Raw genomic sequence first — 64297 nt, forward strand, 5'->3', positions numbered from 1 at the left:
AAGAAAGTACCAGGAGACCAAGATCTTTTATGTGAAAAGGGACCTTGAGATGCTGTTGTAATTGCTTAATTAACTCAGTATTAGAGTCAGTAATTACAATGTCATCAACATATACCAGAAGAAAAACAATTCCTCTAGTAGTTTTGCAAAGGAAAAAAAAGGAATCAAACTAACTCTAAGTAAAATGAAAAGCAAGCAGGGTAAAGCGAACTTTATCAAAGCATGCACGCGGAGCCTGTTTTAGTCTATACAAGGATCGGCGTAGCTGACAAACCTCTGAGGAAGGTGTAGCAAACATGTTGAGAGGTGGAGACACAGATTTCTTCCTTAAAATCCCCATGTAGAAAAGCATTCTTCACATGCATCTGCTAGAGATACCACCCCTGCGATGCAGCAAGTGCCAAGATAATCCGCATAGTAGTCATTTTGGCAACAAGTGCAAAGGTCTCTTCATAATCAATACCATACTCCTACCAGTTCCCAAGAGCCATGAGACAGGCCTTATATCTATCTAGTGACCCGTCAGATCAAAACTCTACTGAGTACACCCATTTACAACCAATAGGTTTGACACCAAAGGGACAAGTCACAATATCCCAAGTGTGATTATCTTGGAAAGCTTGGATTTTTTCTTGCATGGTCTGCTGCCAATGTGCTTGCATGGCTGCCTGGGTATATGAGTGAGGAACAAATATAGTGTCGAGAGTGGCAGTAAACGAGGTATGAGGAAAACGATATCTATCCAGTGGATGTTTAACCCGAGTGGAGTACTGAGGAACCACTGTAACGCCTCGACCCCCTATATGGGCTCGGAGTGCTACTAATCCATTCATTTACCTGATAATCCACATTCTAATATCATTTGTGCAGCGAAAAACGTGACTATAATCTTCCAACAAATATAATACCAGAGTTTTCTAAATCTATCTACACACCATAACAAACCATGCTTCCACCTGTATTCACATATATACATATCTCCAAAACATAACCTACAGTTCCAATAATCACAAACACCAGTATGTTTCACAACCATCCATTTCTCAAAAGACTTAAAACATAAAACATAAAACGTAAAATATTTACACCCCAAAATATATCAAAATTATACTCTTTTCCTCAAAAGTGCTATAACAACTCCAGCTCTCTAAGCTCGATCTCATGGAGGTCCTCAAAAAGATTAGTTCATATTCAGGTGAGACACGTCTCAGTAAGGGAAGAAACAATATATTAAAATAGTGTGTAGCCCACATGAGATTTGTATATAACATATTATTCATCATTTGCAAATCATTAACATAATTTTTGAATTCATTTTATGATCCTATTCAAACACATGTAGAATATTTTACCCACTAGATTACCTAAGAATAGGGATGATTAACCGTCCATTCAAGTAACACCCCTCTGCTCTGATATATTAAGCAACCCAAAGATCACAACTAAAGCATACCAGGGCACTCACCTTACTCAGTAAGCCCATAAGTGATAAATTAATCTCGTACTCACATAGTTCATACCAAAATTTTAACGGCAAAAGCTTCCAAGAATAGGGAAATCTACCCGCTCATACAAGTAGTTTCCGTTTGCCCTAGCACGTTATACAGCCTACTGCTACACCTGATACAACCAGGGCACTCGCCTTTCTCAGCAAGCCCTCTGGCGAAGAGTTTGCCTCCCCCAAACGTAACATGTTCTACTAGCATAAATACTGCTAATACAATAATACATTATTTTGTTTGCCATTACTCTGCATATCTCAAATGTTCATGTTTTCATCTTTTACTTTTCATTTTGTTTCACTTTACGTGGCTCTTTCCCATTTTACATGGTTCACATTTCACATTTCATTTTCATTTTCATTTCATCTCATCTCATACCCAGCATCTTTCAACTATTTTACCCAATATTTTTCAACTGTCATACATTTACCTAACATCTTTAAGTTGTTTTACCCAACATATTTCAGCTGTTTTACCTAGCGTTTTTCAGCTGTCATACATTTACCCAACATCTTTTAACTGTTTTACCCAATATCTTTCAGCTGTTTTACCCAACATTTTTCAGCTATCATACATTTACCCACCATCTTTCAGTTGTTTTACCCAACATCTTTTAACTATTTTACTAAATATTTTTCAACTGTCATACATTTACCCAGCATCTTTCAACTATTTTACCCAACATCTTTCATCTGTTTTACCCAACATCTTTCAGCTATTTTGCCCAGCATATTTCAGCTGTTTACATGGTTGCATTAACACACACAAGTAGCATAGTTCATATCATATTTCATTCTCAATGTATTACTTACTTAACCTGCATCTCATACACTTAACATATATTTGCACAGAACTTACATTTACTCATGCCACACAATTTAACAATAAAATTCATACATATTCCTTATAAAATAAGTCAACCTACATTTAGCATTTAAATACTGAAAATGTAATTTCCATTTCTTAGATAATTATCCTGAAAATATTTCTCACTTTCATCAGTTCGTTTACGCATATACGTATCTAATAAACAGCTTAAACTCGGAAAAACATAATTTAAATGGTTGGCATTTAAAACTCATACCGAGACATATACACATATATATATAATACAATTTATTTTTCCATTAAATTCATAAAAATTCTGATTTAATATATATTTTTTCCCTTACCTGTTTTCTAAAAAAACCCGTTAACACCCCGGCCTACGCCCCACGATGTTCAAAATCCCTGAAACCCTAAAATTCAAATTTCACTACATTACTCATCACAATTCGTAAAATAACTTTCCCTAAAATTTCCCTAAATACTGAATACCCTAAATAGCCTAATAAAGCCTAAATTATTAAACTTACCCCCGATTTAGGATTGGTACCCTGGAGCTCCAATTCGAAAATTTGTTTTGGTTAGATTGTAAAGAATCTCCCCACGAATCTCCTGACAATTTTCGTTCGTTAATTGAGTTTATGGTTTAAAAGAAATTGAGGTAAGTTTGAGATTTGGTCTTACCATAGGAGATATGCCTACGCCGCTCCCACGACAAATCCGCTCCAGTAGAAATGTCGGTGGCGACGAGTAGAGCCCAATGGTATTTTCGAATTTCCAATCGGCCGAATATCGAAAACGAGATGGAAGAGAGTGGGAGAGAGGGGACGAGGAGACGGAGGGGCACAGACGCTATCTCTCTGTTAAAAAAAAAACAAACTTTTCCTTCTTCCTAAAGCAAACCTTCAAGAAGTTGTCATTATAACATATATATATATATATATATATATATATATATATATATATCATATTTCAATTAATTTTTTTTATTTCTTTCATACTATTTCTTTTTATTTATTTATTTAATCCATTAATTTAATAATGTTTAACTAATTAATTGATTAATAATTTTAATTAATTAATTTTATTTATTATTTTATTTATTATTTTTCCCTAATTATTTTAATCATTTTAATTTTTCAGGCCTTTACAACCAAAAAATCAAATGATGGATCAGTGTCTGGAAGGGGCGTCGAAGAAGGAGGAGGGCATCGATGATACACCACACCTAGTTTAAATCGCTCAATAGAATAAGAGATGTCATCAAAAACGGGAAGAAGAGTAATAAGAGTATCAAAAATAACCTAAGACTGAAAGAAATATTAATTTTTGAAGAAAATCACATTCCGAGAGATTCAGAATTTGTTTGCATGAGCATCATAAGAAACAAATCATTTCTAAGTAGGACTATATCCCATAAAAGCACACTTGCTAGACTAGGCAGCAAGCTTGTGACCCTCAACAGGAGGTAGATGAACAAAACACACACCCAAAAGTTTTAAAGGATTGATACTTAGTTGATATGCCAAATAATTGAAAATATGGAGAATCATAATTTAAAGTCGCAGTAGGCAAATGATTGATCAAATAGACAGCAGTAGGTAAACCTTCTACCCAGAACTTAGAAGGTACAGAAGAATCAATCAACAAAGTATGAATGACATCTAAGAGATGATGATTCTTACGCTCAACAACTCTATTTTGTTAAAGGGTATAAGAAAAAAAACACTGTGAAATGATCCCCTTTTGTTGAAGAAAATTCTGAAAAGAATAAGATAGGTACTCCGCCCTTGAGTCAGAGCATAAAGTTTTGATACAAGTACTAAACGGTGTCTCGAAAAACACAACAAATTTTTTGAAAGACAAAAAACACGTCAGCTTTAGAGTGAAGAAAATATATCCAAGTGAATCAACTATAATCATCAATAAACGTCACAAAATAATGATACTGACCATGATAAATAACAGGGCTCACACCCCAAACATCAGTATTGTAGGAACCCGAACCAATAATAGAAAAAGAAAATAAAATAAAAATAAAAATAAAAAGAAAAGAAAGAAAACAGTTTGGGGCAAGACCAAACCGTCGACGATTTCAACAACCGAGAGTTTTTATATAAGGACACGGGAAAATTGGTTTGGTAAGTGACCAAACCATCGACAGTATTCCCTGGGCTAAGCTTACTTAAGTGAGAAGTAAGCTGAATTTTTTCATGACTTTCATATTTCTCTCTCTCTCTCTCTCTCTCTCTCTCTCCAAATTAAGGTTTCAATCTCTCACTCTCTCTTTAGCCCAGGATATCTCCACACGTACTCTCTGGTCCTCTCTCCCTCCTCCCGGCTTCTCGGTCCTCGTCCTCGGCCGATTAAGAAGTTAGGGTTGCATTTTCCAAAGCTGTAGGCAGTTTCTCAAGAATAGGTAAGGGGATTAGATTATGTCAGTTATTTTTGAAATATAAACCGATTAAATTGAAGTATACAATTACAAGAATAGTATATATGTTTTTCTAAATGAATCTGGTATATGAAAATGATAGTTTTGATTATTATACGTATTTGGGGAAAACTAAAGTGAATGGGCTCATATTTTTTTTCCAGTAAAACATATAGTTTGAGTTAAATTAAACCCTAGAAATGATCATACCCTTATTTTTAGCAAATTATATGTAGGGACCTGAACCTAGAAAATAAAATAAAAATATATAAGAGAAAGGAGAAATAGATAAAAAGAAAAGGAAATAAATAAAAGGGAAAGAAAAGCAAGAAAAAGAAAAGAGATGGTTTGGAACATGGCAAACCATCGACGGTTTCAAGAGGCTTAGGAAAAACCGTCAATGGTTTCATACAGGACAGCTTGCTTATAAATAGAAGTTGGGTTTTTTTTATTTAGAAATTTCATATTTTCTCTCTCTCTAAAGCTAGGGTTCCAAAACTCTCTCTCTCTCTCTCTCTCTCTCTCTCTCTCTCTCTCTCTCTCTCTCTCTCTCTCATCCCTCACGTGTCTTTCTCACTCCTAAGGCTCCTCGGAGTCTTCTCTCGCTCCCCGATCGTCTCTCTCCTCTCCGCGGCAAGTTTACGGAAGCTAGGGTTTCGTTTTCTGAACGTTTCAGGCATATTTTCAAGAACATGTAAGGGGAATAGATTATGTCAGTTTTTTAATAAATTTGAACCGATTAAATGAAAGTATAAGATTGTAGGGTTAAAGTAAGAGATTTTCTAAATGATTTGAATGGTTGAAATTATTAGTTTGAGTTATTAAACATGTTTTGTAAAGGATTAAAGTGAGTAGGGTTTATCATCTCCGTTCTCTTTTAGATATGAATTATAAACTGTGGAGATGATCATATCCATATTTTCAGGAATAATGTATTCAAGCATAATATGGTATATTATCTACAAGCAGTATATTACAGTATGGTTAACACTTAAACCACGTGGCATGAGATTAATTTTTCATAATAAATCGGTTGTGATTACTGTGGTGGATAAACTTATATGTTTGGGTGATGTGTGGTTATTCGTGTATTCCACAATATAACGTTGGTAGGCCTGAGGAGTTTGTTATATTGTCCTTGATATAAATCGCAATATAATGTTGGCAAGATTTGTGGAGTTCGTTATGTTGTCATTTATATAAATGGGTTGAAACGTTGGCAGGCCTAAGGAGTTCGTTTTACCGATTTACCATGAATAGGTCATTATGAAAGTGTAACAGTGGATGTCGGTTGTGAAGAATGTGCTGAGAACAATTGGGAGTGATGCTCAGTACGTAAAGGGAACGATGGGGAGGGATGCCCTGAGAACCACGGGAAGTGAAGTATTTGTGCATTAGCCTTTGTGGGTGTGAGTACATGTATGTGAAATAAATGTATTGTGATTGTGGATGTGTTATGGTATCACACATAATATGTGTATGCATATTTATGTGGTGTGATTGATGATGTATGTGTGAGTACAATTTATGAGTGTCCTTACAGTTGTAGTTGATTAACAAACGGTTATGTTTTGTATACACTAAAACTCATGTTAGCCACACACTGGTAATAATATATTCCGTCTTACTGAGAAGTGTCTCACCCCATTATACAACTCATTTTTCAGGACCTTCCAGTGATCGAACTTAGCCAGCTCCAAAGCAAGGTTGAATAGTTTAGAATAGTGTCAGTGGTTGTAAGAACTTGAAGTATTTAAGTTTTTATTTTAAATTCCTAGTTATGTAATATGGTTGAATGGATACACCTTTTTGGATGCATAGTAGAGTACTTTGGTATTTTATTTGAGGATGTTTAATTACTTTCCGTTGCTTGGATGATATTTATGGTATCAAAGATCTATGAATGGAACACATAACACCTCAAGCCCCACTCTCGGGTCCGAGGCATTACAAATGGTATCAAAGCTTTAAGTTGTTAGGTTCTACAGACTTTAGGGATGAGTAATGCCAAAGTATAGCAATGAATGACGAAGTGGGTAGAAAATGGGTAGATTAGATGTTGAAAGGTTTAGGATTCTGTCTCGTGACTTGGAAGCAGAAATACGTCGATAGATTTCTGTTATTTTTTTGAAGCAGTCGACGGTTTCTGAAAAGCCACAGAAAATCATAGACGATTTCATTTCTTAGTTCTGAGAATGGTCCTTAAATTGAGAACTTGGACGCATATTGGTTTTTAGTTTAATGTTGCATCGATTAGATTACGATATTGAAATTTTAAATTCATTTCTTTTCTATCTTCAGGATGGATCTCAAGGACAAGAGTGTAGATGCCGGAGGGAGTAATAACTTGTGGGCTTCCAATGAGGACGACATTGATACCTCTATAGTGCTACGAGGTATAACCCGGCAAGTTAAAAAAGAGATTAGGCAGGACTCCAGGGGACAAAACTGCCCACTTGTGAACCATGGCTGCTCTATCGAGTAATTTACTTGCTTGAAACCTTCTACTTTTGCGGGAGGTGCTGACCCAATCATGACCGAGAATTGAGTGCAAGAGATGGAGAAAATACTGACGTTGCTATGTTGCACTGATGAGCAGAAGGTTCTCTATGCCACCTTTAAACTAATAGGAGAGGCCGATCGGTGGTGGCTAGCGGTGAAGCTCCTGGAGGAGCAGCGGACAGTACCCGTAGTTATGACCTTGAGTCATTTTAAGGAAGTCTTTTTCGACCGGTACTTCCTTGCCACCACTAGAGATGCAAAGGCGGAGGAATTTCTGAACCTGACCTAAGGGCAACTCACCGTTCAGCAGTACGCTACCAGGTTCGTGGAGTTGTCTCGCTTCGCCCTATACATGGTCCTAGATGAATTCCAAAGGGCATGGAGGTTTGAGAGGGGCCTGAAACAGAGGATGCGAGAGCTGGTGGCATTCTTGAAGGTACAGAATTTCTTGGAGCTGGTAGATAAAACCACCGTAGCAGAGATGAGCCTGTAAAGAGGTGCAGAGATGTCAGATCAGAGGAAGAGACCCATACCTCCCAGCTTTCATGTGGATGCCAAACAGGGTTCATAGAGGGGAGATGGTGATACTGTGGGCTAGAGGCCAGATAGGGATGATAGAGGCTATCAGGATAATTCATCACGCCCTCACTGTGCTAGATGTAATTAGAGGCATTGGGGAGAATTCTGGGTGGGGGTACTGTGTGCTATCGGTGTGGCAAGTACGACCATATAGCCCGATATTGTCGCAAGGTTCTTCTGCGTTGCACAGGAGGTGTTCGGGCTGGGCGAGTAAGGCGTTCGTCTCTCTGTTCTTCGACACCCCTCGTCTCTATCAGTCCTCATCTCATCGTCTTTTCTTCATCCAGCTGCAGTCCTATCGACAGAGCATCTTGCAGCAGAGAGCAGTTCCTGCGCTGAAACTGCTCTCCGTCCAGATGCCCTAAGGAGCCTGCACATGATGATAGCGATGACATAGTTGAGATGACGAAAGGTACCAATGTTCCGACAAACAAGATGTGACACACTAATTTTTTTTTTCTACCATTTTTTTTAATTATAAACAACATTAATAATAAACCATCTAACTAACATCTGTCATGTCAAAAACTTTGATACCATATACCAAGATAACCCAACCCAAAGTGGGGTACCAAGTAACCAATCCATCACTAATAAATATACCTAACAGTGGAAGTCAATACATACACTATCCTAAATACAAATACAAGAGTACTAACCAATACACACATTTATACAGCCAAAAAAAGCTGAAAATTGCGTTTAACCACTATTTATACACTGACCTTCGTCAACAAGCCACATCATCTCGTCGACGAGGCCAAGAAGAAGACTCGTCGATGAACTCTCTTCTCGTCGATGAAATTAAGAATCACCAAAAACCCTCTATCGGTATTTTCTCGTCGACGAGACACATCTTCGTCGACGATCCCAATTGTAACTTCGTCGACGCACGCGAAGCTGCCCCTTTCTTTATCCTTTCCAATTTCTATTTCCTCCCTCTATAATATTATTTAAATATTATAATTATTTAGGTCACTACTCTCTTTCTATTTCTCAACAAACCCTACAACCTTACCTTCATTTTCCTTCAATTCCCACTCCATTAAACCCCATTTTGACGATCAAGAACCACCATGAAGTTCATAGGAAAATTCTTTGCAACTTCACCGGAGCAGATTTTCAGTTTGGGGTTCCACGACATCACTCCAAAACTGAGGTGAGGGTATTAAATATTAATTTTCATTGCAAAATTTGACTATTTTGGGCTTAGGGAATATTAAATGATAATATTCTGGAGATTGAGTTGATTAATTTGGGAAAAATATAATTTCAGGGTTTTGAGCTTCGAATGCCGTGGGCGTAGATTTAGGGTTTCAGCAGTCTCAACTGGAAATAGGTAAGGAAATAGATTAAGTCAGGTATTTTCAGAAATTTATTTATGAATTAATATAGTTTTTGGGAATACTGGTATTGAACAGATAAAACATATTTTATAGCATGTTATAGTATAATATGGAGTAGAACTCACTCGTGTGGCATGAGTATAAGTTTAATGGAATTACAGTATGTCAGAATATGTTATATTCATAGAATAAGTATGATTTTACAGTAATTTTAGAAAGATCATAAACAGTACGGAAGTTAAGATATTTATAGTATATTATGATAATTTAGCTAGCGCAGATGTCATGATATGATAGCCAGTGCAGATGTCGTGATATGACAGCCGGCACAGATGCTGAGATTAGTTTTAATATGACACTTTATTCAAAAATTATGAAACGACAACTTTTATTCAAAAATATATAAAATCCAGATTTCATTTTAGAAGTATGAAAATGTTATTTATGAACAAAAATATATTATGTGAAATGTATTATATGGTAATAGAACCTGGATGGTTACATATGTTATGAGTGTGGTACCGTTGCTAGCTAGCCAGATCGAAGAGAAGGATACCCACTGTGTGCCGACCCATTAGAGGTTTGACAGAGAGTAGGATAGGCAGACCAAATTGGTGTATAGCTGACAGTGCAACCACACTATTCAAGAAGTGTGGGTTGGAGGCTAATTAGCCCCGAAGTGTAGGAGGTGAATAGGATACCCTCTATGTACTGACCCGTTAAAGGTTTGACAAAGAGTAGGATGGGCAAGCTAGGACGGGTGGGCAATCGTGCGTAGTTATGTCATGTTTAAATTAACCTGGTAGGCCAGCCAGTGTTAAGTCCAACCTACGAGCCGCACAACCCGAGTCATGCGGGGTTAATTCATGATTTGCAGTTATACGTCCAGGGTAAGATGTCAGTAATATATATATTTAACATATGATTTAAATGATACGAAAATTTATTATGATATAGTAAGATTATGATTAAAAGTACAGATTTTCATGTGTTATCAGTTATAGCTTGAAGATATATTACACTCATATTATTTACGGTATATGTTTATAATATGATAAACTCATATTCACAAATATTTTAGGAAATCATGACAGACAAGTGGAGCGAACTCCGTGATAGAGGAGTTCGTTGGTATTACCCCAGTTGTAGGGTAAGTAATCGTGTCAGAGACAAGATGGATTTTTGGGGAATATATGTGTATATGAAGAGCAATGAATCTCTGGTATTGTAAATAAGTTAAGTATGTTATAGTTCCACTGCTTAGATGACATGTATGTATAAATAGGTAAATCCCTGATACCTATGGGTACGGGTTGACTTTAATTACGTTTTATGGTATCAGAGTATTATTAGTATGTGAAAAAAAATATAACAGTAATTTAGGGTCTTTACAAGTTTGGTATCAAAACCTAGGTTTCTAGGTTCTGTGGACAGTGTACAACGGAAACAATACCAGAGTATAGGAATAGATCAAGAATTTAGTAAGTCGGTGCTAGAAAGTTAAGATAAGTATTTAGGGTTTTGTTCCGTAATTGGAAAGCAAGATTTCCGTAGTGGTTTCTGTTTCTTTCCTGGGGTGACGATTTCAGGAAAGTCATAGTAAACTATTGTTGGGTTGTGTTTCTCAATTGTTGGACTGAATCTTAAATTGAGAATAAGGACGCTAGATTAATTGATGATATGAGATTCCAGTTTAATAAATATATTAGTTATGTTATGCAGGCAGGGTCCTTAGACTATGTTCATTTCCTTTTCAGAATGGACCCTGGGGGTAGCAGCGCTCACGCCAGTGGTGATGATGATGCAGGCCCCTCTAGTGTAGGTCGCGGTGAGTCAGACGCAGTTCTGCATAGTGTAGCTCAATAGGTTATGGCTAAGATTGCATAGAGTTCTAGGGAGTAGGGAGAACCATCAGCAAACCAAGGCTGCACTATAGAGAAATTTGTCAAAATGAATCCTCCAGCGTTTTGAAAAGGAGCTAATCCTACTATTACTGAAAACTGGATGCAGGAGATTGAGAAAACACTATCGATGATGCACTACACCAATGAACATAGGGTCATATATGCTACATATAAGTTGACAGGTGTGGCTGAGAGATGGTTGACAGCCGTGAAATTGCTTGAGGAACAGTGACCCGTACTAGTGGCCATGACGTGGAACCGATTTAAGAAGATGTTCTTTAATCATTACTATCCTCCCACTATTAAAGAAGCTAAGATAGCAAGAATTTTTGAATATGACACAAGGGCAGCTGACGATTCAGCAATATGCAGCAAAGTTTATCGAGCTGTCACGCTTTGCTCCCTACATCATTCCAAATGAGGTTAAGAAGGCGAGAATGTTTGAGAGGGGTTTGAGGCATAACATCCATAGACAAGTGGTAGTCCTAAAGGTGCAAGATTTCTCCAAATTAGTGGACAGGGCCACAGTGGTAAAGGAGAGCAGCTAAAGGGATGTGGGGGCATCGAGTCAGAGAAAAAGGCCCACGGCTCCAGGATTCCAAGCAGGGTCTAGCCGAGGCCCTTGGAGGGGAGATAGATACAGCAGAGCTCCAAGGCAGGAGACTGGTAGATGGGAGGTTCAGGGCGAGCAAGCATATCCAGTTTATCCTACATGTGGAAAGAGACAGGGGAGAATGCCGAGCGGAGAGGAATGTCTGCTACTGATGTGGTGGACTGGGTCATATAGCACGAGACTATCGTGCGCAGTATAGTACTGCTCTTGCTCCTAGACCATTTGGAGGGAATATCCAGACACCCAGGGGTGGCGACCAGCTGAGGAAGACAGCCCCGGCGAGGGTCTATGCGTTGACGTCGAGAGATGCTGAGGCTGCAGGCGACATCATGACAGGTATGATTATTGTTGTATCATATAAAGCTGTTTTTTTTATTTAACTTAGGTGCCACCCATTTGTTCGTGTCGTTGGGGTATGTCAAGTCAATTGGAGTTGAGACACAGTAACTAGATACGGATTTGTCAAAAGCTGTAACATCCTCAAAATTCTTACTATTTTATATATATATATATATATCTGTGTATCTACATCCATACCTAAGCAGCAGAAACCCAAATCATACAACCATTCACATATATACTATACAATACCAGAATCTAGTATATACAGACTATAGCCATACAAAAATAATCCTCCAGCATCATCTACCCAAAATATACACAACTCTGTCAAAAACTCACCCTATAACCAAGGTAATCAAAATACTCTCTATCCGCGAGCCTGATATGCTTGCCTAACTGGCTCACCTGAAAAATGTTAAAGTAATAGGATGAGTCGAGGCTCAGTAAGTGGAAATATGCTATTACTAGTGTGTGGCAACTAAGTTAAGAATACTTTTTAAATAACAACTGAACTGTAGTGCAATAATAAATCTATAAAGCATATATTTCTTTCACAATTTAAAATATACTATATCATCTGTATTTTCTACTTTTCATATTGATAATATCATACTATACTCATCATATACTGTAAAACTGTATACATATACATAACTGTGGTTTATCCCTAGGACTCTGTATGTCATGATTTGACCCCTCATGACAGGGTTGTGCTGCCCGTAGGCGGGACATCATCTAGTCGACCCTCCAGATAAATCAATATACTCTACACTATCTCATCCCGGGCAAACTGCATCCACTCCTAGGCTCGGGACTGGTTACTATCTCGTCAAACCGGCCCCCTCCATCCAGTGAACTGGGGAGCTGCAACCTCTCCGAGCACGGCTGACGATACCCACACACTATCTAAGATATGTGTTTGCACTCTATCTATATATAGCAACGGTACCATGCTCTGTAATCTATATCTGTACTATATCTGTCTGTAATCTTTCCATAGGGATCTGATACTATATACATATATACATATATACTCCTTTACTGTTTTCATCATGTTTCCAAAATTACCATAACGCTATCTTTCTGTACTGTAAATACTGTAATTTCTGTATACTGTATCTGTAGCATCTTGATGCTACCTCTGTATATCTGTCTATATACTCTGTTTATATACTCTATCTATATACTCTGTATGTTATGGTAATAGGAAACATGGCATGCTATAAACTCTGTATATACTGTTCTATATAAAGCTGTAATATATATACTGATCTGAGTAAAACTGTATACAAGTATATGTATATGTGTATATATATATATATATATATATATATCTGTTTTATGAAACTATTCATATAAAAGTTGTATATGCATGTATATTTTTCTGTATAATCTCTGTGATTATATATCTATGTCTGTATATTCTATATAACTTCATATATTGGGAAAGTTATATAAGTTCTTCATCACATGAAAATCTACTCAGACCACACAAGCATTTAAACTCATATTCTGTAAAAACTGTATAACAAACTAGTATAAATATATATCTATGAAATCTCTGATAGCATTATGAAAATTCCTAACATAGCATATTTCCCTTACCTTAACTTTGAAAAGCCCCTATAAAATTCTGGCTCTATACCCGTAGGATTCCTAGTTCAACCCCCTGAAAACAAAATCCCCAGAACAAAATATTAGTATTTTCTTACCTACAACATTTCTCATAACTGAGGGAAAGGCAAATACTGAACAAAATGCCTTACCCTAAGATTGGAACGAAATCCAACTCAACTTTTCCAACGATCAGCTCCAGCAGATTTGCAAAGAACATCGGCAAGAGCGTCATGGTAGCCTCAAATCTTCGATCCGGCGAGAAACAAGCCTAGAAACGAAGAGAGATGTGAGAGAGATCGTACGAGAGAGAGAGAGAGGAGAGAGAGAGGAATCTCGAAATTAGATAAAAATCCAAGCTTTTCACTATTTATAGGGCCAGATTCGTCGACGAGACACGTCACCTTGTCGACGAGTTCTTCAATAATTTCGTCGACGAACTTCTTCCCTCATCGACGAATTTTAGGCTGCCTCAAAACCTCTTTCGGTATTTTCTCGTCAACAAGACATGGCTTCATCGACGAAGTCCCTTATGCACTCATCGACGAATTCCCTATGTTCATCGACGAGGCCCTGTGTAAGAGTTTAGGGTTATTCCATCCAAAATGCAATGTCGTCGATGAACGCAAAGCATTCGTCAACGAATCATGTTGCCTCCTTCCGTTTCTGTTTCCATTTCCCTCTCTCTTTAATATTTAAATACCATTATTTTCTAGGTCATTACAAAAGCCATGCCAATCGGATCGATTGTGAGATGTAGAAGGGTGATTAAAAACTATCCAGTGGGCATTCAAGAGAAAATATTACCAGCCGATCTTGTAGTGTTAGACATGCAAGGATTCGATATGATTTTGGGTATGGACTAGCTGGCAGCTAACTATGTCAGCATTAATTGCCATAAAAAATAGATGATCTTCAAACCCCCAGGAGAGTGGGAATTCAGATTTGTGGGATCGCGTGTATGCGCCTCGCCACAGTTAGTGTCAGCTATTCAGGTCAGGAGGCTACTTCATGATGGTTGCCAGTGGTATATAGCTTATACAAAAGAGATACCACAGGAAGAATTGAAGCTTGCAGATATTTCGGTAGTCAAGGAATTTTCATATGTATTGTCAGAAGAGTTACCTGGTACACCACCAATTCGGGAGATTGAGTTTGTTGTGGATTTACTTCCAAGAACAGCACCGATATCTAAGGCACCTTATAGGATGGCCACAGTTGAGTTAAAGGAGTTGAAAGATCATTTGCAAGAGTTGTTAGATAAAGGGTTTATTAGACCTAGCGTGTCGCCCTGGGGAGCGCCAGTGTTGTGTGTAAAGAAGAAAGACGAAACGTTAAGAATGTGCATCGATTATAGGGAGATAAATAAAGTGATGATCAAGAATAAGTATCTTCTTCCTAGAATTGATGATTTATTTGATCAGTTACAGGAAACGCAGGTCTACTCCAAGATTGATCTTCAGTCAAGATACGATCAGGTGAAAGTTAAAGCCGAGGATATTCCGAAGACAGCATTCAAGACCAAATATGGCCATTATGAATTTCTAGTTATGCCATTTGGTCTGACTAGTGCACCCGCAAAGTTTATGGACTTTTTGAATCGAGTATTCCATCAGTACTTAGATTAGTTTGTTGTTGTCTTTATTGATGATATACTGGTCTACCCGAAGAGTTATGAAGAGCACGAAGATCATCTGAGATTGGTACTGTAGGTACTGAGAGAAAAGAAGTTATACGCTAAGTTCAAGAAATGTGAGTTTTGGCTGAGGTAGGTCACTTTCCTCGGACATGTAATTTTCAAGGATGGTATATCAATGGATCCAAGCAAGATAGAAGCGGTGGTGAATTAGGTGAGACCGAAAAATGTTCAGGAGATCAGGAGTTTCAAGGTCTGGCGGGGTACTACCGGCATTTTGTGGATAGTTTTTCCAAATTATCGAGTCCACTAACATAGCTCACAAGGAAAAATGTGAAGTTTGAATGGACCGACGAGTGTGAGCAGAGTTTTTTGGAGTTGAAACAACGGCTTGTCACTACACCGGTGTTATCTATTCCATTAGGAGAGGATGGATTTGTTATATACAATGATGCGTCCAAAAAGGGGCTCGGATGTGTGTTGATGCAGCATGGGAGGGTTATTTCATACGCTTCCCAGCAAATTAAGCAGTATGAAATGAATTACCTACCCATGATATGGAATTAGCTGCGGTGGTCTACGCGTTGAAAATTTGGAGACATTATCTCTATGGGGGTAGGTGTGAAATCTTTACCGACGATAAGAGCCTGAAGTATTTCTTCATGCAGAAAGAATTAAATATGAGACAGAGGAGATGGCTAGAGCTTATTAAGGATTACATTTGCACCATTAGTTACCACCAGGGGAAAGCAAAAGTGGTGGCTAATGCTATGAGCCAAAAATCAGTGGGAGCAGCACTATCAGTAGGGATGATTCAGTATCTGATTCACATGGATTTGGAAAGGCTCGCTGTGGAGTTGGTAGACGGTGAGCACCAGGCATTTATTGCTAACTTGATTCTACAACCTACCCTGCATGAGAGATTTAAATCTGCTCGGAGGAATGATGTAGAATTAGAAGAGCTAATGGGTAAAGTGCAAAACGGACAGGGGGGTGAGTTTAATATTTCAGATGATGGAACTCTGAGATTCCGTACTAGGTTATGCATACCTGTAGATGCTGAAATTAAGAGGAATATCCTAGAAGAGGTGCATAGATCCCTTTACACAGTACATCCTGGGAGCACTAAGATGTATCAAGACCTTTGGGAGTCATTTTAGTGAAGCAGTATGAAGAGGGAGATAGCCGAGTTTGTGGAGCAGTGTTTGACGTGCCAACAAATAAAATCTAAGCACCAGAGACCGGCAGGACAGTTACAACCACTCCACATCCCTGAGTGGAAGTGAGATTATATCTTTATGGATTTTTTTACAAGGTTACTGTCGGCATTACATGGGCAGAATACCATATGAGTGATTGTAGACCGACTGACGAAGACTGCTCATTTTCTCCCTATTAAAGTCAACTACTCCATGAACAGGTTGGCGAAATTATATATTCAAGAGATAGTTCGACCCCATGGTGTGTCAGTATCTATAGTCTCAGATCGAGACCCACGATTCACGTCACGATTTTGGAGAAGTTTGGAGGAGGCTTTGGGGTCTCAGCTATCATTCAGTACAGCGTTTCATCCTCAAATGGATGGACAGACAAAGAGGACGATCCAAATACTAAAAGATATGCTTCGAGCATATGTGCTGGACTTTAGAGGTAGTTGGACTCAGTTTATGTTTTTGATTGAATTCGCATATAATAACAGTTATCAAGCCAGCATTGGAATGGCACCTTACGAGGCATTACATGGTAGGAGATGTCATTCTCCGCTATACTGGGATGAAGTGAGTGAAAGGCGAGTTTTGGGGCCAGAGTTAGTGTAGCAGCCATATGATAAAGTCCAACTTATTAAAGACAGAATTAGTGAAGCCTAAAGTCAATAGAAAAGTTATGCAGATACTTGGCGCCAAAAATTAGAATTTGATGAAGGAGACCATGTATTCTTGAAAGTAGCACCGATAAGGGGAGTGAAGAGACTTGGGAGGAAGAGTAAGCTAAACCCTAGGTAAATTGGCCCATTTGAAATACTTGAGAGAGTGGGTCCAGTCACCTACAGATTAGCTTTACCACCAGCATTATCCAAGATTTATGACATATTCCATGTTTCTTTTCTGAGGAAATACGTCTCAGATTCCTCCCACATGATCAGTTATGAGGAGTTGGAGCTTAAAGATACTTTAGCATATAAAGAAATACCAATACAGATTCTGGATAGGAAAGAACAAGAGTTGCGCACCAAGAAAAATCCACTTGTAAAAGTATTGTTGAGGAATCATGCAGTGGAGGAGGCCTCGTGGGAGTTAGAGGAGGAAATACGACAGAAGTACCCACGTCTGTTCAGTGGGGATCAACATTAGTCAGAAAAAGAAAAGTAGAAGTTCACATAAGGTAAGTATTGTTTTGATTTTATTTTATGCAATGCAGGGTAATGTATGTATAAATTTTGTTTTGAATTATAGGATATAGTGGGTTTTGGGAGAATTTTGATTAGTTATTGTTATCTCCTAGGACCGTATGTGTAACCATGGTATTCCTCCGCCATAAGTGAGGGTGACCAATAAAAGTACAGCGAATTTTTCCTTTAGAGGTTAGTACATGTATAGTCAACAAATTTCAAGAACAAAATTTTTAAAAGAAAAGGAAAATGTAGAGATTTTGAAAAATATAATAATAATAAAATAAAAGAAATAACGAAAAGGGGAAGATGATTTGGGTACAGCCCAAACCGTTAACGGTTTCGTGAGGAAGCAAGGAAATCGTCAACGGTTTTCTTTTTACCATGGGCCAGTAATAGGTAAAATAGTTAAAAAGGGGTGGGTAAAACCCAAATCATAGACGGTTTTTTGAGAGGAGTAGAAAACCGTCGACGGTTTTCTCGGTAGTGCAGGCTATAAAGAAAAACCCGTGAGCTCATTTTTTAAATTTAAACAAAACACTCTCTCTCTCTCACACACACACACACACCAAAACCTACGGACTTACCTTCATTTTCCTTTGATTCCCACTCTGTTAAACCTTGTTTTGAAGATCAGGAATGACCATGAGGTTCGTGGGAAGGTTCTCTGCAACTTCATTAGAGCAAATTTTCAATTTGAGGTTCCGGGGCATCACTCCAAAACTGACGTTAGGGTGTTAAATATTAATTTTAATTGCAAAATTTGAGTATTTGGGGCCTAGTAAATATTAAATGATAATATTCCATAGATTAATTTTGGAAAAATATAATTTCAGGGTTTTAGCTTCGAACGTCATGGGGCATAGATTTTGGGTTTCAGCAGGCTCAACAGGAAATAGGTAAGGGAATAGATTAAGTCAGGTATTTTCAAAAATTTATTTATGAATTAATGTAATTTTTGGGAATATTGGTATTGAACAGAAAAAACAGATTTTATAGCATGTTATAGTATAATATGGAGTACAACTCACTCATGTTGCATGAGTATAAGTTTAATGAAATTACAGTATGTCAGAATATGTTATATTCATAGAATAAGTATGATTTTACGGTAATTTTAGAAAGATCATAAACAGTACAGAAGTTAAGATATTTATATTATATTATGATAATTTAGTCGGCGCAAATGTCGTGATATGATAGTCGGCGCAGATGTCGTGATATGATAGTCGGCGCAGATGCCATGATATGAGAGCCGGCGCAGATGCCGAGATCAATTTTAATATGACAATTTATTCTGAAATTATTAAATGACAACTTTTATTCAGAAATATGTAAAATCCAAATTTTATTTCATAAATATGAAAATGTTATTTATGAACAGAAATATATTATGTGAAATGTATTATATGGTAACAGAACCTGGTTGGTTATGCATGTTATGAGCGCGATACCATTGCTAACTAGCTAGATCAAAAAGAAGGATACCCACTGTGTGCCGACTCGTTAGAAGTTTGACGAAGAGTAGGATGGGAGGATCAGATTGGTGTATAGACAACAGTGCAACCACACTATTCAGGAAGTGTGGGTCGAAGGCCGATTAGCCCCGAAGTGTAGGCGGTGAGAAGGATACCCTCTGTGTACTGACCCGTTAGAGGTTTGACTAAGAGTAGGACGGGCAGGCCAAGACGAGTGAGCAATCGTGTGTAGTTATGTCATGTTTGACTTAACCTGGTAGGTCAGCTAGAGTTAAGTCCAGCCTGCGGGCCGCATAACCCGAGTCATGCGGGTTAATTCATGATTTGCAGTTATACATCTAGGGTAAGATTTAGTAATATACAGATTTAATAGATGATTTAAATGATACAAAAATTTATTATGATATAGTAAGATTATGTTTAAAAGTACAGATTTTCATGTGTTATCAGTTACAGTTTGAAGATATATTACAGTTATATTATTTGCAGTATATGTTTATAATATGATAAACTCATATTGCCACACACTGATATTAATCTATTTCCTTCAGTAATATACAGATTTAACAGATGATTTAAATGATACAAAAATTTATTATGATATAGTAAGATTATGTTTAAAAGTACATATTTTCATGTGTTATCAGTTACAGTTTGAAGATATATTGCAGTTATATTATTTGTTGTATATGTTTATAATATGATAAACTCATATTGCCACACACTAATATTAATCTATTTCCTTTACTAAGAGGTGTCTCACCCCAGCATCACAAATATTTTAGGAAATCCTGACAGACGAGTGAAGCGAGCTCCGTGATAGAGGAGTTCGTTGGTACTACCCCAGTTGTAGGGTAAGTAATCGTGTTAGAGACAAGATGGATTTTTGGGGTATATATGTGTATATGTAGAACAGTGAATCTCCGGTATTGTATATAAGTTAAGTATATTATAGTTCAGCTGCTTAGATGACATGTATGTATAAATAGGTAAATCCCTGGTACCTATCCCAAGATTGTCGTGGGCCGCCGAACAATGCACCCACTTCTCATCAGAACCGAGGGAACAATCAAGCACCTCGAGGTGGCCAGGCGCATGTTTATACACTTACCTCGACTGAAGTAGATATTGCTGGTGGCGCGGCAGCATGTAACGTTTTTATGTTTTGAGGCAAGCAATAGTTTTATTTGATTATGGGGTAACGTAGTTATTCATATCTATGGAGTATATTGAAAATTGTCGTATGAGGTTAGTTATGTAATACCATAGTTATGTAAAATGATCGGTTAGCAAATTTTGAGGACGAAATTTTTGTAAGAAGGAGAGATTGTAAGGACCCGAACCTAGAAAATAAAATAAAAATATATATAAGAAAGGAGAAATAGATAAAAAAAAAAAAGAAAAGGAAATAAATAAAAGGGAAATAAAATAAAGGAAAAGAAAAGAGATGGCCTGGAACAGGCCAAACCGTCGTCGTCGACGGTTTTAGGAGGCTCAAGAAAAACCGTCGATGATTTCATGCAGGACAGCTTGCTTATAAATAGAGGTTAGGTTTTTTTTTTTCCAAAAATTTCATATTTTCTCTCTCTCTCTCTCTCTCTCTAAAGCTAGGGTTTTGAAACTTTCTATCTCATCCCTTACATGTCTTTCTCACTCCTATTTATAAGCCCCCCGGAGTCTGCTCTCGCTCCCCGATCATCTCTCTTCTCTCCACGGCAAGTTTACGGAAGCTAGGGTTTCGTTTTTTGAATGTTTCAGGCATATTTTCAAGAACAAGTAAGGGGAATAGATTATGTTAGCTTTTTAATAAATTTGAACTAATTAAACAAAAGTATAAGATTGTAGGGTTAAAGTATGAGATTTTCTAAATGATTTGAATGGTTGAAATTATTAGTTTGAGTTATTAAACATGTTTTGTAAAGGATTAAAGTGAGTAGGGTTTATCATATCCATTCTCTTTTAGATATGAATTCTTAGGTTATTATAAACTGTGGAGATGATCATATCCGTATTTTCAGGAATAATGTATTCAAACATAATATGGTAAATTTTTTCTACAAGCAGTATATTACACTATGGTTAACACTTAAATCGTGTGGCATGAGATTAATTCTTCATAATAAACCGATTGTGATTATTGTGGGGGATAAACTTATATGTTTAGGTGATGTGTGGTTATTCGTGTATTTCACAATATAACATTGGCAGGCCAGAAGAGTTTGTTATATTTTCCTTGATATAAATCGCAATGTAACGTTGGCAGGATATGAGGAGTTCATTATATTGTCATTTATATAAATGGGGTAAAACGTTGGCAGGCCTAAGGAGATGGTTTACTGATTTACCATAAATAAGTCATTGTGAAAGTGTAACAGTGGATGTCAGTTGTGAAGTATGTGCTGAGAACGATGGGGAGGGATGCTCAGTACGTAGAGGGAACGATTGGGAGGGATGCCCTGAGAACCATAGGAAGTGAAGTATTTGTGCATTAGCCTTTGTGGGTGTGAGTACATGTATGTGAAATAAATGTATCGTGATTGTGGATGTGTTATGGTATTATGCATAATATGTGTATGCAGATTCTTGTGGTGTGATTGATGATGTATGTATGAGTACAGTTTATGAGTGTCCTTACAATTGTAGTTGATTAAAAAACAGTTATGTTTTGTATACATTAAAACTCATGTTAGCCACACACTGGTAATAATATATTCTGTCTTACTGAGAAGTGACTCATCCCATTATACAACTCAATTTTTCAAGACCTTCTGGTGATCGAGCTTAGCCAGCTCCAGGGCAGGGTTGGATAGTTTAGAATAGTGTGAGTGGTTGTAAGAACTTGAAGTATTTAATTTTATGTTTTAAATTCCTGGTTATGTAATATGGTTGAATGGATACACCTTTTTAGATGCATAATATAATACTCCGAAATTTTATTTGAAAATTTTTAATTATTTTTCGCTGCTTGAATGATATTTATGGTATCAAAGATCTGTGAATGGAACACATAACACCCCGGGCCCTACTCTCGGGACCGAGGCCTTACATTATATATTCCCCGAGCAATTATTATATTATCATTTATCAGTCAAAATTGTGTGGCATGAGAACGAGTACTATGGCATAATTAAACATGATGGTTTTATCCAATGGTTTTATCAGTATAGAATATGGCGACTTATGCCAAGTTATGACATGCCGGTTTTATACCGAGACAGAATATGATGGCTTATGCCGAGTATGATATGCCGGTTTTATACTAAGACCGGAAATGACATATTTTATACAGAACTATGAACATGTCGGGTTTTATACAATTTTATGAAAATGAAATCATGTTGCAGTTTTTATTATGTAAATCGCAATATATGGTTTAAGAACCCTGAGGGATCAGATGTAATGAAAGCACGGTACCGTAGCTATAGTCAGGAAGTTAGTGCAACCACACTGGTATGATAGTGTGGTGTGGGATAGTCGATTTGGCTTGCATATAGTACTACTCTTGAAGGAAATTCAGGGAGACTCCTCCTAAAGGACATTATGAGAGACCCTCCTGAAGGACAATCCGGGACAAGGTAGGCAAATCGTACTTACAGACGTACCATTTTTGACTTAGCATTGGTCGACCAGCTATATGCTAAGTCCAGTCTTCAAACTGCACAACCCGTCATGGGGGGAAGCATATCATTAGCCTAGTTAGCCCAACAAGGTTGGTTCTTCTATGCATATATTTGTGAATTTACGAGAAATGGGCTATATTGAGCTGAATTATGTTATGAAGGAAAGTATATGTATTTTCAGTTATATAGGTGAGTACAGTTTTCAAATGTCATTTTCAGTTCAATTAAATAAATGGAAATATTATATTCAAACTAAAACTCATGTTAGCCACACACTGATGATAATCTAATCCGTCTTACTGAGAAGTGTCTCGCCCCAATATCCATCTCATATTTTAGGTCCTATAGGAAATCGTGCCTAGTGGGCTACAAGGCTGGGATTAAACTAATTGGTAGTTATTGTAAGTGCCAGTGAGACACTAGCTTATTATGTTTGGTTTGCTTTGGGATGTAATACATAATATGGAGATCCATATGTATAATTTGGATGGTTAGAACTCTAGTAAAGTGTTCTTCTGTTGCATGTCTTCTGTTGCATGTTTGTTTGCAGTTACGGACAGGAACACCCGGGATCCCCTTCTGGGCGTGGGTTATGTAATTTATAGTATCAGAGACTATTACAGGGAATTATGCATGTAGAAATAGCACTCTGGGCCCCAACGGGTTTGAGGCACTACAAGTATGCACAATCTTAAAGCAATTAGAAGCACGACTACCATGCGCAAGGAAAGGTAAAGTTTTACTTCTACTAAGATGACAAGTATCACAATCAAAAGATACTGGAGAAGAAGAAAAGGAATCTTTATTACCCAAAAAATCATGTTTCATAAGATGAGCCAAGATAATAGAATTAGGATCACCCAATTTCTTATGCCAGACTTCATTATTATTGGCAATAGTCGTATAAGCAAGAGAAATAACATTAGGAATGGAAAATTGTAAAGGCAATAAATGTCCCGGCCCCTTTGCGATCATCGTCCCAAACACCTGATCCTGCACAAGACAACCACCACGAGGAAAATGAACATCACAGTTATTATCTACCAATTTTCCAACATAAATCAAGTTGGTAGACAATCCAGGAGACACAAAAACATCACAAAAAGAAGAGCCCAAATTACCAATAGCAGTAATTGGAAGAGTACTACCATTAGCAATTTGAATATTTTGCGTGCCTTTGTACTTAAGAACGCCAAAGAGACCCATCATATTATCAGTCACATGATTAGAAGCGCTCGAATCAAAAGAAGAAGAAGCTTGTGATTGGCGATTTTGAGGCCACACTCGATAGTCTTTAATGATATGGCCTTCTTTCTTGCAGTAGTTACAAACTTTCTTAGGATAGTCACGAGCAATATGACCAAACTCCTTGCAACTAAAATAGTGCAACTTGATCCTCCCTCTCCCTTGTGCTGCATATGCTCTACATTCACAGCCTCAGAAAATACCTTCTTAGAAGTCATACCCATCTGAGTGGATAACCGTTATTCTTCATGAAATAAGTCTCCCAAACCAATATCTAAAGAAGGAACCAGATTATGGTTCAATAAACTGGCTCAAACAATCTCAAATTCAAGTCGAAGTTTCATAAATTAAAAAAAAAATGACCGCATAGACTCTCAGCATGAACCTCTTAAAGAGCCACGAGTGTCGTAGGGGGAACCTTAGCATGAACAATAGTAGAATGCTCACTCCAAAGATTAATAAAACTAGAATAAAATTCTTTAATAGGTAAATTACCTTGACTGTAATTACTAATTTCCAACTCCAATTGGAACTTCTGAGCACTGTAATGTGGTAAATACGGTGGAGATAATTCCACATAGCATAAGTCATAGTAAAACAACAAAGATTGGTCACAAGGTGAGACTCAGTAGTCCCCAATAGCCAAAAGATCACCTTAGCATCCTTGACCTCCCATTGTGCAAATTCCTTTTCATCAGTGAAAACTTGAGCATAACTAGAAGGCATTTTTGTATGCGTGAACGATTGGGATTCGTCCTTTCAGCAATTTTAGGGATTAATCACTTCAGGGGAGAGAACACGAAGATATACTAATCGGCCGAAATGGGCTAACAACAAAAAAAAAAAAAAATCCTTGTTCTCAAGCACCAACTATGCCTTCACTTCGTTCAACGGCTCGGGTTGGCCAACCAATCAATCGAGCAGCTCTCAATAGGGGCTTGTAAGGGGTAGATAGAGATAGAAGGGCTTTGTTTGGCAATAGCTTCGCCGGGTGGAAAGCATATATCCCCCTTCATCGATAGTGTTTCGTTCATCTTCCCTGCCCTCAATCTCGAGAGATTCATGGATTGAGGAATCCTATTGCAACAGGGGGGAGGAGGCCTCATCTTCAGCACCAAACCCGGTACAACAACAGCAGGGGGCCGAGCCATCTAATCAGCCCCTCCCCGTTGAGCCATATTCTTATCCTAATTAGGGGTGGCAAAACGGGCGGGCGGGTCGGGTCTGGGCGGGTCACCAACGGGTCAGCTCATAAACGGGTCGGGTCATAAACGGGTTGATATTAAATGGGTCACACACATACCAACCCTAACCCGCCCATTTAATAAACGGGCGGATAACGAGTCACCCGTTTTAAAAATATAATTTATTTATTTTAAAATTTTTCCAAAAAATCCATATAAAATAACTTTTACAAAAAATATACTACATTAAATTTATTAAATGCAGGATTGTTGAAGCTGGAGCAGTGGAGCCTGGAGGTGTGGACTGGAGGCTTGAGGTATGGCTTGATCCAGGTCCGTGAGTGGATCGTTCGCAGCACCGGAACCCCGGCACGTTGCAGCACACCAGAGGAGAGCCGGAGAGGAGAGGATTAAGAGAGTGAGAACTGAGAGGAGAGCCAGAGAGGAGAGGATTGAGAGAGTGAGAGCTGAGAGGAAAGCTGCGGGCCGCGGCATAGCAATGCACCAAAGGTCCAGAGGAGAGGATTGAGAGAGTCAGAGCTGAGAGCCTAAGAGGAGACTGGAGAGTAGAGGTCGGCGTCGCGGGTTAGGGAAAGGTCCAGAGGAGAGGAGAGGAGAGGATTGAGAGAGTCGGAGCTGAGAGCCTGAGAGGAGAGCAGCGGTCGGCATTGCGGGTTAGGGACTTAGGGCTTTTTTTGTGTGGTCGTGTGGGTGGCTGGGTGGAGACTGGAATCATTTCTGAAGAGGGAAGGCTGAACTGAAATTTATACATCTAAAGGATCCCAAACCCAGTTGAACCCATTTATAAATGGGTCAACCCGTGACCCGCCCAATTATTAAACGGGTTGACTTCTTTAAACCCGAACCCGTTTTAAATGGACGGGTCCGGATAATCCGACGGGTCATGACCCGTTTTGTCAGGCCTAATCCTAATGACGAAGTAATTGGGGGAGATAGCGTTCGCGACATCCAACGGCGCCTTTTGGCGCAATACCCCTCTCCCTCTGTGGAGATCATAGATATGGCTCGAATAGAAGCGCAAGATCTATTCGAGGTAAAAGTCCAAATAATCCAAAAAAAAAAATGGCTCAATGGGACCCAATTGGGGATTGGATGGGGCGTGGGGCGTGGGGCGCGAGCCCTCGATAATCTGAGAACTGCTAGTGGGGAAGAGTCCTTGGAGGGTCTTTATGAGATATGGGACGACCTCCAAGAAATCAAACCCCTCTCGGACGAATTTTCAAAATTACGAGAGAAAGATCTAAAAAAAAGGTAAGGACGCTATCAATATGATTTGATAATTTGTTCCCAATCAAGAACATTTTAAATTGGAATTCCCAAGCGGAGAAATTATTTCCAGTAAATCGAATAGTTGTCTTTTCAATAGACATGATGAAAGGTACTAAAAAAAACAAGCTTAAGCAGTCAACCAAATAAACAGGAAGTCTAACTCAAATCAAGTTCAAATCCAAATAATAAGAGGTTCAGAGACACAACCAGATTACAAAAGTCCAACAGAAATAAAAAAAAAAAAAAACCCATATCGAACAAGGAGGACCCAAATCAAACATAGAAGCCTAACTCGAAATACCTACCCTATGTGAAAAATGACACAACAGAGGAAGAAACACAACACCTACGTCGATCCCACTAGGAGTCGAAACTACTAACCACCACAGAAATTGCTGACAACCACAAAAATGTGCAGCCACGACAAGAAAAACACCGAGATGAGTAGCCCGCAATGAAGGACAGCATGCGCAACTACAAAAAAATTCCAGCAACCCCAAACAAAACTCAAAACCACCAAAGTGGACACCACAGAGAAGACTCATGCCCATGAAAAGTAAGAAAGAACTTGTTGAAACCAAGAGAGAGAAAAAACAGCGATGAGAATTGCACCCAGTGATTAAGACCAAAACGACAGAATCGAAAGAGGGGCTCTGATACCATGTTAATTTTGGTCAGAATCCCCTTTCCATCAGGTTTGCTTTCATTATATAGAAGAGATTTACATAGTTAATGCTTGATTTTCAACACTTAAATGTTGCTGGATTTTCAACACTATTTATAACCTAATTGTCTGATTTTCAACACTTAAATATTGTCAGATTTTCAACATTATTTACAGCCTAATCAGTATTGTTAACAGCCCATTATTTACAACCTAATTGCTTGAATTATCTCCATTTACAATTTTAAATTCCACATGAAGTAACTATTGAGTGATAGTGTTGTACTATAGAACTTCAGCTGAAACTTAAAAATGAAGTAACATTGTGCGTAAGTCTCCTTTGAAATGCAAGATATAGGAGCCGACCACTTTTGGGGAGGAAATAAAGTAATAGTTATGCTTGCAACCATACATTTGAACTTGATCAACAATATCAAAAATATATTTAGATTGAATAAAACAAAGGTCATGAGATGCATTGGACTTTCGAAACCCTGCTCAAAAAGATGTTGCTAAGCACAAACAGTCAAACACCATCACATTAATGAAACATGTCATTTGCTTAATTTGCCCATATATGCATCCCTGTTATGTTGCTAAAATCTCATTGAAGTTTGTAGTATCTGAGTGGTGCTCCCACACTTAAATTCTTAGTAAGGTCAACTTGGAAAAATATTTGGACAGCTTTGCCTCACATATGTGAAGTATAACTTTCAAACCCTAATGGGTGTGTGTATGTGTGGTGTTTCACCTTGTTCGTAAGACAGAAAGCAAGCAGCTTGAGAGCAGCAAGAAGATTTCGAGGGTTGTTTCAGCCGCATTAGTATCATATATTTTGAAGCTTCTACCCCATTATAAATAGGTTGAATGGCCTCTCAGTAAGCAATTGAGGACAAGCAATGTTGCTTGCCATTGACATTGAGTTCAAGGTGGCAGCTGCAAAGAGCAGGAAGAACCTAAAGAACCCTAGAGCAAATAGTTATTCCTTTCAAGTTTTATTGAGGTTGGTGAACAATTGTAGTGGGCAAAAGATTATATAAGGATACATTGAAAGGGTACGTTGAAGGTGTTAAGGAAACCATGGGAAGTAGGAGGCTTGAGAGGTAGAAGAAAACAATTGGGAAGATGAAGGCAGCAATGCGTGTGCACGTGTGAGGAAAAAAAAACGCAACGACGACAACAACGACAACAACAAACAAACCTGAAAGTCACATGGGAGAGTTCATAGTCTAGACCATGGGGTGTTTAGCAGTATTGGGTCAATGGATTAAAACCACAAAGTGGCCATCGCTTGTTGGTAAAACAAAGAAAACAGCTTTTCCTTGAAAAAACTTATAACCACACAGCCAAACACATTTTTTAACACAACTATAAGTTTATAACATCTTAAAGCAACCAAACAAGTAACAAGAACAATACCCTAAAATTACCGTACTTGATTCTCATTCACAAGCATGATAAATTATACCTAGAAGTCAACTCTCTTAGGCTGCCATTTGGCGACATGGAAAATGTTGTTTTTTGCTAATTAAAGTGAGATTAGTTTTTTCTCCTTGAAATAAGCAATCAACGCTTCTACCAAAAACTTACCACCATTCTTTCTTTTAGCATGGTGGGAATACATATTTTTGGCCATATCCCAAGTAAAAAAGATATTGAAGATCAAAACTTCGAAGAACCATTAATCACAAAAAATTCTGCCACAAAATCCCCCACTGATAAGTCTCGATGACAAAAACCAGCTTTACACATTAAAGCCTCCATTACCACCCGTGACTAAAACTGGCTTAAAACTGGGCAACATCTATGCAGAACAGATTAAACAATCCCATTTGCCCAGAGCCCCCCACAGCCACAGAAAGAACTGTCTCCATCAGGATGCTTGTAACAACTCCTTGATGTCATATCCCTGGAGCTATACACAAAAAAATAAATAAATAAGAAGAGGAGGAGAAGAGCCTTCAGCATTTATTGCAAGAATTAAACTGCATGCATCATTATTTTGTGAACTTGCATAACTGCACTTTTGTATGAGAACTTGTCGTTGAAGACTCGATGGTCTAACAGCAAAAGAAAAGGAGTTTCCAGTGATTTGCCGAACCAAAAATGGGTTCACATATTGGTTTATTTTGAAGCATTTGGTAATCAAACACAAATGTGGTAAATTTGGCTGAACATCAAGAAATAGGCTTTCAGCAAGACCTTGCAAAACCTCCAATAAATTCCATGCGGCAGTATGGCTGATAAATATTTAGAACAATTCAATAATATGAACCAAATAATGTTCCTAGGCAAATGAAACAAAGGATTGAGCAATTGAACTTAGGTAGTGTTTGAAAGCATGAATTTCAAGATTTGGGTTTGTGTGGATTTAGAAGAAACGCAATGCAATTTTATATTGCATTTTGTGCAGATCAACACAAAGTCAAATCCAAGCATCAAAATTTATGCTCCCAGAAAGGGAAAAGGAAAGAAAATAAAGCAGAACACAATTTCTAGTAAGGAACAAGAGGCCATCAAATCAGCTATACAGAATGGTAAGAACATGTACCATGTTGCAAACAGGAAAAGAAGATATTTATCAAATTACAGGTTAAAAGTAACAAGAGTGCCTTTGATCAGGATATAAGAATTATCCAAACTCTTCCAAGAGGTCCAATGACTTTATTCTTAATGAGAAGCAATGCCCTATAAATTTTTTGCGGTTGAGGCTGTGCTTGAAAGTCTGAAATAGTCCGGGATAACCCATAGGATCAAAATTATGGCTTCATGGATTGTGCCGATTAAATTTGGGCACGTCCGATAAAGGATGAGATCTGATCAAGCCGTTAAATTTAAAATCCTACAAACTGTCTAAAAAATATTTAAAAGGACTCTTAACTTTGACTGCACTGATCAGAGACCTATTATGTCCAATGGAATCCAAATTCAATCAGCACGCACCATAGAAGATGAACTTTCAATCCAACAGTGAAGATCTATTCTTGCAGAACTGTGTGGATCTTACAAAAGCAATATAAATATAGTTTTACATTAAAATTTGAACCCTTCCCCCCCCCCCCCCCCCAAAAAAAAAAAAAGCAAATTATATATACACTAATCAGGTGCCACACAATGTGAGTATACAAAGAGTGAAAAAAGTCGTAGTCATATATATAACATAAAATGAAATGTCATAGGGTGCCAAAACAAGTGTGTTTAAATCCACCATAGATAAACAAATTACCTGAAGAAAAGTAAGAAGCAAGATTACTCCTGAGTTCCAGAAAGCATGTATTGTGATCGGGGTTAGAAGGTTTCGAGTTTGAGCATATGAAAATCCCAATGCAGTCCCTAGTGGATTGCAGAGTAACACTGTTAATTTCTTCAATGTATACACTAAAGCTTCACATTTCTTGTAAAGCCATAACACATTTCATCCATGAACATATAGTGCGAAAGAAAATATAACAATTGGGCTTTCTGTATCTTAGCTTTCACTTTATGCATTTCTTGTGCCTCTGAGAGTATACGCAAAATCATAAAATACCAATTTCATAGTTCTAAGTTGCAAAACAAACATAAAGAAGACCATAGTGTTGCTTGACAAAACAGAAAATTCAATGCTAATATATAGTGCTATTGAACACTTAAGATCTGATCTCAACTCTCAAGTCTTCAATAAAATAATCTGATTAAATATTTCAAGCCCCCTATTAACATTTTAAGTGTTAAGAGTGCATGCTTCCAAATGCACAAAGGAGAGAAACTACCAAATGTATTCAGTTTCCAGCACTAAATCAATCACTTAACAAAACCCATCCACTTTTAATTAGTCAAGTGGAATGCAGCATTAGCAAAAATATTAAAATATTACTGCATCAAGTTGTTGGCAATAATTGAAATTTTCCAAATGAGAGATGATTTGAATATCATTTTTTTTTTCTATTTTTTTGCTACTGCCCGAAATGAGCTTTTTTTTTCCCCTCTCACATGCATGCATGCCTGAAGAAGTTGCAAAACCTAAACATTTTTCAAAATTAAGTCCATAACACAGGGAGCATGGAATGTCAATTAAAAAATTGTTTTATAGGTCAATTTATTTGCAAGGTAGAAGAGTACCTAGCACGAAGAGCTGAGGAAATTCTCCAGGAGTGAGATGCGCAATGGAAAATATTGCAGCACTAATAACCACAGACACAGGGGTAGGCAACCTTCATAAACAGTTGAGAAAGCATTAGAAAATTGTTACAAAACAAAAGCATTCATAAACAGTGGGGAGACAACTAGAGTCAAAATCAGAAACCTTAACCAAAGTGGAACGCACATGCATGAAGAGAGAAGAATGAATGAAAACAGCGTGTGTGTATGTGTGTGTGTGTGTGTGTGTGTGTTCATGTGCGCATGAATGCTGAAACAATTCATTTCACCAATATTAATGCAAAGAAGAACAACAAAGAGTAATAAAATAAATGTTTCAGGTGTTTATTAACTACTCACAACCCAAAAAATGCCCAAATCAAAAGCAATTTGGAACTATCCAAAGGAGGAGGAGGAAAAGGAGAAGCCATACTCAATGCATGGAATTTAGGAAGCATAGTTCATGATTTTGGCAGTATCTGCCAAATAAAGTTTCAGAAACTCTAAGTAATGTGCTCAACATCACAGAATGTGTTCGAAGACAGAGTGCAATGGCCTAGACTTTACAAGCACAAATTCTAATTCTCAAAAATGCAACAAAGGAAATGTAAGGCAACCATACCACTTCGTCAAGGATACCATTAAAAACCCTCGAAACAGTGTCTCCTCTAGAAGTGGAGCAAGGATACCCGTGATGCCCACCAGGCAGGCAGTGCTACAATGCAAATTAAAAAATATTAGTTCATTTATTCAATCCTCTCCAGACCCATAAATGGCACATGTATAAACACTACACTTCGAGGTTCACAGAATAAATACCCTCAACCTGTATGAGCAATTTCAAAATCTAATGTGTTATATGTGAACAAGCCTTTTTCATTCAAATACCTGATAGTTGAAGATCCAATCAATGGAAGCAACCGAAGTAGAGCATCAGTCTGAAACCAAGGTAGACAAAGTAATGAAGTTATAAAGGATCCATTGTGCAGTATCAATTACATTAAAACTACAATGGAAGCTAAAACTAAAAGTCATGCAGAAAAGCACCAAATTCACCTTCTTCTTCTGGGTAACATTGAAAACTCAGACAATGTGTAGAAGGCCCATTAAAGAATATGATTTTCTCCAACTAGACAGTTATTAAGAATCTTAGCCAAATTCATTACACATTGCAGCTCCACTATATATAGGTGAAAGGAGTACATACAGAGGATTTATCACCATCCCTCCGGCTCAGACATAAGCCAATGCATAACTATTCTATCAGAGCTTATGGTACAAATGTGGAAGGAACTGTTAATTTACGGCTCATATTCAAAAGGATTTATCCACTTGAAGCCTATTACAAGTGGAAGGTTTTGCGCAGAAGACGAGGGGCCCAAAGGGCCCCTGCAGAACGGTATTGTTGTATGTTTGAGCTAGGGCATATGTAGTCATATTGTCTTATAAGGGCATTTTAGGGTTTTCACATGGGAGCTATATATACATATTTGTAGCCGAGGGTTGAAACCCTACAGCAGTTTCATTGATAAGACGGTGGAAATTGCACAAAGGTTCCATGGACATAGGCACACTACTGAACCACGAAAATCGTTGTGTTCTTGTTTTCTTTTGATTTCTCTTTTCGATTTGTTGGGTGCATGCATAACCTTATGGAGTATAAACAACAGGAACATTACTCCTTAACATGTAGTCTCATTATTTAGAGTGAGAAGTTCTTCATGTGATCACAGAAAACTTATTTAAAAATGTGTCCTTCATACAAAAAAAGAAAGTAGTCAATTAGAAAGCTATAGGTTGAGTTTCTAGCATTACAGTCAATTTCCTAACCTCTCTTTGTGGATTCTCACCACGAATCCATGACATGACAACTCCTGTTAAGGCAACAGCTATCACAGCACCTACAAGACCGATTCCGGCCCACAAAAGCCACCCTCTCCGCAAACTGAAAGGCTCCCTCAAATCTGGAACAGTTTCAATCTTTCAGATAGATTTAAAATAAATAAATAATTTGTACCACTGGATGCAAAATCCCGATATTAGCAAATGACAAGCTAAACATCTGCCAAGAATAAGCTGTAAAATTTATTATTGCAACCTGTAATAATATAGTTAATATATCAATTGTTTCCTAATCAAAATCTACAAGAAATGGACACAGAAAGCAACTCTTCATGGCAGTTTAGGACAACCACCAAAACATAAGAAAATAATTACATGCGAAGGTCAGACTAATAGGAAAAGTTTAACATGATGCATACCATAGCGGAAAAAGTCATCAGGTAGCGGTTCCTTGTTGATGAGACTATAAAGAACTGCCAGTACCGCAGCAGTCGTTATACTGCCAAACAATTGCTGAATAAATTCAGATGCATTTTGGGTTGTGAAAACCCATGTTATAAATTTAAGAAAAAAAGAAGACAAGATCTTGGGGGGAGAGAGAGAGAGAGAGAGAGCATTCATTATAACTTAAACGACAAAAAAATTCATTCAACAAAGTGGCTTTTAATTGACCTTATATGTAGAATTAAAGAAGCAAGATAAATCATTAGGTCTTTTGATTGTTTCCAAACACAGTAGTCTCACCTCAGCCCCAAAGGTCACTTTGCAAGGCAGTGCAATCTCCCTTTCGATGATCACAAAGTATGTGATCAATTTTAGGTAGAAATAAAATCAAAATTTGTTACAATCAACCACAAAAAATTAGGCATTCTGTCCAATTAGCATTTTGAAAGTGCTAACTGTATACAACAAAATTTTTAAGCATTATTCCCCAGAAGAGGCAGCAAAAATGCTTCCAGATATGCCAAATAAAATGGAGGCCACTGCCCAAGTATCATGTTGATTGTGGAATACCTTCTAGCCCATCTAATACAATTAATATCAGAATGAACAGGGAGTTTTCAGAACTTTATGTTTCATTTAGCCAATAATGAAAAAGAATAATTTTTTTTAGTGAAATTATTCATGAACAAAGGCTTGAAAATATAGTTCAGGTGTCAAATTGGCAGACCCAATTTAATAGTCTACCAACATCCCCTACAAGTAGAATTTAATATTACATAAGAAAATAAACAAATCAATAGGAGATTATGGTAAACCATACCCCTGATCCACAAACAGTATTTCTGCCTTCTCATCTAAGCTTAATGCCCCAAGTTCGAGTGCTAGGTATGGAATGATTGCCATCTGTATCACTCCTGTCAAAACAAAACTGCCTGGAAAAATTTTAGTGCGATCTATATGACAATATCAAAAGACAATTTATAAGCATGCTTAGAGCTGCCATTATTATAATTGGTGCCTGGAGTCCCCTTTGCAAATAATAACAGAACATATTTACAGTGAAAAACACCCAAGAAGAAAGAAAATTCTTAAGTATAGAGTAGACACCTCAGTCCACAAGCAACTGAGGTTAGGAAAACCTTTTGCCATTCCCAAGGCACATCCCATCGCTTGAGGATTGGCCAATCCAGTCCAGTTTTCTGGAAAGAAAAAAACAGTTACACATTAAATGAAATGAAAATTTTCACATATATCTAAAACTTTTTGCCCTAATATACACATACACTTACATGTGGCTTCTATGTGTGTCATGGTAATAAGGTTATTGTTAGTATATTTTAATATTATAAATTTATACAAGGAGTAAATGTATCTCGGAATAGGGCACATACCTTGGATTGAGAAATGTATCTACATTTAGATGAGTCTTTAATTCATGTATTTCATAAATCCATAAAACATTTAAGTGAGTGTACCTTGATTTTAGGTGTGTATCTACTTATTTTAGATGCCTATAAATAGACCCCTATAGTCTTGGCTTTAAACAACATAATTTCTACACACCGATCTCTTCACATCATTCTCATCATCATTTGAGTATAGAGAGTTTGATAACTTAAGAAAAATGTTCTTTTGCGGAACTTTGAACTCTTCTTTTTGTGCAGAATTTGGGAGAGTCATACGATTCAAATCGGGTCATTATACCTTGGGGGAAACAAGTCAAGTGGAATCCTGTTGCACTGATTCATGGGCTAAGCCAAAAAAAACGCAGAGGGCTTGAATCTTCTTAAAGAAAGTAAAATATCCGTGTCTTAACCTAATTGTGAATCTTTTTTTTTTTTTTTTGAGTTTAAGTTTTTTTTGTTGTTTAATTATTATTAAATTTCCTAACAATTTTAAGGAGAACTCAAAACATGGTGTCTATAGTCAAAAAACCCAATGAAAATGTTGAAGACCTCAACAAGCCTTTTCGATTTAAAGGAGCCCACTTCAAAAGATAGAAAGTGATCAAGCACCAAGAGATGGACTCAAACAAGGTAAGTTCAATTTCTTCTAAATGGTGGTAAATATGCACCAAGAGATGGACTCAAATGAGGTAAGTTCAAATTCTTCTGAACACAATACTTTACCTGATGGTCATTTTCCTAAAAACCTTCAATTAAAGTTTAAGAAGAATAATATGAAAATAATGGAAGACTCACATGTTATTATTAACCTCTGTATGGATGACTTGCTGATCTTTGATTCAAATTTGCATGTCATAATCAAACAAAAAAAAAAATATATGCTTAAAAGGTACTTTGAGATGAAAGACTTGAGTGAGGCTAATATTATTTTAGGTATAAAAATTACAAGATCATATGATGATATAGTCGCATTGCATTGAGAAAATTTTGAATGAATATCATTATGGTAAGTGTAAACATGTCTTTGCTCCTTTTGATTCAAGCAATCACTTATTTCCAATTGAGAGTGAAAATGAAGTGATTAATCAAAAGGAATATAGTAGGATTATCAGTATCCTTAGATATGCAACTGATTTAAATAGATCTGACATTTCACATGTAGTAGGAGTACTTAGTAGATTTTCTAGCAAGCTAGGTAGAGAACAATGGAATGCTTTTGAGCATATAATAAAATATTTAGTTGGTAGCTTTTAGAGGTTATATATGTCTATTAGTATTATTTTCATGAAGCACGTTAGTATGTTAATTAGTGAGAATTAGTAAGGGTATTATTGTCATTAGAATGTATATAATTTGTACTATAAATAGAGGGAGAAACCTATCTTCAAATTCATTTTAATTAAATCTAACATGGTATCAGAGTATGATCCTATCAAAACCCTATTTCCCTCGGTCATCGTCGGAAAACACCATTCCCGCTATTGTTCTTCCCAAATCCACCTCCATCCCATACTAAATCACAAAATCAACCATACACCCATAATCAGACCCCCCGCCCCCATGACCCACCCCACAAAACCCCATCGCCAGAGGGCACTCCACACGTCAACCAAATGCCAGCAAGGGCGACCCCATATGCCGGCACGTGAGTGAAGTCCTAGCCACCTTTTTCTTTTCTTTTTTTTCCTTCTACCATGCTCCAATTCCTTCTTTAGACTATATTATCAAGCTGTTAGGCCAGTTTTTTGCTCAAAAATTCAACCTTTTTCGACCATGCACTCGTGGTATTCCATTGATTTCTGTTCAGGATTTGTGAAGGCTTCCTAGTAAGTTTTTTGGAGCCGTGGCAGCGTTCGTATGTTCAGTTGTGAGGCTGTGGCAGTGCTATATCCGTCGGTGAGTTGTTCACCTCGTCCGTGGTTGCTTCGGTGCTTCACATGGTTTGTGATTGTTCCGGTTATTGATTGTTCTTCTTGTTTTTGGTGTGGTTGCTGATTTGCGAGTGCTGTGGCAGCACTATATCCATCGGTGAGTTGTTCACCTCGTCCATCATTGTGTCGGTGCTTCACATAGTTTATGATTGTCCCGATTAGTTTTGATTGTTCTTCTTGTTTTTGGTGGGATTGCTAATTTGCGAGTGTTGAGATGGAATCTATGAATCCCAAAAATTTGTTTCCTACATTGTTGCCACAAATAACGACTCGAAAGTTGGATGGAAGGAACTATGTTCAATGGTCTAAAGTTGTTTGGATTTATTTAGCAGAATTAGTGAAATTTGACCAATTGCTCAAATCTAATTCTTCTGATGAGAAGAGAAAAAATGTGCAGGTTCAGGAAGATGCCTTGATTGTTTCCCTTTTACGGAATTCGATGGAGCCACAGATTGCATGGATGTGTATGCATCTAGATATGTGCAAGGAGATTTAGGATTATGTCAAACTTCTATACTCCAATAACATTACACATATCTATGATTTATCCCAAGAGTACTTTCAATTAAAACAAGGATGTAGGAGCATTGCAGATTATTTTGGAGAGATGAAGCGTATTCATGAGGAGCTTAACGTTATGCAACCTATAACTGACAACGTTCGTGAGATGCAAAAGCAGAGGGAGCAGATGACAGTTCTTCATGTTCTAGAAGGCTTAAGACCTGAGTTTGAGGCAGTTCGGTTGCAGATACTCAGTAGTACCGAGCTACCATCATTTGCTAATGTTTATTCTCGTGTCCTTCAAGCTTCCTTTAGCACACATTCTCCTGCTCTTGCATCTGACTCTGAGAGGACAGTATTTGCTACACAAAGTGATTCTAGTTCTCTACCAAACAACTGCAAAAGTTATCAAGGTGGTTCGACTAGTCATAGTGGTAAAGATGAACAAGGCAGAGGTACTCCACACAAGTGCACTCATTGTGGACAGAATAATCATACTATTATCTTCACGTCAAACCTTCATATGTTGCCAATGCAGCCACCACTGACTTCACACCTTTGGGGGCAGCCAATGCAGCCACCAACAACTCCTCACCTTTGGGGTCGAGTGTGGGGGCCCAATGTACGTATTCCAAATTCCAACAGTATCAAGCGTCACAACAAGCTTCTCTTCCCATTGCATCTCTTGCCCAAACAGGTAATCACATAGTATGTCTGTCATCCAGTACTTCTCGTCATAGTCCTTGGGCCATAGGCTCCGCTGCCACTAATCATATCATAGGTATACCTAACTTTTTCTCCACTCTTCAATACCCTACCAATTTACCTTATGTTACTCGTGCTAATGGTTCAACTACTATAGTCAAGAGAATTGGGATTGTAAATCCCACTTCTACTATTTCTCTTCCTTTGGTTTTATATATTCCCAAATTTCCTTTCAGTCTTATGTTTGTTAGCAAAATTACTAAATCCATGAATTGTTCTATGACATTCTTCCCTAATTTTGTGGTTATTCAGGATTTGAAGACGAGGAAGACGATTGGCAGAGGGTGTGAAGCTAATGGACTCAATCATTTTGAGCCGCTATCTCCTTCTTTCGCCTGCACTACTACTGCCACACCTTTCCAAATTCATTGTCGCCTGGGTCATCCTTCATTGGAAAAGTTAAAATGTCTTGTTCTAGTTTGAATTATGTGTCTAGTCTCGATTAGGAGTCTTGCCAGTTGGGAAAGCACCATCGTGTTTCTTTTGCTTCTCAAGTCAATAAATAGGCTGCAAGCCCTTTTATGTAAGTTCATTCAGATGTCTGGGGTCCTAATAGGGTCGTGTCCAAGTTGGGCTTCCGGTACTTTGTAACCTTTATGGATGATTATTCAAGAATGACTTGGTTATATTTAATAAAAGATCGTTCTGAGTTATTTCATGTATTTTGTACCTTTTGTTCTAAAATAAAGACTCAATTTGGTTTGCCAATTCGAGTACCTCGAAGTGATAACGCTAAAGAGTTTTTTAGTGCACAAATTCACTATTTATATGACTCAATTTGGTATTGTTCATCAATCACCCTGCACGCACACTCCTCAACAAAATGGGGTTGCAAAGCGAAAAAATAGACATCTTCTTGAAATCACTCGCACTTTACTTTATCAAATGCATATATCTAAAGTGTTTTGGAGTGATGTTGTGCTTACTACTTGTTATCTGATCAACAGAATGTCATCCTTTGTTCTTAGTGGTAAAATTCCCTACTCCATTCTCTTTCCTAATTCACCTTTATTTTCTCTTCCTCCTTGTATATTTGAGTTTGTGTCCTTTGTTCATTAACTAACTCTTAGGGTGGATAAGTTGGATCCTCGTGCAATAAAATGTGCCTTTCCAGGCTACTCATATACTCAAAACGGATCGTTTTTATACTTTTGTGCTAAATCGCTTCTTTGTTTCTACCAATTTTACCTTCTTTGAGTCAACACCTTACTACACCCAGTCACTTAGCACTTCTGAATTCAATAAGTCTCTTCCTTTGCCTAATCTTCTAGATTCTACATTGTTGTCCTTGCCCAACCAACCATCTAAGTCTCCATTTAGTTCGAGTCCTTCTCATCGCCTTGATCATCCTAATTTATAGGTGTATTCACAACGGTGGCTCCAAGGAAGAGAGTCCACTCTAGCTTCTACTATCACACCTTTGGTTTGCTCATCTAATGATCATACTTCCCATGATATTGATCCTCCTATTGCTGTTCAGAAAGGTAAAGGCACATGAACTCAACACCCCATTTTCAACTATGTTTCTTATAACTCCTTATCACCCTCCTATTATTGTTTTGTCACTGCTCTATCCTACTAACCTTCCTAATTCTTTTTCCGAAGCCTTAGCCCATTCAGAGTGGAGGGATTTTATGGTTGAAAAGATGAATGCTTTGCATGACAATGGTACTTGGGACTTGGTAACTCTTTCTCCTAACAATTCTGTGGTTGGTTGTCGTTGGGTTTACACTATGAAAGTCAACCTTGATGATTTTTTGGCTCATCTAAAGGCCTTCTTGTTGCTAAGGGATACACTCATATGTATGGTCTAGATTATCTTGATACTTTTTTCTCCAATTGCCAAACTTACATCAGTACGTATGTTCATCTCCTTGGCTACTACTTGTCACTGGCCTTTGCATCAGTTAGATGTGAAAAATGTCTTCTTGCATGGTGACCTTGAGGAGGAGGTGTATATGGAGCAACCACCTGGGTTTGTTACTCAGGGGGAGTTAGGCTTAGTGTGTCGGCTCAAGAAGGCTTTATATGGTTTAAAACAATCTCCCTAAGCATGGTTTGGCCGTTTCAGTGCTATAGTACTTGAGTTTGGCCTTCGACGGTGTACTGTGAATCATTACTTGTTTTATCGTCATACTTCATTGGGTAGGATCCTTCTTGTTGTTTATGTGGATGATATTGTTATTACAGGCGATGATGATAAAGGAATTCAAAATCTCAAACTTTCTCTACAAATTAAGTTTCAGATCAAAGATTTGGCACCGTTGAAATACTTTTTCAGTATACAAGTATCTAGATCTTGTATCGGAACTGCTGTGTCACAGAGGAAGTATGTCCTTGATCTGTTGGATGAAACAAGCTTGTTGGGATCTAAACTGGTTGATACACCCAATGGATCCTAATGGCAAGTTAATGTCGAATATGAGTGATTTGATACCTAATCCTGGACAATTCCGGAGACTTGTTAGAAAGTTGAAATATCTCATAGTCACTCGACTGGATATATCTTTTGCAACAAGTGTTGTAAGTCAATTTCTAGATTCTTCGAGAACAAGTCATTGGGACGCAATAATTTACATCTTGAGATATCTCAAAGGTGCACCTGGGAGAGGTATTTTATATTGTGATCAGGGTCACACTTATATCCATGAATATACAGATGCCGATTGAGCTAGATCGCCTTTTGATCGAAGATCCACCACTAGGTACTGTATCTTGGTTGGTGGTAATTTGGTTTCTTGGAAATGTAAGAAACAAATTGTGGTGGCAAGATCAAGTGTTGAATCAGAATATAAAGTTATGGCTCAAGCTACCTGTGAACTTGTCTGGTTGAAGAGCATGTTGGAAGAATTGAGTTTTTCACATTCTCAGCCTATGAAGTTGATGTGTGATAATCAAGTTGCTCTTCATATTGCCTCCAACCTGGTCTTTCAGGAGCATACGAAGCACATTGAAGTTGATTGCCACTTTTTTCGAGAGAAACTTGTGCAGAAGCTCATTATAACCGCTTATGTGAAGCCGGACATGCAGCTTGCTGATTTGAAACCAAAGCATTGGGGGTGCTCGTGTTAAATTCATTGTAACAAGCTAGGAGCTTGAGGGGGAGTGTTAGAGGTTATATATGTCTTTTAGTATTATTACTATTAAATGTGTTAGTACGTTAATTAGTGAGAGTTAGTAAGGGTATTATTGTCATTAGAATGTATATAATTTGTATTATAAATAGGGGGAGAGACCTATCTTCAAGTTAGGTCATTCATTCTAATCAAATCCAACAGTACAAAAAGTTATGGCTTGTTTTCTACTAAGTATCTTGTAGTATCTGAAGGTTTTTGTGATGCCGATTTGAATAATTTGTCAGGTGATTTCACTGGTCATATTTTTACTTTAGGCAGTGGTATTGTTTGTTGGAAATCCAGGAAAAAAACACAAACACACACACACAAACAAACAAACAATAATTGCTAACTCAACTATGGAAATTAAGCTAATTGCTTTAGCATCAACTAGCAAGTTGGTCGAGAGATAAGTTATATGAAATTCCATTTTGGGAAAAGTAAATACCACCTATCCTAATTAATTGTGATAGCATTACTGCAATTGGTAGAATAAATAAATCTAGACCCGTAAAAAAGAACCACAATACTGTAAGATCATATTTAAATAGTGGCATCATTAATGTGAATTATATAAGATCCATTGAGAATCTTGCAAATCCATAAGATCTTAGCAAGAGAAAGGGACTAGAATACATCAAGAAGGATGGGGTTAAAGCCCATAAAATTATGAACCACATATGAGGATACCCAACCCAAGGACAGGAGATCCTATAATTGGGTTCAATGGGAAGAACAAATCATATGGTGATCGTGAGAGATGCACTATAATCTTAAACTCATCCCTATGGTGTAAGTGCATTTATCTTGTAATGGAGGAGGTTGAGTTTTTAAAACTCTTAATGATAATTTGTATCTCTTATGAGTAGGATATTAGAGTTATAGGAACACCCTTGATAGATTTCAACTATGTGACCATAAGAGTGGAGTCGCTCTCTATGAGAATTAGACTTATTCTCAAATATGCTCATGAAACCAGGATTAGCACAAGGTCTAAACGTGCTGACTGTTAGAAGTTCATGTCAACATCTGGATCATTATGTGTGAGCAGGAATACTTTATTTTCCTTAAGCAGTCATAGTCCGAGTGTGAGACCACTACTTACTCTGGAGTAAAAATTATTAATCACTAAATGAAGGTTCAATGGATGTGGGTCTTGGATCAACGATAAGGTTGCTCCTTTGTGACCAATTGGTCATGAGTTCAAGTCCGAGGAAACAATCTCTCTGCATAAAACTAGGGGTCAACCTGCATACATAGTGACGACCCTCCTTTACCCTCGCAAAGCAGGTAGCCTTATGACCCAGAGATGCCCTTTAAGTGAAGATTCAGTGCAAAGCACATCTTCATTATGCATAATTATCTCTCTTTGGTTGTTAAACTCTCTACATGCATGTTACATTCATAATATTAAAATGAGGAGAGAATTGTTAGTGTGTTTTAATATTTTAATATTTTTAATTTATATATGGAGTAAATGTATCTTGGGATAGTGTATGTACCTTGGATTCAGAAATGTATGTACATTTAGATTAACCTTTAATTCATGTATTTCATAAATCCATAAAACTTTATGAGTATACTTTGATTTCAGGTGTGTATCTATATATTTTAAATAACTCCGCATCTGATGCACTTAATGTCTTAATTTTTTCACACACAGTCGGTCCAAAACCCGGGTAAAAGATGAGGGTCGTGTTAGGTAGCTAACAACCAGCATAATATTTGTCAGATATGATATAAATCCTACAAGCGACGCGTTACACTTGTACTACCCGAGTGTAGTGAAAAGTGGGCTAGGTCGTCGCTCCGAAGCGACACGCCGTGTCGGTGCTCAAGTACGGTGTCAAATATGTGAGGGTTCCTACATCATTCTAGATTGGGCAAATAAAGAAGTTAGTTCAGGAAACTAGAATTAGATTAGCAACTTTTAATATAAAGACACTTACGGGTAAAAGCATGGAAATTGTGGATACAATGATTAGAAGAAAAATTAATATAATTTGCCTTCAAGAAACTAAGTGGGCGGGGGAGAAAGCTAGAGAAATTGATAAAGCATGATTTAAACTTTGGCACATTGGAAAATAAAAACATAAGAATGGAGTAGGAATTATTGTGGACAAAAACTTAAAAGATAATGTTGTTGGTGTACATGGAGTAAGGGATAGAATTATAAAAATCAAGATGGTATTAGGCCAAGAGATAATAAATATCATTAATGTTTATGCTCCTTAAGTAGGCTTAGCAGAAAATCTTAAGAGACAATTTTGGGAAGATATGGATAGGGGCTGAGAAAATATTCATAAGAAGATATCTGAATGCACGTTGAAATGGATAATAAAGGTCATGAGAAGATACATAGAGGATATAGATATGGAGACAAAATGAGCCTAGGGATATGATCTTAGATTTTGCTATGTCATATGATTTTATTACAATGAGTACTTGCTTTAAGAAGAGAGAATACTTAATAACCTTTAAAAGTGACAAAATAGAAGTCAAATAGATTTTTTTTTAACTAGGAGAGTAGATCGCTTATCATGCAAGGATTGTAAAGTTATTCCAGGTGAAAGTCTAACCACACAACATAGAGTCTTAGTGTTAGAAATATGTATTAAAAAATGGGGAAAAAAAAAAAGGATAAAATAAATCAGTGTAAGAGAACTTGGTGGTGGAACCTAAAGAGAGAAAATATAATAAAATTTAAAATTAAAATGATCAAAGATGGGGATTGGACTATAGAGGATGGGATAGATACATTTGGAGTAGATTAACTAACTCTATTAAAAAAATAGCAAAAGAGATTTTAAGTGAATCAAGAGGAAGATTCTCAATTAGCAAAGAAAGCTGGTGGTGGGATAAAGATGTTCAAAAAGTCGTAAAAATAAAAAGAATTTGGTATAAAACGTAGCAAAAATGTAGAAACATGAATAACTTTGAAAAGTATAAAGAGGCGAGAAAAGAAGCAAAAAAGACCATTAGTGAAGCTAAACACAGATCATTTAATAGTTTGTATGATAGATTAGATACAAAAGAAAGGGAAAGAGATATATTTAAACTTTCTAAAGCTAAAGAAAGGAAGAGTAAGGACTTAGGAAATGTAAAACGTGTAAAAAGTGAGGATGATATTGTTTTGGTTAAGGACGAAGACATAAAAAACAGGCGGCGAAATTACTTTAGTAAGTTGTTTAATGAAAACCAAATAGAAGGCTTAAACTTTGAATTGAAAAATGAGGACAAGATTAAAAACATGAGATTTATTCGCAAAATTGGAGTTAACGAAGTTAAGTTTGCACCAAAAAAGATGAAAAATGGAAAAGCTATAGAACCGGATAACATCCCAATTGAAGTTTGGAAATGCTTAGTTGATAAAGAAATTATATGATTAACTAATTTAGTTATCACAATTATAAAAACTAAGAAAATGTTAGATGAATGGAGGAAAAACACTTTAATACCTATATACAAAAATAAAGGAGATATTTAAAATTATAATAACTATCGTGGAATTAAACTTATGAGTCATGCGATGAAATTGTGGGAAAGGGTAGTTGAACAAAGATTAAGGCTACAAACGAAGGTTTCAGAAAATCAATTTGATTTTATGCTTGAAATATCTACCACAGAAGCTATATATCTTTTAAGAAAATTAATGGAAAAGTTTACGGAAAAGAAGAGGGGCTTGCATATGGTATTTATTGACTTAGAGAAAACACATGATAGGATACCTAGGGAAGTTCTATGGTGGGTTTTAGAAAAATAGGTGTATGTAGTAGGTATATTGTATACAATGAAATAATGACTAGTGTAAGAACTATAGATGAAAAAACTAGAGAATTTTCAATCACTATAGGTGAACATCAAGGATCTGCTTTGAGCCCTTATCTTTTTGCTTTAGCGATGAACCAAATGACTAAGAGCATTCAAAATGAGGTTCCATGGTGTATGTTATTTGTAGATGATATTGTATTGATTGATGAAACTAGGGCAGAGTAGAGGCTAAGTTAGAATTATGGGGAGAAGCTTTGGAATCTAAAGACTTTAGGATAAGTAGAAATAAGACAAAATATGTGAAATGTAATTTCAGTAATGGTAGGAAGAATATTGGAGACAAAGTTAAACTTGGTGATGAAGAAATAAATAAAACTTGTAGATTTCAATACCTTAGATCTATTATGCAGGCCGAAGGAGAAATTGAAATGATGTAATACATAGAGTTAAAGCAGGTTGGGTAAAATGAAGAAGTGCTTCAGGTGTACTTTGTGATCATAGAATACCCTTAAAATTAAAAGGGAAGTTTTATAGGACAGCTATAAAACCAGTTATACTATATGGATCAGAATGTTGAGCAATGAAGAAATAGAATATCCAAAAATTAAAAGTTGTTGAGATGAGAATGATTAAATGGATGAGTGGTATAACGCCGAAAGATAAATTAAGAAAAGAACATATTCGTGGTAAGTTAGGTGCAGCTACTATACAAGATAAGATAAGGGAATGACAACTCAGATGGTTTGGGCACTTGCAACGTACGTCACATAGTGCGCCAATGAGGAAGAGTGAGTTAGTTATTGTGGGGACGATAAAAGGGGTACGGGTAGACCTAAAATAACTTGAAATGAGATAGTGAGTAAGGATTAATAGCCTTGAATTTGTCAAAAGAAATGGTTCATGATCGCATAAATTGGCAGAAAATGATTCATATAGTCGACCCCACCTAGTGGGACTTAAGGCTTGATTTTATTTTTGTTGTTGTTGTTGTATCTATATATTTTAAATACATCCTACTTATTAACTATATGGATAGTGAAAAGTCTTTGTGTGCCTACAAATAGACCCTTATAGTCTTGGCTCTACACAATATAATTTCTACGCATCAACCTCTGTTGAGCTATGGCTCATATTTAAAGGGCTATCCACTTGAAGGTTGTCACAAACAGGAGGGCAGGCCCCTGAGCCCTTCATGTGTGAGACCTCCCTGTCTACTTAAACTAAGTTAAGTATGGGTGCATTCGGGGGGTGCGGGGGGTCGAAACCACCCTGTGCTATTCTACAATACTTTCGAATCAAGGTGCAATGTAATTTTATTATCATATGAGGGCATTTTGGGGTTTTCAAATGGGGGCTATATATATATATTGTAGCTAACAGTTGAAACTCTAAGGCAGTTTTGGTTTGATAGAAAAAATTGCACAGGAACTTTGTGAACGTAGGCATATTGTCGAATCACGTAAATTCATGCTCTTCTTCTCCTTTTTGATTTTCTCTATTTTCATATTTGTTGTATGTGCATGTGTATAACCCTAGGGAGTAATTTCACAACCTCTTCATCATCATTCGAGTGTATAGAGTTTGATAGCTTTAAAAAGGTGTTCTTTTGTGGAACTTTGGACTCTTCCATTTGTGTAAAATTAGAGAGAATCATATAATTCAAAACGAACTATTGTATCTTGGGGGAGACGAGTCAAATAGAGTTCTACACCAATTCATGGGTTAAGCTGAAAAATTGTAGAGACTTGAATCTCCTTAAAGAAAGTGAAATATTTGTGCCTCAACCTAATTGTAAATCATATTTGTATTTGTTTTGAATTTATTTTTTTATTTTTTTTGTGTGTTATATTTGTATTGAATTTCTTAACAGTTATAAAGGCCACAATATAGAAAAATCGGCACCATTCACCCATGCTAATATCTAATTGGAATGATTGAACTAAGATTTTCAAAATTTTCTTAAATTTTTTCTCGTAACCCAAACATGAAAGCCACTTGAAGCTCAAAAATTATACCTCTGTGGGAAAAATTGCCGTCACATTTATCTAATTGGAACGAGTGAACTAACATGTTGAAAAACTAAACTTTCTTAGATTTTTCTCAAGACCCAAACAGAATAGTGACCTGAAGCTTAAAAAATTATACCTCTGTAGGAAAACTGCCACCAGATTTATTTCGAGGATTGCAAAAGCAAACAGAACAGAGCCGTCTCTGAATTGCATGATTAACCCTTGCGCTGGGAATCCTAAGAACTGGGTCCGATTGGGGCGGTGAGAGCCGTGGCGAAAAGCCGAAGTTGGAATTGATAAGGAGAGGATGCGTAGGTCTGGTAGATAGGGTTTTGGAAGACCAAAGCTTCGGTGAATCTGAGACAGCGAAGAGAAAAGTGCGAGAAACAGATGCAAGTGTCGTCGGCGACATTGTTGAACTGAATTTGAATCAGTGGACAGAAACGAGGTCCCGCTTTGCTGAGACAAGAGTACAGGGGATAAGGCGGGAGCTGGGCGGTAGTCGGAGGAAAGTCGTTTTTTCAAAGTTGGAGATGAAAGTAAATCGTGTTTACAATAAACACTTTCTGTTGTACGCTCCAAAACAAACTGGAGGTGCATTGGTAATTTCAAAATACCATACTTTTTTTCTTGAGTTCCGGATAAGCGGCTTGAGAATTTGATTTGGTAAATAACTCATTTATTATTTATATGAGTAAGTTTAAAGTCAAATTTTTAGGCTCGATTTGTAAACAAGTTGAGTATGAGCATAATTAGGTTTGGCTCGCTCGTAAGCAGTTTGATAACTAAATCGAATGAGTTTGTTCATTAGACTCGTTAAGAAACTTAGTAATGAGTTTGTTAATAGACTTGTTATGTTGGCTCAATCTTAGAGTCCAATACTTATCTAATTGTCCAAGGATAAAGACACAAATTCTAATTCAAACAAAAAAGATGAATGAAATTGTTATTAATAAATTATTTAAAAAATTTTAGCTCAAGTATGAGCCTAAACCTAAGTCTGAGCCCAAACCCGAGCTTGCAAATGAGTCAAGCCTAAACCAATATTTTAATCTTGAGTCGAACTCAATCCCAACTTTCTGGGCTCGAACTAAACCGAGTCTGAACCTGAGCTGAGCTCTAGCTCCTACAAAGTTAAACCTGAACATGTTGAAACTAAAATTGTGTTTAAGAACATTCATTATAAGTTTTAAATTTATATTTAAATTTAGAGAATTAAATATAATTTATATATATTACATATTTAAATTTATTATTCAAATCTAACTTCTTAAATAATTGCACTGTATTTAGAAACATAAAATCCATAACTTGAATTTAATTTTTATGAATTTGTATATAACATATTATTGAATTATACTAAATTCTTTTAAAATTTACACAAATTAAATTTTAAGTTTTAAAATCTATATTCTCAAATATTATCTAAGTCAATTGATTTTTAATTAATTGTTAAGTTCACAAAAAATACTCAGTACACTTCTATTTCCTTCCTCTCTCTTGCTTCCTTGTCCTTCTTATATATTGAGATGAATAAAACAAATTAATGTTAACTTTTTTCAAATAGAAAACAAACCATAGTTTAGAAAATACTTCTATAGTATTTTTCCTATAAAAAATTTTTTTTTTTTTATATAGAAACTTCAACCACCAACGAGTCCTTCGGACCCCCTGATGCGGTACCAAACCTACGGATCAGCGTCTTCTACCTCCAGATCTCACTTATCAGGATAAAGTCCGAATGTGGACACGGCTTCTATGCATCAGTTGGACGTTCGGCCAACTCAATTCCCGGGACACATCTTCATTACTATCCACGGTCCCCGCTGGCTCACAGAGCAAACTCTCACCATCCACGGTCTCCGCTGGCTCACAGAATAAACTCTCACCATCCACAGGTACCGCTAGTTCCGTAAGTGTATTTACCTAGAATTGAACCCTCGATGCTCCTTACTTACTGATGCCTTTCCACCGTGTCATGCCGTGGGGGGGGCAAAAAAAAAATGATACAATCTTATATTCATTCAAAGATACAAAAATTCAAATTCAACAAAAAAATTTATACTCTCAAATATAGTTTACATATTTATTTAATATAGCGACATCTGTTACATGTAGAAACTTTAGTCTCCCAAATATAAAGAAATAAGTTTTGATGTTTTGAATAAAAATTGTGTAGGCTTCTATTTTGGTCATTTAAAACTTTTTCGTTCAAGAGAAATTAGAGTATGTAATTCTTAGTACTGCTTTTATATTTTCAAAAAACTTAATCACGTCTAGTTTAGATGCAAATGATTACAAGATGTTTTTTCTTTTTATATAAGCAATAAAATATTAAGAGATATTTTTGTTCAAAATTCAAGAAATTTTAAATGTAATCAAATTTTGAGATTGTTTTAAGTATTCTTATATTTATTATTTTAAGAAGTAATTCAATTATTATTAACAGTTGTAAAATTGTTGATTCAACTATTTTTTATAGTTATAAAAATTATTAATTTAGTTATTATTACTTGTACCAAAATACCAATTTCACTATTATTAGCCATTAGAAAATTTAAATTATAAATTATAGGAAATTATTTTATTTATGGGAATTTTCAAAATACAAATAATTTTTTGTATCGCTTCATAAATAAATTCATTTTTAAAATAAATAGTTATATATATAAAGTATTAATTAATCATTTATATAAATTATGAAAAATATTAATTCATCTAACTTAATAAAGAATGAAAGGGACAGTGCTCAAAACATATTACTTTCAAAGTCCCTCAATACAAATGATCATTATATGTTTTTTTCTTCTTAAAGAAAAAGAAAAAAAGGTGGTTAAGAATATCTAGTTTGGACTTGATTGTTATATAAATGAACAATGAAGAGACACATAACAGCCTAGGTCATATAACACCTATTAGATTCACTAGCTTCTTTTTTTTTTTTTTCAGCTTAGTTCATATAACACAGATTCACTAGCTTTTTTTCTTTTTTTTTTTTCAAATACATGTGATAGATTTGGGTCTGAACCAAATTATTGGGTTCAACCCTGACATTCAAACAACCTATTAATAGTTTTTTATGGTTTATTGGAAGGATTATAACTGATGAGGAAAATCTCAAAACAATTAACGATATTATTGTTAAGAAATTCACTTATGAGTTTATTTCATATTGAAAAAGTAAGCGAATGATGGGTGTTTATATACATAATTGGACCCAAAATCTAATAGGATTAACCTTTTTGGTCAAGTTGGTGTTAATTCATGTATATCAAACACATATATGGACTCCTATAGTGCTAACAAGTAGTATCTGGGTGAGCAACAGGCCTAAAAGATGGATCTGAATAGGGTCAAGACATGGAAGGTAAGATTGGTTCGGATGCCCACGTGGAATACAATTCGAGACACATAAGGTGTGACGGTAAGGCCCACTTGAGCAACTGTTGGAAAATTAGTTCTATGAGATAAAAGATGGCTTTCGTTCAAGGAGGAACACATTGGAAAAAGTGAGTAGATGATGGGTGCTTATATACATGGTCGGATTCAAGATCCAATAGACTTAAACTTTTAAGTCAAGCTAACAAACTGGTGCTCACCCATATATATCAAGCACACCTGTCGCGACGTCCCGAAGCGCGGGGGCCCGGAGGTGAAGAAATAAAAATTGTGATCTTAATTTTTGGAAAAAATAGAAATGGAGTAGTCACTAACCTTTTAGTGTGGTTAGAACACTTGATTACTACCCAATTAATGGTAGAATCGGTCTGCGTTACCAAAGCCGGGATCGGGAGTTCGGTTAAGCGAGGGGAAAGTACGAGCACCCCCTACGCACCCATTCTTACGAACAATATCTAATTAATTATGAAATTATCTCAAAGTAAATTTAAAAAAAAAAAACTTTTTATATTACTCCTTTTATGAATTTACAAAATACACATGTACGTGAATGCCCCACACAAATATTTACATAATAAATATATATTCCCTCAGAAATAGGGTACATGAAGTTCAAAGAGCTCATACCATTTTGTTAAAATCATCGAGATGAAAATCGAAAATAATCATAATAATAAAATACTAAGTTAATATAAATACTAAAAATACCACAATTGGATATACACATACTTCAAAATAGAATAATGAGAGAAATAATAATAATAATAATAATAATGAAAACAAATACGACAATAATATTAATAATGATAATGGTAACACTAATAATAGTATACAATAATAATAATGATAGTAATAATAAATACAATAATAACGATAATAAATAATAATGGTAATAATAACAATAATAATAGTGATAATGATAATAGTAATAATAATAATAAATATAATAGTAATAAATATAAATAAATAATAATAATAATAATAATAATAATAATAATAAATATAATGATAATAAACACAATAATGATGATGATAAGATTAATAAATAATAATAATAGTAATAATATTAATAGTGATAATAAATAATACAATAATGATAATAATAATAATAATATTAATAGTAATAATAATATTATTGTTAAATAATAATAAAAACTCTAATATGAATAATACACATTTAAATCAAGACCACGATAATAAAAATCTTACACATAATAAACACAACATAATAACAACAAAACCTTAAAAATACATATTAAACATTAAAAACAACATAAACTTTATAATATGAATATTAACATTTTTAATAATTACCACCGTAATAAGATCTTACAATATGAATACTATCCAAATAAATACAACGAATAACAACCACACCCTAAAAATACATATTAAACATTAAATTCTACACATCAACAATATAAACCTTACAATTCGAATGTTAATATTCTAATAACCCTAAATATTAAATATACAACTTGAATATTACATACTTAAATAAACACAACAAAAATTACCACAGTTAAATACTAAGCAAAAAAATACTTACCACCACAAAGAAAAGAAATCCTGATAAAAACATGTTAGCATAACACCTGCAAAAATTTGAGCTTCATCGGACGAGTAATCGTCATTCGATCATCTGCATCACGTGGACTGCGTAGGCGCTGGTGAACTTGCCGCTGTTGTGTGAATCGGTTGTCCAAGAAATAAAAATAAAATTGTTTCCTCAAAAAATTAATCCGACCTATAAAAATTAATAAAAAAAACAGTTAGAAATAACCTGTAAAAATTTTAGGTCGATCGAATAAAGAATCGTTGTTCAATTGGCTTCATCAAGTCAACCGCGTAGCACAGGTGAACCTGTTGCTGCTGCAGTAAGTTGGCTATCCAAGAAATAAAAATAGAAGTTTCAAAACTCTAAATAAAAATCCAAACGGTGAAAATTAAAATTAGTGAGTCAAGAACAACCCAGTAAAATTTCAATTCGATCGGATAAAGAATAGTTGTTTAATTGGCTTCATCAAGTCGACCACGCCGCACTGGCGAACCTGAACCTGGTAAAATTTCAATTCAATCGAATAAGAAACCACCGTTCATATTGGCTTCATCAAATTGATTGCGCAGGCGCCGATGATGTTGTGTTGCTACTGCTCCTCTTCTTCTTCTTTCTCTTCCTATGGCCGTGTCCCCTTGCTGTGTTCAGCCTCCGTATTCCCACCTCATCTCTTTGCTTCCTTTGGCTTTGTTTTTATAAGCCACAAATACACAAAAATCCTAAGAGAAACCCTAATTCACGTGGGTATGTGGCAACCCTTGTATTTAACTTACATGGGCTGCATGACCCATGCAAAAAAAATATTTTTTTATCATTTTATTCCTCCAAAAATAAAGGAAAAGCCTGATAAAAATGTGAACTTAAATTCTTGGAAAAGATGACCCAAACTCAAGTTAAAATAAAAACAACTCAAAAAATAAAAAGGACTCAATTTTTAGGGACTTAATAAAATACTTAATTGAAAGAACTCAATTTTAAAATGTAAAAGACTCAAATTTTAAAAATTAAAGACTTAATTAAAAAAAATTATATAAAAATAACTGGGACTCATTTTAAAAATCAAAAGGACTCAATTTAAAAATACCAAGACTTAGTTTAAAATAACTGGGACACCTTTTAAAAATAAAAGACCTTAATTTTGAAAATAACCGAGACTCACATTTGAAGTAAACGGGATTCAATCGGATCATTCCATTTCCGGGAATACAAGGTCAACTTTTTAGTACGCAAGGTCTTCCGGTTAAAATTGAGGTGTCGACAACACCTATGAACTTCTCTGGTGTTAACAGTTATTTCATATCTTCTCAAACTAATATTTATTACACTGGAATTTAAACAAAAAATTTTGAATTAAATGAACACACTTTACCTAATTAATACATCTCACAAAAAACTACAGGACCATAGCATAATATTTTGGGTTGGAGGGGTTAACATTCTTTTGACTAAAACAAAAAAGACAATGAAGAAGAAGAAATTATTGTTCATCCTTCTATTATATTTCGCCATAATTTAGGAGTATGAGTGAATGAGAAATATTTTATTATGATAGAGAAAGAAGATAGAGGATGAAAACATGGTTTCTCACCCATTAATATGTTCTTGATAATTCACTAGGCAAATTACAAATGAGAAATCGAACCTGAGACCTTATAGGAACTAAAACTCAATTTCGCTCTTACCACTTGAGCAATTTTAGTCGACAACTAATTTTAGTCATTTACTCCCCTCCGTAGACTCCAACACTAAAATTTTGTCTAAATTACAAAATTGCACCTTTGAAATTCAAACCCTAACATATTACTAAGAAAAATTATGTTAATAAAGCCTCAAAATTATATATAATCATGATACATCCAACATCATAATCGCAGTAGGTCCATGGCATGCCCTTTAATTAATACCACTCAAATGCTAGCTATGAGCTGCCAAGCTAGCCCTCATCCATCAGCTACTTGGAGTTATCATTCACAAGTTTCCACCTAAAATTAACCTTTCATATAATATTCCACTCATCATCGATGTGAAACGTCTTCAACAGATTAAAAAAACTAATGCTAACTGAGGATTGATTCAACTCCAAGGCATATTATTATAGCCGTTTTGTATAAATTTAAAATTCTAAAGTGTTTATAATATATACAATAATTTATTATAAATATATTTTTATAATATCTAAAAAATAAGTGTTTATCATGAAAAGTATTTAAATTAAGCACATGTGTCAATAAGTAGCATTTGAATTTTTTTTAAAAAAATTTCAACTATTTTTGTAAGAAAATAAAAGTATTTCATTTTAAAAGTATTTTTTAGAAAAGTATTTATCCAAGAAAGTACTTATAATGAGTGATCTCAAACTAGTTTTAGATAAATACTGTAGCGACTCGAAAATTTTCATATTTAAAATTTTTTGATACTACCTGAAATAAATATTTTCATGCAGTGGAAGACCTCCAATACACCAGAGTACTAATTATCTCAATATAACAATATCATTTCCAATATCACAATTAATACCCCTAAAATTCTAAATACATCAAAAACATAATTTAATAAAAATCTATTTTAAATAAAACCTTTTATCTCACCCACTTTTCACTACGCTACTTTGATTACTGTTATACTCTACAGGGCATCTGAAAAATATTGAATAATCATGGGGTGAGACACCTCTCAGTAAGAAGGAATAAATTATTATCAGTGTGTGGCAACATGAGTTTTAATATAATAAAACACATCCATTTAATCATTAATTTCAACTGAGAAAATGTCACGACCTGCTTTCCATGTTTTTTTTTTTTTTTTTCCCCACTTAAACACATACATAAAATATATGGCAAATCTCTCAGTATTACTTGCTGAAAACATCTTAAGCCCAAAAGGAACACTAGGGAAACTCTGTTCACATTACATTCCTAAGCAGCGGTAAACATAAAATTGTAAACAATATTTACAATACTAGAAATCTAAAAGTCCCAAAATATACATCACAAAATACTTAGAGACATAATCAAAAACCCTAGAATCTATTCAAACAACCAACACCCAGGAAATACTCACCTTCAAAAAGGGCAGCGCAAGAACCTCTCTACTTGCGAACCTAATCTGTTCACCTAGTTAGATCACCTGAAAAATGTTAAGTCACTAAAATGAGACGACGCTCGGTAAGAAAAGATATGCTATTACTAGTGTGTGGCAACTGAATTACACATTTAATATACTGATATAATACTGAAACTGTAAAACTGATAGTCTAGTATACCTTACAAATTACATTTATTATAGTTTAAAATACAACTGTATATCTGAGTTTTCTAATTACACATAATTCTAATATTATAATAAAACTGTTGTTGCACTGTAAATCTGTATATATATAGAAACAATTGTGATAATACCCTAGGAACTGAATGTCATGATTTAACTCCTCATGACAAGGTTGTGCGGCCTGTAGGTGGGACTTAACTCTGGTTGGCCTACCAGGTAAGTCAAACTGAATCTCTATCAATCAACAATCTGGCCCACTGCAGTCTCTCCGAGCACGATACTACTCTACCTCGTCAAACCAGCCACCTTAACCCAGCTTTCTGAGGAGACTACAATCTCTCTTGGCACAGTAGGCGGAATCTACACACTATCTAAGATATGTGGTTGCACTCTGATCTGAAATAGCAATGGTACCATGCTCTGCTATCTGAATCAGACTGAATATTTCCTCAGGGTCTGATACTGTTTAGTATTGATATGTATAATTATCTTACTGTTTTTACCATGATATTAAAATAACCATAACATTTCAAAATTGATCTACATAATCTAAATATTTGACTAAATAACTAAATTACTAAGTGTTATGGTTCTGTAGTCAGGGCATTCTGAAAAATACTATAAATCATATTTTCTGGAAACTGCATATTGATATCTTCTATTAGTATACTGTAAAACATGATATTTGTAAAAACTATGTTAATACTTTACTAAACTGTTATGAACTCATGTCACACGACTAAACAATTAGATTCGCATGCTCTAAAATATGTAACTCCTACTGTAATAATAATAATAATAATAATATGGAAAAACTGAATAAATAGCTGATATATATATATATATATATACAATCTTCTTATATACTTTCTAAAATTCCTAACATAGCATATTTCCCTTACTTATCTGACTGGGAGGCTGGCCTCCACTTCACTCCACTCACGCACCCTGGGTGTACCAACCTCAAAACCTGTATTTACATATACAAATTCTCTAGTAAATCAATACACCCATAATTCCTGAAATTGTCTATTCATAAATTTCTTAAGCTATAATTTACCTGAATTCTCGAACAAATACTTGCTGGGGTCTTCAACCCATGACTTTAGGGGCCCATTATTCCTGAAAATATGACACCCCAAATTTATTTCACGAAACACTAGTATATTCTCATAGTATACAAAATCTGGCCTCAAATAATACTAGTAATACTGAAAATACCTAAAAATCTACTTATCCTAATTTTAGGATGGTTTCCAAACTACTCAAATCGAATTTATGCTCCAGCTAAGTTGTAGAGAATCTCCCTATGATCATCGTGGTAGCTTCTGATCGTCGAACTGAGGATAATTGGAGCTAAAAATCTAGAAAGAAGTGAGAGGGTGCGTTTTCTAGAGAGAGAAAATGAGAGAGAGAAAAGTTTTTTGCTGAAAAACCCGTTTTTGCATATTTATAGGTGGTTGGCCACGTCGCCTCATCAACGAGTCCATGAAGGTGGTTCGTCGACGAAAACGGTGCCCTCGTCAACAAATTTCAAGCTCTGAAAAACAATCTCTTAGTAAATTCTCGTCGACGAGACACGCATCCACGTCGACGAGCCCAAGCAAACGATCCGTTGACGAACGTGTGTCCGCTTTTAAAATTCTTTTCCCTTCTCTTTTCTTTATTATTTAATTCCAATAATTATCCGGGTTATTATGGAAAATGTGTAAAATTGTACTCACGCATATAGATATATATATATATATATATATATTAATAACACTTATTTTTCTCAAAACATGTTCAATTTCAATAAAATGCCTCCATGTAAATAAACCAACATATATTCATAAAGAACTTCCCCCGTAGGGTTTTCCTGGCTAACGTCATGCTTCCCCCCATGACAGGGTTGTGCGGTCGAAGGCTAGACTTAACCGAGGCTGGCCACCACCAGGCTAAGTCAATTTCAATATATGTCTGTAGTACGATTGGCTTATCGCAACTGATCCAGACTCAGGGCGGTCAACATCTCTCTACAGGCCTAATCGACTGTCAATCACCAACACTACCATACTAGATCAGTGTGGTTGCACTCACTCTTTTAATTATGTAGCTACGATACCGTGCTCTATACATCAATAGTCCACCAGGGTTTTTAATTTATATATATATATATATATATAACAATTTACATAGTGTTATATAATATCAATATAACGAACTCATCATATCCTGTCAACGTTATATTGATATATATATAATGAACAATATAACGAACTCCTCATTACCTGCCAACATTATATTGCACATTCATAACCAACAATATAACGAACTCCTCATATCCTGCCAACGTTATATTGCAGTTTCCATAATATTCATAAAATCAGATAATATAACATACTCCTCATATGCTGCCAATGTTATATTGTCATTTTCATATCCAATAATATAACGAACTCCTCATATCCTGTCAATGTTATATTGACATTTTCATATCCAACAATATAACGAACTCCTCATATCCTACTAACGTTACATTGTGGTTTTCATAACAACAGTATCAAAATCTCATTTTCATAAATCTGTAAACAGTCAGTCAAATCACATCTCATACAAAACCATCATTCTCAAGTTCAGTATAAATCAACAACCAGTTAAAACACATCTCAGAATAAAACCATCATTTACAATTTCAGTATAAATCAATATATCATACTCGACATTATAGCCATCATATCATCACTGGTAAAATTATCGTATACAACCAAGCCATAAAAATTATCCTCAAGCTACGCAAATTTTATCTAATAAATTATAACATTTTATTTTCCTAGAAAAATATAGATTTTGTTGAAATATCATTTTCCACATGCATATATAATCAGAAAAATATTTATATAATATTTCTAAAAATTTCTGACATAACCTATTTCCCTTACCTGTTTCCTGAAGAAATGTTTGCAAGAACCATAAAACAATGCCTGCGACGTTCACACAAAACTCTGTAACCATATATTTTAACTTAATTAGCTAAATCCCGAAATAATTACTATCCTAACATCCCTAGGCTCACACGCTCTCGTTAATCGGTTAAATTCTATAAAAAAAAAAAAAACGCAGGTATGATCCACTTCCCAAATTTAAATTTAATTTCTAACAAATTTAAAAACACCAATATGATCAAATCCCTACAATTTAATCTAATTCCAAAATATCCCCAAACCCAAACATATATTTAAATTACATAAATAGAATTAAATTCATATAGTCAGATTTAATCGGGAATATTTTAAAATATACCTGACAAAGTTTATTTTCCTTACCTTATCCCAGGAGTGGTGTCTACGATGCCCAAATGACGAATCCACTACGGTTAAAATGTTGGTGGTTGAATTTGGAACCCAAGAATAGTTTTTATTCTTCAATTGGCGCACGTTTCGCTGAAAAATCGAGGAGAGAGAAAGTGAGTTGAGGAGAGAGAAAGTTGAGAAAGCTTAAGGAGAGAGAGAGAGAGAGAGAGAGAGTTTTTCACACTGGGGGGGGGGTGAATTGCTTAAGAGTTAAGCTTTCATATAATTAAATTTTTTTAAGGATCATAACCCTAATCAAGTATAATTAATTTTGGGGTCGTTACATTCTCCCTTCCTTATAAAATCTCGTCCTCAAAATTTGCTACCTATAATCTCAAATAAAATTCCTTCTTCTCCTACCACCAAGAATTCTATAGACGAGTCTTAGGGTTACAATACCCATTCCTAAATCAATTCATTCTCGACTCCTGCCTCCAACTCATCTTATGAGCAAGTTTCTAACTCCCGCAATATCACAATCTTAGTTCTTAAAATTACTTTATCATATTTAAAGTGAACAAGTACTCACAATAAACACATGCTAAGTTTTGCGTCTTACCAACTAAACAAGGTCCAACATTTAGAATGTAACTATCAGTTTTAAAAGAAAAAAGTGTTCAAACAGTATATTAGACTTCATAATAGGGAATCTTATTAGTAATACCACAACAACCAAGAATCCAATAATTCTTGGCATATTGTTAAGCCTAATTCTCCCAATACCCTTATGATTGCTTTTAAAGTGGTAAAATAGTTTTTAATTTTTTTATTTTTATGAGAGTAGCTCTTTTGATTAAAATATCATTTTCATTTTTTAAATTTCAATAAAGATAGATATAGGTTGATATGTCATTATCTGATTGACCTAGTTGGCTCATATCCAACATTAAAATAGATTGTTTAAGCTTAGGAAGTAGTTATGACAATTTTCGCTCTTCTTATTATCATTATTTTTTACTATATATACACGAGAAGTAAATTTCTGTCATATTAAGATTATGAAAAATCATAGTCAAAAGTAGTTGAAATGGCTTGTTGTCTATAAATTTTCACTTAAATATGAGGATTATGTTCATCCATTTTTACTATGATAAAAGATACTTACCTTCCCTGAAATTTGACAAAAAGATAAAGACTTCCCTTGATGTTTCAAATATCTCAAAGACCTTCCCCGAGGTTTGTCAAAAATAACACAAACCTCCCCTGAGTCTTCAAAAATGTTACAAATCTCCCCCACGATTTGTCAAAAAGACACAGTTTTCCCTTAAAAAAAAAAAAATTATCCTTTTGCAAAATACAATGGGAGATTTATATATTTTTGACCTCATGGGATGCCCTTGAGATTTTTGAACATCAGGGGAGGTTATTGTCTTTTTATCAAATCTCATGAGAGATTAGTGTCTTTTGCCCTTTTTACTTCTAGTTTTTCAAATAATTATAAAAATGGCATCATTTTTTTTTTTTTTAGTTTTACCAAATTATATAGGAAAGTTAAAAAAGAAAAAACTTTTAGGGCCCATTTGGATCAAGAATTTTCATGAGCAAAAGGAATGGAAATGAAAATAGGTCAGAAATTTACTCTCCATTATACTTTCTCTTTATACCAAATAATACTAAAAATGAGGATTTGTTTTAATATAATTAACAATTAATAAAAATTAAATGTTAATGATGCAAAAAATTAAAATTTTATTAATTAATTTGATATAATTTTTCTTTCTTACTTGGTAAGCAAACAGGAAAAAATGGATTCCTCCATATTTTCTTTTCATTTCTCTCAAATTTTTCAAGTTCCAAACGGAGCCTTATTGATTTATAGATTTTTTTTTATAAATCTTAAACTTGAAATACAATGTGATATTTTTGTAATTATTTAAATATCTTTTAAAAAATAAAAATTATTTTCCAAAATCGAAACAAACCTTAACTTTTTATTATTAAGAAGTTTTTAGATGAAAACAAAAGAGAAAAATATTTTTGATTATTGGACAAGAACTTCATCTTGAGCGTACATTGCAAAACTAAATTATTTTCCCTACTTTTGTTTGTTAATTAGCGAGAGTGGATATTTAAATTTCTTACGTAAACAAAAAAAGATATTATTTTTTGGGTTAATTTTATAATTGAGTTCTAGAAAACGATGTCAAATGGCCCAAATTGAAGGAAAAGAGGGACGACTTGACCTAACCCAACCTGCCCATAAGGAATGCCCAAATGGATAGCAGATGAAGCAATAGAAGTGCTTCCTCCACATTAAAAGCTCGCATAGAGTGTGGGTGTGTATTCAATGAAATGGAGTGTGGCCCATAATGCCCCCCCCCCCCCCTTCGAGATTGGTGCTTTGGGCCTATAGCTCTCCTGTTTTGGAAAGAATAGTCGTCATTGCCGCCGCGTCACTACTGACGAAAAAATTAGTTCTTTGAGAGAACCAGTCTGTTGGGTTATCCCACATCGATTGTGGAAGGGGTTGGTGGTCAGTTATCAAGTGTGAGGGAAAGTCTCATCCCATGAGCTAACTTTTGGGGTTGAGAAGGCTGAAGACCACCCAACACTGGGGGAAAAGTGAGTGGATGATGAGTGCTTATATATATGGTTGAGTCCAAGACTCAATAGACTTAAACTTTTGGATCAAGATGGTGTTCACTCATGTATATCAAACACACTTTTAGACTCCTCCGATATTAACACAGTCCTCCCATCAGGTCTTTTTATTCAATGAAAATATCCTAAATTATATATCTTACATTATAGGATTCACATATTTTATGGAATCATTGTATGTTGTGTTTTCATTAGATGGAAAGATCTGATGGGAGGATCTAATCTTTTTTCATCACCAACACCTCTAGCTGTTACTTTCCCATATCGACTACACAAACTTAGTGAATCTCCCACCAACATTAGAGATGTAAAAATGGCAATATTATAAAGGAAATTGCAGGTGGTCATGATATGAGCCTAGGTGGTAGGGCACCAGTAGATCTTGCACCCACTGGTGCCCTGCGGTAACGCTCCGAACCCAAAACTCCAGGGTTCGGAGTGTTATTTGAAATATATCTTTGATACCATCTCGTGACGTCCTGAACCCACCATGCGGGGCTCGAGTGCCACGTGTTCTATTACTTGTACCTGGCTCTATAACAGTTACGTAATGGAAATAATAACAATTCTTCCATATTATACCAGAGTTTCTATATCTATATACATCTTAAAAACATAACCCAGCATCTAGTATTCACAACATTTACAATTCTGGAAACATAAATATATTACAACCACAAAAATTATAACCAAAGTTTATATCCTCGCGCTATTTCAAAAATGCAACACCAGCCCTGAGCTCACTACGCTCGATCACGTGAAGGTCCTGAAAAATATAAAATTCCATATCAGGTGAGACACATCTTAGTAAGTCGGAATAGATTAACACCAATGTGTGGCTATCATGAGGTTTGCATACAACTATATATAATCACCATGTATAAACATATCACAGTTATGAAAACATTCTCTATCCCTACCCACATATATGCAATGTATTTTAATAAAACGAGAGTTCCTAAGGATTAGGGTGATTACCCGCCCATACAAGTAACACTCCTCTGCTCTAATACTTTATGCAACCCATAACTACAACTGAAGCATATCAGGGCACTTACCTTACTCAGTAAGCCCTCAGGTGGATAATTTATCTCGTACTCACACACACATTCAAACAAAAGTTTACAAGCAGAAGTTCCCGAGAATAGGAAAGATTACCCATCCATACAAGTAGCTTCCCTCTACCCTAATATGTTATGCAGCCTAATATGATTACATCTGATACTTATCAGTGCACTCGCCTTTCTCAGCAAGCCCTCGGGTGGAGTGTATACTTTGCCCCAATATACATATAAATATGATACTACAATATACGATTCGTTCTTACTTACTCTGTATTTATTATCTCTGTATAATACAACTTTTCATGTTCTCAATAGTTCATATTACATAGTTCACTTTCATAGTTCACAGTACTTGAATCTCATATATAGTTCACATTACGTGGATCTCGTGTAAAGTCCACATTACGTGGATCTCATGTAAAGTCCACCTTGCGTGGATCTCATATAAAGTTCACATTACATGGATCTCATTTAAAGTCCACCTTACGTGGATCTCATATCATATACATCATCTGTAATAGTTCACATCACGCTAGATGTGCAGAGAATCTTCCTTAGAACATTATAGCGGTTTTTGTTTGTTGATTCGAGCTGAATCCGGGCCGAAATCTTAGAGAGAAGGTAGAGGAAACATTTTAGAGAGAGAAAAACGAAGAGAGAATGGTTTCTTCGTAGTAAAGCTTCCTCAAATCTTTTTATACATGATGTTGCCACATGGCTTTGTCGACGAGAAGACGAGATTTGTCGACGAACCACAGAAGGTAATTTGTTGACGAGAAGATACATTCGTCGACGAGATTTAAAATCTGAAATTCACTCACTCGTAATCTCTTCATCGACGAGAGACTGAACTTCGTCGACGATCCCTAAAAGAACACTCGTCGACGAAGACAGAAGATTCGTCAACGAGGTCTGCTATTTTTTCTTTCAAAATTTCCCCCCTTTTCTCCCTTAGTATTTATTTATCTACTCTATTTATTATCTTTCCAAATTATTTTAATAGTTATAGTTTTTCGGGTCTTTACACCTGCCACTATGTCATTACGGGTCCGCATCATATAACACATTTGTATTATGGTAGGACATGACTCTGTAATGCGGGAAATGACCCGTAAATATCAAGTGTGCACGTGACAACAGGTCTATGGTTACGTAATTTCATGATGGTCCCAAGCTACTCATTTTTTTATTATTATTTATTTTATTTATTTTTTATTTTTCAAGATGTAATATAACTTTATTTGTTGAATCAAGAATTTTGATTGGCAAAATAAAAGGAAAAAAGAATAAGAAGAAATTTCATTTTTGTACTATATTTTATGTCTATACAAATATTACTAAAAACGATAGTTTGTTTTAATATGATTAAAAATTAAGAAAAATCAAATATCATTGATAAGTAAAATTATAATATTGTTTAATGATTTGATATATTTTTTAGTTTTATTTATTACTTTTTTCGATAACCAAACATGAAAAAATATATTTGTTTATATTTTCCTTTCCAAACCTTAGGTTGGTAGGAATTATGTTTGGATCTATCCTTATAGGGATAGATTCAGTAATTTTTTAGACATATTATAGACTATCCCTATATTTAGAAGAAGTTTTGAATTCAGATTTAATTTAATATAAAATTATATTAAATTTTGTCCAAAAATTCATACTTCCAAACATAATATATACGAATTTTATAATTTAAATTGGATTTAGGTAATAAGTGAAAAATATGTTCTTTCGTCATGAATTAAGCAAAGTTCAAATACGGTTAAGTTCAATTAAAATTCACCAAAAATATATAAAAATAAATAAACAAATGAATGAATGAATAAATGAAGAAAATACATATAAACCAAGAAGCCCAAAAATAACTTTTTCTTTTTGTTGTGTGAGATAGATGTAAATATTTATTTTTATATACTTTCACACAAGCAGTTAAAGTTTTGTTCAATCGGATGAAATAATTTTATTTTATTTAAAAAAAAATATCATTAACTTTTAAAAT

General features: G+C 35.6%; 2 protein-coding genes across 3 annotated transcripts; one reads left to right on the forward strand and one right to left on the reverse strand.

The window, feature by feature from the left end:
- The first annotated feature begins 26117 nt into the window (after positions 1-26117).
- LOC131143989 (uncharacterized mitochondrial protein AtMg01010) lies at positions 26118-26489 on the forward strand. The gene has a single exon (XM_058092337.1). It carries the CDS (start codon positions 26118-26120, stop codon positions 26487-26489), a length of 372 nt encoding a protein of 123 aa, XP_057948320.1.
- Positions 26490-28672: 2183 nt separating this feature from the next.
- Positions 28673-47600, reverse strand: LOC131145009 (uncharacterized). Of its 2 annotated transcripts, XM_058094030.1 has the most exons (10): positions 47208-47600; positions 34680-34771; positions 34393-34500; positions 33548-33627; positions 33117-33250; positions 32175-32224; positions 31909-32001; positions 31269-31360; positions 30394-30500; positions 28673-29082 (listed from the first exon to the last, which is right to left on the reverse strand). In XM_058094030.1, the coding sequence occupies exons 1-10, from the start codon at positions 47481-47483 to the stop codon at positions 29041-29043; spliced, it is 1074 nt and encodes a 357-aa protein (XP_057950013.1). In that variant the 5' UTR covers positions 47484-47600; the 3' UTR covers positions 28673-29040. The 2 variants fall into 2 exon arrangements, with proteins under 2 accessions (XP_057950013.1, XP_057950014.1); XM_058094031.1 differs by lacking the exon at positions 47208-47600 and having other exon boundaries at positions 34393-34504; positions 34680-34773.
- Between the last annotated feature and the right edge of the window lie 16697 nt (positions 47601-64297).

The sequence above is a fragment of the Malania oleifera genome, chromosome 12 (assembly GCF_029873635.1).
Source record: "Malania oleifera isolate guangnan ecotype guangnan chromosome 12, ASM2987363v1, whole genome shotgun sequence".
Taxonomy (NCBI): Eukaryota; Viridiplantae; Streptophyta; class Magnoliopsida; order Santalales; family Ximeniaceae; genus Malania; species Malania oleifera.

What these genes read in the sequence shown, in the direction of transcription:
- LOC131143989 (XM_058092337.1), top strand. Translation starts at nt 26,118, where the DNA reads ATGACCCGTTTTGTCAGGCCTAATCCTAATGACGAAGTAATTGGGGGA.
- LOC131145009 (XM_058094030.1), bottom strand. Translation starts at nt 47,483, where the DNA reads ATGTCGCCGACGACACTTGCATCTGTTTCTCGCACTTTTCTCTTCGCT. An exon ending in GTGAGAATCCACAAAGAGAG is followed by an intron (nt 32,225 to 33,116) that starts GTTAGGAAATTG and finishes CCTTGGTTTCAG; the next exon opens with ACTGATGCTCTACTTCGGTT. An exon ending in TCCTCAGCTCTTCGTGCTAG is followed by an intron (nt 30,501 to 31,268) that starts GTACTCTTCTAC and finishes GCAATCCACTAG; the next exon opens with GGACTGCATTGGGATTTTCA.